Genomic DNA, 59,975 nt, shown 5'->3' on the forward strand with positions numbered 1-59,975 from the left:
AAAAAAATTTGGAATTAAATAAGAAAAATAGATCTGGGGAAATAATAAATAATAAAAGAGAGAAAGAAGAGAGAAAATTAAATTGAACGTCAAAAATTTACAATATATATATATACCTGATATTTAAAAAAAAAAGTAAAAATAAAAATACTGACGTGCTAAATTAGCACGTCAGTAATTTATAATATTATATATATATATATATATATAAACCAGATAAAAAAAATAAATAAATAAATAAATAGAAGGCAAATGGGCGATGTAATATGTCACCAATGGCCTTCCATAATAAGAGATCCCGGACGTTGCCCTCGTGAATATATATATAAAGAAATAGAAAAAAAAAAAAAAAAAAAAAGAAAAGATAAAAGAAATTGATGCATTACATGTAAGACGCCAAATTTCGACGCGCCGTGATGAATGCACAGACCGACGCGGCCACATATGGTAACGACCAAGAATTCATTTTATTATATATATATATATATATATATATATATATATATATATAAACAATTTTAATTACAACACAAGTTCACCTAGTCCAAAAATATAGAATGAAATATCACCTTGGCTTGTAGCGAATACGCTTATTCCTTACAGATTGACTCGGGAAGGGTTAAAGTTTGATGGTTGTTCTTCAATCTTCATTGGAGAAGAACTAGGAAGCCTTCACACAAACTTTTGAAAAAAGAAATACTGTAAGGTTTTATCTACCTCATTTGTAGACAACAAGTCAATCAAGATGGTTGCAGTGGTTGCATTTGCTGAAAAACCCTTGTTAACCATCATCAGGAGATAATTTATTGCCCATGATGTCTCATTATGTTGTAGTGACCCTTGAATGGTTGTGTTATACGTAACATCATCAGCTGAGTAACCGTTCTTGTCCATTTTCTCAAGCAACTCACTCACTTCATTTAGTAGTCCCTCTTTACAAAGGCCTTTGATCATTATAGTGTAAGTCCGAACATCAGGTTGCAACCCTTTGGTAGGAAGACTATTAAAGGGTTCTTTTGCAGTCATCAGTTTCCTTGCAGTACACATACCATCAATCAAGACGTAAATCACAAGATTAAAGTCGAACTTTTGGTCTTCCATATCCAGAAATAATGCCATTGCCTCATAAAAATGTAGGTTCTTACAATGGCCGTCTAACAAAATAGCATATGTTTGTAGATTTGGACGTTGGCCACAAGCTTGCATATCATGGAGTAGCTCTAATGCATTGTGAGGTCTCCTAGCTCGGCAAAACCCACCTATAAGAGTGTTGTAAGTGACAACATCGGGAATCATTCTGTTGTTAGACATTTCACAAAAGACTTATTGCCTAATCAACTCTTCTATATTTACAATATCCATGGATCAATATGTTATAGCTAACAATAGAAGGCGAACAACCCTTTCGAACTATTGTATTAAATATTTTCACACATTCATCCACTCTATCTTTCAAACAAGAACACTCAATCAAAGAATTGTAAGTCACTACAGCAATAGCAGCTGTAAGCTTAGGCCAAACCCAGCCAATCCTCTCACGTTGGAAAATATGCGGTTCCAACTTCCGAGCCCAAGAGGGTCCGAAGTAAAATTTTTGGACTTAATCGAGCTGAGAGGTCAGATCGAACCTTTTTTTTAAAAAAAAAAGGAACTCTGATAAAATTACAATTCTACCATTAAAAAATGCAATAAATGTGATGTACGTAAGAATTTTATCTCCAGAACGTGATGTAACTTTTAAAATTGTTATTAGATTAAATCCAAGAGTAATTTTCTTCCATGAACAAGGGATACCACAGCTCATAGTCGAGGGCAATGCTAAGCAAGTTACGGATGCCATACAAGCTCGAGGAAAGATTGCCTGCATGTTTGGTCAACTAGTGGATGATGTTTTACTGGTATTAAATTCTTTTCCAAATTAATGGCAAATCCAACATGTGAATCGAGATGCAAACAAGGCAACCCACGGATTAGCCAAAGTGGCAATTACATAAGTCATAGATACAACTTGGTTGGAGGAAGTTTCTTTATGTATCGGTGATATTGTTTTGACAGAACAATTACTCTGTCAATAATTCATTAATGAAAGTTTACAAGATTTAGTAATCCATTACAAATTCAATGTAATTATAAAAGGCACATCACCTTTAGGGAATAAAAGTCCTACTCCTACATATAACATTCCTCGTAAAACTATTGCACCCCATACATTAATTTTGTATTACTTAAGAAATATTATAAAAACTTGTGACTACAGAAAAGTGACATGATTTTCTGATTTGATCCAAAAATCACAACCCCAAAACCCCCCACAATAGCCAAAAAGTCACTGCCTCTTCCAATTTTGTTAAATTCAAAAGGTTTCCTTTTTGAATACCCATACAAAGTAACTAATCTCCAATCCTCATAGATGGCCTTATTATGTTCCACTTCCAAATGGGAAAAAGATTAAAGGGAAGAAAGGAAGCCATTATGATCATGGTCTTCATTTTACTTGTGTTGATCAAAGTCCAAGTTGGCAACCCTAACCCCCCTCGGATCTCCCTCCCACTCCGATTTCCCGCCGTGCCGGAGTTATACCACGACAAAACAACCCGCCTACGCTGAAAGTACACCCAATGGCAAAACTATGCCTCTCTAAATGTAAAATTAGATGTGGACGACATTTCCGTCCATCCCATACTCATGTACGAAATTCCCTTGGCTACGAGCTTTGCATTGTGCCATGCGTACCAAAATGCCTGCAAAATCCTTCATTTTATCCATAATTATTTTATTTTGCTTCTGTGGAATCCATGTTCACCAACATTGGGTATGGTATTAAATCCGAACCTTGGCCTGCTCTCTTTTTTTTTCGTCCATAATTTTTTTCATGTGTATTAATTAATTAATTTTCTTGTATAGATCTAATTAAGTAGGACAACATTTTTGTTTTTATTCACTTTTTGTGCTAGAATTGATTAATTTACTTATTTAAATTAAGTTTTGACTTTCTCCCCACCTGTAGGACCAAACAACACAAGTAGTGATAGAACTTACGCCTAGCGTGCATCAACAGTGATGCACGCCAGGCAAAAAAAAAAAATTATTATTATTTTATTATTTTAATTTTTTTTTTTTTAAAAAAAAAAGAAAAATTTTTTTTGCCTGGCGTGCATCACTGTTGATGCACACCAGGCGTAAGTTCTATCACTACTCAAACAACACACACACACACACACACACACACACACACATATATATATATATAATATTTTAATTGAAAATACAGATAAATTGCGGAGTCGGTTGGATCATCAATTTTCTCAGAAGATTAAACTGATAAAAAATAATAAATTTAATTATTTAAATTAATATTTTTGCATTTTCTTGTGAAAATAGCAATATAAGGCTTTCACAGCGAAGGGGATGGAAACAATTCTACAACGTTGTAATTAGCAGAAGAATGAAAAAGCTCTGTTTGAGTACATTTAGAGAGAGATACCAGTGCTTATGTTATAAAAACCAGTGCTTAATTAATTTTAAGAATATTTATGCTTTTTTTTTTTTTGTCAAATTAAAGAATTTATGTTTATGTTACATAAGTTGTTGTTTCTTGGTGCAATGATCTTATTTTGAACAATGTTTGAAATCCCATGTCGGATTCTTACTTTGTGAAATGCTCTTAATGTGCAGCTTCATAATTTCTCATAATTTGAGCACTACTTTACCCGCTTATGGTTTTCAGACATTCTTCAACTACTCATCTCAAAAACTTAAACTAAGGCTCGGTTTAAATGGTTTTCAGAAAATGATTTCCACATTTTACAATGTTTACTTCGACATAAAATAGTGGTCAACGGGTTGAAAATATTTTCTGACAAAAAACATATTATGTCAAACGTGCCTTAACCTTAATTGTGTTAAGAAGGTTATAAGCATGTAATAGAAAAGGTTTAGAACAATTTACACAGTAATTAAATAGGAAATTCCTTAATTAGTTTTTGAGACAAGGCCGGCTTGTGACTAATTTAACGTCTTCAAAAGATCTACCCTACATTTTTGAAATATATATTTGGTAATATTTTACTATGTATCATATAATATTGCTGTAAAGAGTTTCTAAATAATTACTTAATTAATAACTCTTATAAAAACTTATGACCATAGACAATAGACATGATTTTATGATTTTATCCAAAAGCCACGACTACTCTAAAACCCTAAAAGTAATGTCAAAAAATAAAAAATAAAAAATAAAACCCTAAAAGTAGCCAAAAAGTCATTTTAATTGGTCAAATCAAGAAGTTTAATTTTTCCCCCTTTCTAAAAGGTACCATTCTCCAAGTATTTATAACCTCATATATGGTCTTATTATTATCCACTTGCAAATGGCAAAATTATTAATGAGAGGGAAAAAGCAAACTATTGTGATGGTCTTGATTTTAGTTGTGTTCATCAAAGTGCAAATTGGTGATCACCCTAACCCTCTCCCTCCCACTCCACTTTCCCGTCGTCTTGTCTCTTTTCCACAACAAAACGACCCGATAATATTGAGAGAACTTCTCGAAAAGTTACTTGAATGCATGTCTAGATGTCTAACCAAATGTAGACGACAATACCATCCCAATTCCCGTGCCTACGAGCTTTGCTATGAACGATGCGTACGTCCATGGGGTATTAAATCCTAATCCCTGCTCTTTCTTTCTTTATTTATTTACTTTTTTCTACTCTCTATATTTCCGCATATGATAATTAAGGCTTTTTTTTTTTTTTTTCTGAAACCTTTCGTTAGTTAATTAGGAATTTTACCTCTAAAGTTTCTGAAATAACCCATTTTTTAGAATACAAATCAGTTTTCTTTTTTATTATTATTATTCTTATGATTTTATGTCTACATACATTAATATATATTCAAAGTTTTACATGAAATATTAATCCTTTAGAGCACCATGAGAATCGGATAGGGCATTTTTCCATTGACAATCGATCCATATGACTTACAAACAACCATTGATTTCAACTTATCTAAGCGAAATAATTTAAAACCGCATCATGTTTTTCAAAAAAAAAAAAAAAAAAGTTAAGAAAGAGAAAGATTGACAGCTTATGGGGGTAATGTTTTAGGAGCTTTACTCTAGGATTTTGAACATTAAACCATTAACAATGAGGCTTAGGTGGCGCATAGGAGTGAATTTAAGATTGTGAGATTTTAAAAAGAGTAATGTTATAGAACATATTTTTTTTTTTATCTCATAATGCTAATGCGGCAGTTCCAAAAATCGGTTGAGGCTGCACCATCAACCTTGTGGGATAGTCTTCGGATAAAAATGTAGCTTCTAACATTACTCTTTAAAGAGAGAGAGAAAGAGAGAAATGTTATATATTATAACTTTATTCCACAACTATTCCACAATGTTAACGTGACTGTCCTAACCAACTCTTGATTTTTTTTTTTTTTTTTGGAGAAACTTGACTTAACCCTAAACTATCAAGGATTTTGCAATCATAACCTTAAACTATCAAAATTTGCAATGTTAGATTCCCAATTATTAGCCCCTTTTTCATATTCACTGATTATTAATTTCTTAATTGCTTGCAGCGAAGGTAAAATTGGAAATAATGGGACTACGTTGTCTTCAGCAGAAGAATGAAAAAAGTGTCTATTTGAATACATTTAGGGAGGGATACCGGGGCGCATGTTATGTATATGAATTGATGAATTTTTAGACTCAAGCATTTATTCAATAAAGTGGTCAATTTTATTAATGTTTATAAGCCTTTCTTTTGTCAAATTAAAGAATTTATGTTTATGTTACATAAATTGTTGTTACTTGGTGCAAGGATGACCAAAACACAAATGCTCTTATCTTATTTTGCACATTAAAATATAAAATGTGAAATAAGGTAAATTGTAGGAAAGTGAAAGCAAAGAAAAGAGAGAGACATAAATTTGAGGCAGTCGCTAATTAATATATATATATATATATAAGGAATGATACAGCTCCAACTTGAGGTCAACTTGCAGCCAACTTTTTTCTTATTTTTTTATTTTTAAAAATAACAAAATTAAAAATTAAAAAAGTTTCTGAAGCAATAATTTTTATTTTGGTCATTCTTTTATTTGATATTTAAAAAAAAAATTGTATTTTTCTTCATAATAATGAGCATTTTTAAAAACATTGGTCATTATTATGAATAAAAATACAATTTTTATTTAAAAAAAAATACCAAAAAATAATGAGAAAATAAATAAAATAATAATGAGAGGAGATGAATAAAATAAATACTAAAAACCTATATATCTAGAAAGGAGAAAATAATAATGAGAGGAGAGAGAGGACAACAAATAAATAAAATAAATAAAACAATTGTGTGGTGGTGGGGAGAGGAGATGAATAAAATAAAAAGCCCTTGGACTGGGAGAGAAAATGAGGGTAGGAAGCGGACCCAGGGGTAAAATAATATAGGGGAAAGTCCACATAACCCCCTCAAACTACCACTCAATTGATAATGTCCCCTCTAAACTTTCAATTGTGAAAATGTCCCACCCAAACTACCAAAAATTGTCAATTTTCCCCCCAATGACGAAATTACCCTTAGTAATTTTTTTTTTTTTTAAATAAAAACTAAAACTTCTAGAAAAAACCTAAAACTAACAAAAAAAAAAAAAATCCAAACGTTGGCCAATATATATATACATATTTTTTTAAATCAATTTTATAAGAAAAAAAATTTTAAAAATCTCGATTCTGTTTTTATATATAAAAATTGAAAATTTTTCGTTTTTATTTTTATTTTTATTTTTGTTTTATAATTTTATTTAAATAAAAATTTACGTTTAAAAAAAATAAAATTTTCGTTTAATAAAATGAAATTTTTTGTTTTTTAAATTAAATAAAAAAAAAATATAGTTTTTTTTAAATAAAAATTTCCGTTTTAAAAAAAATAAAATAAAAATTTTTGTTTAAAAAAAAATGTTTTTTTTTTAAATATTATTTTTAAATTAAATTTTTTCGTTTTTTAAAGAAAATATATATTTTTTTTGAATTTATATGGGTATTTTTGTCTTATTGAGAAATTTATAGGGGAATTTTTGTCTTAATTGTTAGTCTTGGGGAGGACATTGATAATATTTTGGTAGTTTAGAGGGGACATTATCACAATTGAAAGTTTGGGAAGGACATTATCAATTTGGTGGTAGTTTGAGGGGGGTATATAGACTTTACCCAATAATATATATATATAATTTTGGAACCGGGACCCCCCAGGAAAAAATTCCTGGGTCCACCCCTGATGTTGTGATTTTTTATCCGTTGTCGGTGGCAATGCTAACACTCATAGTCTCATAAAACTTTCGATTAATTGCCAATATAGAATAGAAGAGAGGAGCCAATTCATCCCATGTGATTTCTCTGTCTCTTATTTATTTTTATTCTTTTTTTTAAAAAAAAAAAAAAAAAACCTTTAAATTTGTCCTGGGCTGAACTTAACACTGTAAGATAAATTAAAAATAAATAAATAAATAAAAAGAATAAGAAGAAAGAAGAAAAAAAGAAGAAGAGATATATGAATAAAAAAAGTAAAAGAGAGATATTATGAAAAGTGATGCTATATACCATCTCCTTTATCCTCTTAAAGTTGATGTGACTTTCAAAATTACCATTGGATCAAAATTCAAATATAATTCATCTAAAATTTAATTGTAATTTTAAAAATCACATCAATTTTAAAAAAATAAAAGAATAGTTTCTAGCATTACTATATTAAAAAACTTTATACGCATAATGAGTACATAATGTAACATGCGAAGGAAACCAAAACCTAAGAATTGACATTAGACAGAGGCAGGAAGGTACAGGAAAGAGCTTGAACCAAGCCAACCCGTCACAAGGCAAGCTTAAATCTACTATAACAGTAGATGCAATCCTGCAATTAAGCAATAAAAATATATTTATAGTAAAATACTCTTTTATTGGGAAACACACGTACAATTACTTTTTAGATGAGCATTAATCAAACAAAATCTTTTTTTTTTTTTTGGTTTGGTTCTCCGTACGAGCAGCGTACGTTGAATAATTATTCTTTAATTAATTCCCTCCCAATATATATATAAGATCCATATATCGACCGATCAGTGAATGGCCGCCACAGGCACAGGAACACTGTGCAGCACCACCGTCTCGACGGTCAAACCGGGCCCAAACCCGAAGAGAACACCCCACTCCAGCCCTTCTCCGGTGGTGGCCTTTCCTTGCTCCACAGAATTCTTCCTCATCTCGTCCAATATGAAGAGCACACATGCACTCACCATGTTCCCGTACTCGCTCAGAACGTGCCTAGTTGCTCTGAGCTTCTCCTCTTTCAGTCCCAGCTTCAACTCAACCTGGTCAAGAATGGCCGACCCGCCCGGGTGTGCAACCCAAAACAGGGAGTTCCAATCTCTTATACCTAGCGGAGCAAAAGCCTCCACCAAGCTTTTCTCAATGTTCTTGGATATTATCTCCGGCACGTCCTTCGACAAGTGAAAGGTAAGACCCACCTCGCGCAACTGTAAATCAATAGCACCGTCAGAGTCGGGAAGAATTGTCTGGGACGCGGATACGAGTTGGAAAAGTGGTCGTTCATTAATGGATGTATCGGGGTCGGCACCCACAATGATTGCTGCGGCACCATCACCGAAAAGGGCCTGACCCACGAGGGAGTCCGAGTGGGTATCATTGGGCCCACGGAAAATGACAGCTGTGATCTCGGAGCAGACGACGAGAACACGAGCACCTTTGTTGTTCTCGGCCAAGTCCTTGGCGAGACGGAGGACGGTGCCACCGGCGAAGGAACCCTGCATGTACATCATCAAGCGCTTGACGGAGGGTTGAAGACCGAGGAGCTTGGTGAGTTGGTAATCCGCACCGGGCATGTCTACACCTGAGGTTGTACAGAAGACGAGGTGGGTGATCTTGGATTTGGGCTGCCCCCACTCTTTGATTGCCTTTGTTGCCGCTTCCTTCCCAAGCTTTGGCACCTCCGCCACCGCTATGTCTTGACGCACGTCAAGAGACGGAGCCATGTACGCACACATGTTGGGATTTTCCTTGAGAATATTTTCATCCAAGTGCATGTAACGTTTCTTTATCATCGATTTATCACCTGCATGCACGTTAATTCCATTTGTTAATTAAATCCACAACAAGTAATTATTAAGTGGTCACTTATTAATATAAGTGACCACTTTATTCATTTGGCATGTATATATATATCTCGATCAGATGTAAATTCAAGATCATTAATTAAAAATTAATTAAGCACATACAAATTTGTCTAAACTTCTCCTTCAACTCGGTCATGTGCTCGCTGTTGGTGATCCGGAAGTAATAGTCGGGATAGTCAGCTTGAGAGACGCAGTTGGAGGGAGTGGCTGTGCCAATGGCTAAAATGTTGGCGGGACCATGTGCTCGCTGAGCATTTCGGATTTCCTCCACTGACGCCATCGATCTGTACGTGTCGGCCCGCTTAATTGACTCAACCAGCTTAGCTAGTTTCAAAAGATCGAGCAAGGAAGTCGGAATCTCTTTTTAAGCTTTGCTGTGAAATCTTGTGCTTTGGATGCAGTTACGGAGAAACCAGTGGCTCAGTTTTATAGGAGGGAATTGGGTAGGTTGAGTTAAGAAAATCTAAGAGATGCAAAGAGAGAAGTTTATTGCTTAACTTTCACTGAGAGGTACACGGTAATATATATACAAAAGGTACACTAAAAAATAAGGAATGAAAACATACACTAATTTACAATAAAAAATAAGATATCAATTACAGCCCAATTGCCTTATGTGAGATATATTCTGTTAATGTGTTTCCTTATAGCCGTTGAGAGTTCTTTGCTATTTTTCCTTACTGATGTGTTTCCTTGTAAATCTTGAGAATGCCTTGTTGTCTGCACATTAATGGTTTCCTTGTAAGGCAGAGAATGTTTCCTTAGTTGGTTGCCCATGCTTTCCTTAGTTGGTGTCAACGTTTCTCCACAGCTGTAGAATATAGGAGCTGATTGCTTGACAGCTTGCATGGTTGATAGTGTTTCCTTAATTGGTGTCAACGGGTCTTCACAGCAAGATGTCATAGTTGGATGGTTGACAGCTTGCAAGGCTTTTGCTGATGTGGAATTCATACTGCTAACATCCCCCTTCAAGTTGATGGTGAGGGGACGAATCATCAACTTGTTACGAAGAAGAAGGAATCTTGAAGTGGTCATACTGTAACGACCTAGATTTTAAAACTCTTATTTAAATAATATTAAATAGATTAAAAATATAATCGATAAATTAGAACAATGATATGTGGATTAATGATATTAAATAACTATTTAGTGTTAAAGGTATATTACATTGATTTTTGACTTCTTATGTATATTACTTCAATTCTAAAAATTTAGCTTCACTAATATGTTTATGGGCATAATCAAACCCAATCTAGTAAATAAATTATTTATATTGGTGTTTAGTGAAGTTAGAAATTAATTTGAAGCTTTGCAATTTTTAGCCTAAAAAGCAGTGTCTTAATTTTCATACTGTCTAAATGAGATTAAAACTGCTAAAGAAAGATACCAAGGCTAGCCACCTTTGTTGAAAGCTTAAAGTCTTCTAGTAATGATGATTATAGTAAATATCATGATTATAATGATTTAATAAGGCAAGTGGCCAAGTGGGAATGCAAATAGTTAAAGCCTAAGTTGAATTGGAAACTTTGTATAGGCCAAAAATAGACTCAAACGAACTCGGATGAAGTCGAACCAAAAATATAAAATGTTTGTCTCGAAGTCCTTTATCTACTCTCAAAATTTCATGTCAATCAGAGTATGTTTGGACATTGAAAAATGGATCGGGATACACTGCCCTCATTTTGGACGAAAATTCTAATTGGTATAGACCATGAAATATGGACTATGTTCATTCTTTTGGTTAAATACATCTCAACCCTTAGATCAAATGTGTAAAAATAAATCCTAACCATTCATTCTCTCATAAATAAAGCCTTAGCTAAATTCACTTTCACTTAAGTTTTTACAATCTTAGAACAAGTAAAATTGTTTGCTCCTCCTTTCATTTTATTTCTTAGTTCTAGTCAAATACCATATAGCCTAGATCCTTTTTGTAGTGTTCAAGCGTTTTTCTAAAACTAGCTACCTAGAGAAGATTTGGTGGAGTTTTACTTCTAAAGGATTATTGGGTAAGTGTTTCTTGTATAAATATCATGATTTATTGCTTTTATTACTTGTCCTCATTTAATTGTTTAAAGACCCAATAAGCGTATAATGTAAAATAAAGTAATAGATACAAGTGAATTAATAATAAAGAGTTACTGGACAAAATCAATTAAGGACTTATAATATTATCTATATATTATTTACTTTACAGTATTTACATTCAGTCATTTCTTTTATGTCATTTAAATTTCTGTTCATATTTCTGGCGGTAACGACCATTTGATCTCATCCCCGAAATATGCATTATTTACATTCAGTTATTTCTTTTATGTCATTTAAATTTCTGTTCATATTTCTAGCGGTAAGGACCATTTGATCTCATCCCTGAAATATGCATTATTTATATTCAGTTATTTCTTTTATGTCATTTAAATTTCTGTTCATATTTCTAGCGGTAAGGACCATTTGATCTCATCCCCGAAATATGCATTATTTACATTCAGTTATTTCTTTTATGTCATTTAAATTTTAATTCATATTTTTGGCGGTCATCCCCAGAATATGAATTCAGTATTTACATTCAGTCATTTCTTTTATTGTCATTTAAATTTTGATTCATACTTTGGTACGTATGGACCATTGGTCTCATCTCCAAAATATGAGTCATGTTTTATATATATTATTTATAATACTTGTTTGTATTTAGTGATACTGGTCATTAGCCTCGTCACAAAAAATGAATTCAGGCATAAAGCTAGTTATAAGTAACTATCTTAGATTAACATAATAAAATGAGTAAGAAAAGATGAAGTGACGGATAATAAATAAATATAAAAGGATGAGGGTCTTTAAACAATGATATTATTGGAGAATGAACTAAGTATTATTTGTATGTATGTATTATATGCAGAAGTGGAGCAGAATACTACACTAAGGAGAGTAAGTATGGATATACTTACTGAGTACTAGCTTTGTTTTATTGTTATAGGAATTCTTATTTTGTCTTATTGATATAATTTTGCAATACAACTGCTGCATAATGTGTCTAATAAAATGGGCTGATAAGATAGCCACTTTAAGAACAAGCTTGGTGGATTACCGCGAGGAACTGTCGGTATCTCAGTGGATAGGAGTATATAACCGTCCAACAGGCCTAATATATAACTAAGCTGGGGCGGTGTAGTTGCCAGCACCAAACAGGTAAACCTCTAAAGTGTGAGGGACATAACGGACGTAAGCGGGCTGAGAGCTCATGACAAGAGGTCTGAAGAAAGATTATCATAAAACACAAACTAATATGTCATTACGCTGCATTCACAACTCATTCATTATTATATATTTTATTCTTTAATCTTACTTGTTCAAACTATTCCTTTTAATCTTTATCTCTAGGAAAATAGATTACTCACTTGTTTGCCTATGTAAATATGATAACGTCATCTTTACATAGATCTTGATGCAGGAATAGAAAGTTAGGACGATGGTCCTTTTACTGGTTTTGATGGTTGATAGACCATCTGCTGCAGGATTTATGCTTACTCTATGGAGCAAGTCTTATTTATGTTAATCGCTTTTATTATGTATGGTGATGTGTGTAAACTTAATAAATATTACTATGTTAATTTAGGTGCCGTCTGTGGCATATATTTGGTACACCTAGTGTGTACATATGTTGTAATGAAAACTATGTTTCTATTTTAGTTAATAATATATCACCTCGAGGTATTTCAGTCAGCTCAATTGTGTTGTGTAAGTTATTCCTAGGTCATGGAAAAGGAAAAAATTATACATACTCCGCTATAAGATTGTATTTTCTAAAGTTGCAGCGTCACGACTTTGATATTTGCTAGTACAAATATCGGGGCGTTACACATACTCTTGGTGAAGACATTCGAAGGTTGATCATAGGTAGAAATGTATTTGGCGATCAAATCCTTGTTAAGAAGTTTTTCATGAATGAAATGATAGTCTACCTCAATATGTTTTGTTCTTGCATGATACACGGGATTAGATGCTAGGGAGAGAGCACCAATGTTATCCACCCATAAACATGGCATGACACATAACACAATGTGTAGTTCTTTAAGGAGCATCTGTAACCAATACATCTCAACTACTGTAAGACTCGTTTAGCTGCAGTGAGATGAACAGATGTGGGAGTATGGAGGAATTGACAAAGTTGATTGACACTATAGGCAATGTCGAGTCTTGTCAAAGTGCAATATTGCAAAGCTCCCACAATGTGACGATATTCACGAGGATCAGGTAATGGATCACCATGAAACCGTGACAGTTTGCCTCCAGCTGCACATGGAGTAGATGCTGGCTTTGCTCTAACCATTTTTGTACGATGGAGAAGATCAGTGATAAACTTCCCTTGATGAAGATGAAGGCCAGTTTCGGTCCTTGATGCTTGGATGCCGAGGAAATAAGCAATAGCACCTAAATCTTTAACAGCAAACTCATTCTTCAATTGATCAATAAGTTTAGTAATGACAGGAAATGAGTTGCTAGTTACAATGATATCATCCACATATATGAGAACAAAAACACTAACAGTAGATGAGTGATAATGGAAGAGGGAGGTATCAACTAAGGAACCTGTGAAACCAATTTCCAGCAAGGCTTGGGATAACCGCATGAACCAAGCTCGAGGAGCTTGTTTGAGACTATAAATAGACTTGTGAAGACGACAAACAAAATCAGGGTGTTGAGTGTCTTCGAAGCCTTTTGGTTGTTCCATATACACCTCTTCCTCAAGGTAACCATGAAGAAATGCATTTGATATGTCAAGTTGATAGATAAACCAATTAAATTGCACGGCCAAAGCAAGAACTAACCGTAAGGTAGCTGGCTTTATCACAGGACTAAAAGTCTCATTGAAGTCAATTCCTTCTTCTTGATCAAACCCTTTAGCAACAAGTCGCGCTTTATAGCGATCTATGGAGCCATCAGGTTTTTGTTTGAGTTTAAAAACCCATTTGTTCCTTACAACCTTTTTATGGAGAGGACGAGGACATAGAGTCCAAGTGTGATTAGAGAGAAGAGCTTGGAATTCATATTGCATTGCATCAAACCAACATGGGTTACCAATAGCCTGATTGAAGGTTTTAGGGTCAAGAGGGAGGGTGATGGATGAAAGGGCTTTGAGTGGATGCTTGGTAGGGTAATACAAGTGGTAATCAGGGAAGTCTTTGGGTTTAGAGGAATTGGTTTGGAACCGGGTGATCATTCGGGAAGATGCAAGGTGTTGTTGAGTTTGGGAGGAATCGGGCTGTGGTGGCATTTGAAGCTGAGAGGACGGCAAGAGAGCCAATGGGGCTGTAACACCTTCATTTTCTACATCATTTTCTGCAGAAGCAGAGGCTGCTGCAGTAGATTCTGCAGAAGCAGAGGTTTCGGCAGTGAATTCTGCAGAAGCAGAGGTTTCAGCCATAGGTTCTGCAGCAGATTCAACTGCTGCAGTAGGTGCTGTAGTGATGTCAAAACCAGATTGTGGGGATGAACATGGTGTTGCAGGAACATAATTAATAAAGGTGGAAAACGAATTATTATTAAGACCAGAAAAGTTAGAGTTTAAGAGAGGAATACCTGATGATGTTGGAGATGTAGTACCAAGGAAGGTATCCTTTGCAGGCCGAGTGAAGAGAGTAGCAGCAGGAAAGGTCGTTTCATCAAAAATTACATGTCTCGAAATGTAGACACGACTGGTTGTAGGATCTAAGCACCTATACCCTTTTTTATTAGAGCTGTAGCCTAAGAAAATGCATTTGGTTGCTTCTATAAGCGAGTTGATGGGTATTGTAAGGCCTTAGTAATGGATAACATGCACATCCAAAAATCTTAAGAAATGCATAATCAGGGTGGTGTTTGAAGATTTTAAAGAATGGAGAATGGTTTTCTAATACGGGAGTGGGCATTCGATTTATGAGATGCACAGCTGTGAGAAAAGCATCAACCCAATATGTGGGTGGAAGTTTTGATTGTGCTAGAAGAGTAAGACCAGTTTCTGTGATGTGGCAGTGTTTTCTTTCAGAAATTCCATTTTGCTCGGATGTATAAGGACATGTGAGTCTATGCAGTATTCCATGTGAGTCAGTGAATTGCTTGAAGCTTGTAGAAACATATTCTCCTCCATTATCAGTTTGGAGTTGTTTAATTTTGTAGGAGAATAAGTTTTCTACAAGTGATTTAAATTTAATAAAGCAAGTAAGCACATCTGACTTTTGTTTTAAAGGAAACAACCAAGCAAATCTTGAGTAGTCATTAATGAAAACAACGTAAAACTTACAACCACCAATGGAAACAACTGGTGAAGTCCATACATCCGAATGGATCAATTCAAGCGGATGTGTGGATCTTCTTAGGGAATCAGAAAAAGGTAACTTCCTACTCTTAGAAACATGACAAGACTCACACAGCTTATTGAACTTGACACTTCCAGAAACGGGGAGTAATGATTCTTGAAGTAACTTGTGGATGATGGACTCTGATGGGTGTCCAAGTCGAGAGTGCCAAACATGGACAAGTGCTGTGACTCCTAGAAAAGCAGTAAAAGATGAGACAAAAGCAACTTTTGATGGACGTTTCCTTCCTTGAAGCTGCTTGAGATAAATGGGGTACAACCCATCTTCACTCGGTCCTTGGAGAAGGATTTCCTTGGTCTGCAAGTCCTTAATCACAAAATAGGTAGATGTAAGAATAAAGTAGCAATTGTTATCCTTACAAAACTTCTGTATTGAAAGCAAGTTAGAAGAGGCATTGGGGCAATGTAATATATTATGTAAATGGAGCAATGTTTTAGGAGTAGAAATCAGAGTAGAACCCGTGTTGGCAATCTGCAATCCTCCTCCATTTCCCACTGTCACACTGTTGGATCCTTGATAAGGTTGTTGCAAGGACAAGTTTTCAAGCTCTGCAGTGACATGATTGTTTGCTCCGCTATCCATGTACCAAGGTTGTTCATTTTCTGGAACAGCATGTGTATGTACTGTCATTGCTGCTAGTTGAGATGGTGGATGTCGGCCTTAGAATGAGAAATCCATGCGATAATAACAATCAAGTGCCTGGTGGCTTGTCTTTCCACAGATTTGACAAGGAGTACGATTAGCATTGAAAAACTGAGAATTTGGAGAGTAAGGTTTACCATTCTGTCGTGGAGATGTAGCAGGTAGTACTCCTCTGGTATTGGAGTTTGGAAAATTTGGGCGTTGCTGCTGAGGAGGGTGCAAACGCTGATTGGGATATTGCTGAAATTTGGTCTTCTTGTTGTAGTATTGTTGCTTTAGTTTTTGCGTGAAAAACACAACTTGATTTGCCTCAGGTGGGATAGATTTTATGTGTGATTCCAATAAATATTCAAAATCAGCAACTCTATTTGAAAAGCATCAAATGAAATTGGGACATCCCTCGTAGCAAAGCTCAGTGATGTAATAAAGGGATGATAGGATGAGTTTAAGCCTTCTACCACATAGGATATTAAATCCTCATCATCTACAACTTTGCCTACTGCAGCAAGTTGGTCAGCCCAACTCTTTGCAGTGAGCAAATAATCGGAAATATTTTGAGAACCTTGGTTCAAGGTCTGAAGCTGACGTTTAAGTTGTGAAATCCTTGTCTTAAAATTGGGAGCAAACTTTTTAGACAGAAGAGACCAAACCTGGTGTGTAGTATTTTGTCCGTAAACCATAGACAGAACCCTTTTAGAGAGAGTGCCATTGATCCAAGCTAGGAAAAACTGATCTTTCTTCTTCCATACCTGATATGCAAGATCTATGGCAGAGGTAGGCTTGCCCTCATCATCAAGAACAAATTTTGAAGGACAAACTTCTGAGCCATCAACTATGCTCATGAGGTCATTGGTGCGAAGAGCGGGGATGAATTGGGTGGTCCAACTTTGGTAATTGGGTCCCTCTAGTTTGAGGGAAACAAGAGAGGTAGTATTTGGAGGCACAAAGGTAGCATTAATATTGCTGGAGCTAGAAGAGGCCATTTGGGATAAAAGTAAAAATAAAACAGGAATTGGGGTTAGCCTAAATGGCTCTGATACCAAGTTAAGAAAATCTAAGAAATGCAAAGAGAGAAGTTTATTGCTTAACTTTCACTGAGAGGTACACTGTAATATATATACAAAAGGTACACTGAAAAATAAGGAATGAAAACATACACTGATTTACAATAATAAAGAAGATATCAATTACAGCCCAATTGCCTTATGTGAGATATATTCTGTTGATGTGTTTCCTTATAGCCGTTGAGAGTTCTTTGCTATTTTTCCTTACTGATGTGTTTCCTTGTAAATCTTGAGAATGCCTTGTTGTCTGCACATTAATGGTTTCCTTGTAAGGCAAAGAATGTTTCCTTGGTTGGTTGCCCATGCTTTCCTTAGCTGGTGTCAACGTTTCTCCACAGCTGTAGAATATAGGAGCTGATTGCTTGACAACTTGCATGGTTGATAGTGTTTCCTTAATTGGTGTCAACGGGTCTTCACAGCAGGATGTCATAGCTGGATGGTTGACAGCTTGCAAGGCTTTTGCTGATGTGGAATTCATACTGCTAACAGGTTGGATGTGTTAGGTGGTTTTGACCTTTCACAACCTCAAAAGCTGATCACTAGGCCCTTCCACAATCGACGTGGAATAATCTCAACAATCTCTCCTTCACACATCGGGTCCTAGGTTGGAGCAGCAACAACCTGTTTCTCCATGGAATGTTGGGCCGAGACTTGTTGGTAAACCTGGGTTCTGATACCAGTGTTGAGTGGTCTTGAGTCTTTTTCAACCTCAAAAGCTAGCTCAAGAGGTGAGGCTTTCCCTCACACTTATAAACTGACCAACAATCCTTTCTACAACCGATTGAGGATAACTCCAACAAGTTGAATGGGGGAGCCGGTGGCCACGTGACCTTGGGGTTAGGATATTCAACCTGTGGTAGATTTGCTACCACATTACCAATATATACACACAGGCACTACAAAAAAAAAAAATAATAATAATCATATTACTAACGCTTGATATACGGGTGTTTTAATTAAACACTCCTATATGGGGGCGTTTTATAATACGAACAACCCTACAAAAAATTAGAGACGCTTGCCCAATAAAACTCCCCTAATAATGAGTGTTCCAACAAAGTACACCCCAAGTGCCCCAATTTAATATATTAGGAGTGCTTTCTAACCAAATGCCCCAAATTAGGGGCAATATCCAGCCAAGCACCCCAATTTAATATATTAGGGGCGTTTTCTAGCCGAGCGCCCCAAATTCAAATTAATTACTTTCGTAGGCGCGCAAGACTTTAAATAATAAATCTAAATTTGCAAATCCCTCTGTCTCTCTCCCGCAACCCACTCTCTCCCTCTCACCATTCCGGCAAATCTCCTCGTCTCTCCGGCGCCCAGTGCCGCCCCCCACTCTCCCTCTCCCTCAGCCAGTGCCCCCCCTCTCCCTCTCCCCCATTCCGATGAAAACCCTAGCTCTGCTCCCGAGACGAACTTGGTACAAACCTAGAAGAAGGATGCCCTCATCGGGGTCGAGGATGTCAATAACAAAGGTAGAACAAAACTTATTTTCCCTTTACCTGCAATTTATTTTCCCTTCATCTGCTGCAATTGGGGGATTGATCCCCAGATTCTGGTTTAGAGTTTGTTTTGTTTTTTTGATATAGTTGTTTGGGTGTTTAGATTTAGATTTTGTTTGGGTGTTTGAAAATCTGGTTTGGTTGGTTTCTGCAGGTTTTGTGCATAAGTGTAAAGAGTTATAGTTTTTGATATAAAATTGATGCTAATTCATTAAAAAAAAAAAAGGAAAAAAATATAAAATGGCCCCTCAAACTACTAGCCATTTGTAATTTGGCCCCCCTAATGTTCAAAATATAATAAAGTAGCCCCACAAACTACCAGCTAGTTGCAATTTGACCACTCTGTTAGCTAAATTGGATGGAAAATACAATATAGTGTCGTTTTTTTAGGTTAAGTTACTAAAATGCCAAAACGACGTCGTTTGGCAAACCCTGAAAACAAATTAATTAAAAGACGAATTTAGAAGGGGTGGTTTAGGGGTGGCCGGGGCGAGCCACCCCCATGACTTTTGCATATTTCGATGTGTTCAGAAAAAATCACCGTCGAATGAAATTTAAAGTAAAGCTGACGTTTTTTCTTTTGGTTCACAGATTTGTGGTGAAGATACCAGATGGGATGGATGTAGAGCAGGTGGCACCGCTGTTGTGTGCCTGGGTGACATTTTACAGTCCACTGAGACACTTTGGTTTGAAGTAGAGTGGGTTGAGAGGAGGGATATTGGTGCTTAGAGGAGTGGGACATATGGGGGTGAAGATAGCAAAGGCCATGGGGCACCATGTGACTATCATAAGCTCTTCGGATAAGAAGAGAGAGGAGGCTTTGGAGCATGGGGGTGGCTGGACGGCCACCCCACGACCCCTTTTTTTAATTAATTAATTTTTAATTTGTTTTTTAATTAATATTTTAATTTTTTTTTAGGGTTCGCCAAACGACATCGTTTTGGGTGCCATTTTTTCCTTATAATTTTATCCCACAACTATCCCATATATATATATGAGGAATGATATAGCCCCAACTTGGGGTCAACTTTCGGCCAACTTTTTTCTTATTTTTTAATTTGACATATATATATATATATATATGAGGAATGATACAACCCCAACTTGGGGTCAACTTTCGGCCAAATTTTTCCTTATTTTTTTAATTTAACAAAATTAAAAATTAAAAAAGTTTTTGAAGCAATAATTTTTATTTTGGTCATTCTTTTATTTGGTATTTTTTTTTTAAAAAAAATAATATTGTATTTTTTTTCATAATAATGACCATTTTTAAAAACATTGGTCATTATTATGAATAAAAATACAATTTTTTTTTTAAAAAAATACCAAATAAAAGAAGGACCAAAATAAAAATATTTCTTCAGAAACTTTTTTAATTTTTATTTTTTTTTTAAATTAAAAAATAAGGAAAAAGTTTCTGAAGCAAAATAAAATTTTTATTTTTAAAAAAAATACCAAAATAAAAATTATTGCTTCATAAACTTTTTTTATTTTTAATTTTATTATTTTTTAAATTAAAAAATAAGGCAAAAATTGGCTTAAAGTTGGGCAAAATAGTTGTACCTTTAACATTTTTCTATATATATATATATATATTACACTACGTTTTGTGATTATTTCACAAAAAGTAGTATTAGCGGTATTGTCGCCGCTATTAAGGACATATATATATATATATATATATATATATACACTACGTTTTGTGATTATTTCACAAAAAGTAGTATTAGTGGTGACATATTGTCGCCGTTATTGAGTCCTTATTAGCGGCGGCCCAAATATTGATCATTAGCATCGGACCAACAGCATAAACCGTAGTAGCGGCGACATGAGCCAGATGCTTGTAGTGCCAGAGGATTTGGGATAAAACCATGAGTGCAAACTAGTGTCCAGCGGTAGTGGAAGCCTCACTATTTCAAACCAATCTTAGTTGGATGATGCATTACTCCCCACTAATCCACTTTTTGTGAAATAACAAATTCAACTTGCTCTATTATTAGACACCATGCATGGGTCCTTTGGATCTAACAAAACCATGCGCACGATGTAAAGAGAGAGAGAGGGAGAGAGAGAGAGAGAGAGAGAGAGAGAGCTGAGACAAGATCTGACAAATGATAATCCACTTGCATGCTGTATGTCTTTTCTGGATCTCTGTGACTGTGGGGCTTCAGAATTCAGTGTGAAAGAAAAGAAAAGAAAAGAAAATTAAGCTATATATATGCAAGTTTTGTCCTTTCTCTCTCTCCAACCCTGCATAAATAGCTAGAGAAACATGTTGATGATGAAGCAATTGTAGTGGGTTGTAAGGATGAAGCTTTACTTGTTTAGTTGCTGGATGTTAAGTATGATTCTCTTGGCCTCCTCAGGTACAATTTGCATTTACTTAAATGCTTAGGACATGCATTCTCCTTTCCTTAATTTTACAGGAAGTGGGAATATTGCTTTGGTGTATCTGAGTCTCTCATGACCAACAAGATGTCAACATCTGGTGCATCACTTGCAGCTTCAAAGAATATCTTATCCACCTTTGCTTCAACTAATTATCTTTTACCTTCTTTTTCTTCCCATCTGTGAAGTAATTATATGTAAGAAAGAGATAGAGAGAAGAAACAGGTCTTATATGGAATCTAGATCTCTAACAATTTGTTGTTCAACTTGCTAGCAATTTAGATAATAAATGTGATAAAGCTTTAATTGGTCTACCTGTTCGAGTAAAGGGGAGAATTGCTTGAAACTTGCTTGGACAAGTGAGCTTCATAAGTATTCTTTCACATTTACTACTCAGATTGTTGCCAAAGATCTTTTATTCATTTTTATCGAATTAGGGCACTAGTATCAATCCCAAGAAGTCATTTTTTTTACTTCCATACATTTTATGTTAAAATGTCGATAGGAATACTACAACTTTTACTACAAGTTTCTTGCAAACTTAACATAAAAGTCTATAATTGAATAAATGATTAAGCAAAAAATCTGAAATATCACTTTAATTATTTAGTAATTGATTTGTCAACCATACACTCATAATTATTTTACTAATGATCGATTGTCACGTCATTTTGTTAAAAAAAAAAAGTTTTTACTGTAGTATCTTGAACATTTTTCTTCATCTTGTTATTGTTTTGATTCTTTTCTCTCCCTTTTTTTTTTTTTTTTTTTTTTTGGCATGTTTAATGCTTATCTCTTTGATGGTTAGCAGCAAATGTGATGGAAGTAATGGTAGATGATGGAGGAAGGTGCATTTCCATTATGGACCCAAATGGATGCAATTTACCATTTTGCAGGCAACGTTGCCTTCAACAGAAGAATGGAAACGGTGTTTGTTTGACTAATTTTAAAGAGGGTTACCAGTGTGTATGTTACATAAATTGTTGACTTTTCAGCCTTAAATATTTCTTCAAAGTGGTGCCTTTCGTTTGTCAAAATAAAGAATCCATGTCTCCATGACAGGAAATTCATCACCTTTTTTTTCTTTTCTTTTTTTTTGTTTTTTTCTTTTGTTTTTTTGTTTTGTTTTTTTGTTTTTTTTTTTCACACTATGGTAGCAGGAGTCAGCACATTTGAGAAAAACAATAGATGTAATGGGATCTCTAATATATTACACTGATTGTTTTCTAGACAAATTTTCACAAATATGAACCATCTTGTGAGATGTTTGAAAACAGAAATCCTATTGATATTCGCTTGTTATAGAAGAGACCAAACCTCCTGCCAAGTTTTATGCCGTCGACAGCTACCCATTCTCTCAATCACATTGATCATCGGCACAGAACTGGGGGCTACCATGAGTCACAATGTACACATCATACCTAGCAAAATCATAGCCAATATAGCCTGTACAAAATAACACAGAAAATATACAAGTATGCATGGTCAAAATTACACCTACCACCATCAAACCAGCAGATTATACGAGTTATTTGCTATCAGTGAAATCTGCGTCGATCACATCCCCGTCGGCCGTTTTCCCAGTTGATCCAGATGCAGTTGCAGCGCCTGGTTGGCCGGGCTGATTATAGAGGGACTGCCCCAGCTGCAGAACTTCTTGATTCAGTGCAGCCATTGCATCTTTGATGTCTTTGGTTAATCCACCAGAGATTGTATCCTTGAGCTCTTTCAGTTTAGCCTCCACCTTCTGTTTGATTGGGGTAGGGACTTTGTCTCCCACCTCTTTAAGCTGCTTCTCAGTTTGGTACACAACAGAGTCAGCTTGGTTCTTTGTGTCTATTGCATCCCTCTTTTCCTTATCTTCTTTCTCAAACTTCTCGGCTTCTTTAACCATCCTATCCACCTGCAATATTGTGTTTTGCGCATCCAATAATGGAGTTCAGTAACATAACTAGCTTAGATTTGCACCCACGAGGAGATGTAGAATATGAAATGTGAACATTTTCTTTCAATGCAAATAGCATCTCAACCAGGAAAAAGAAATCATCCTCTGCCAATAATTGCTATTTATGACAGGTTCTTGGACTATAAAAATATGTCTGCAGTAGACAAGACTTATCCAGCACTAATACATGAAGAAAAAAAAAATTAATATACTTAATGTTTGGTAATAAAACATCTCTAACAGTCTTGCACTTGCATTTGTTATATATATTCAGTTATTTCTCAAATAGATAAGTATATAATGAGTTAAAATAAGATGTGTCTTGAGGCTCATCCAAACCCAAAAATTAACCAATAATTCTGCGTTCAAACTCGTTCTAATAACATCTCTAGACACAATAGCTTCAACTATCAATTAAATGTAACCTGTCTTAGATTTGCAATATCTAGTTTGAAAAAACACCAAATTCTCTTCATGACAACAGTTTTTCAAACACATACCTCATCACTAGGCAAGGTGCTAGCACCAGTTATGATGATATCCTGCTTCTTTCCAGTTCCCTTGTCAATAGCAGTGACAGAAAGGATACCATTGGCATCAATGTCAAATTTCACCTCAATTTGAGGAACTCCGCGTGGGGCAGGTGGGATGCCATCTAAGCGAAAACTTCCAAGGGATTTGTTGTCCCTCACAAACTCCCTCTCACCCTGACAAACATTAACCTCAACACTGGTCTGTCCATCTGCTGCAGTGGAGAACACCTCGGATTTGGAAGTGGGTAAAGTTGTGTTCCTTGGGATGATCTTTGTCATTACACCACCCAAAGTTTCAAGTCCTAGAGACAATGGCGTGACATCCAAGAGCACAATGTCACTAACTTCCCCTGCTAAAACACCAGCCTGGAAATAAAAGGCAGAATCAATGCCTTAAATATTAGTGTAAGTTCCAGTAGGTATTACAGCAAGCAAAATATATAAATGAAAAGGAAAAAGTAGAAGAACAAGAAAAGGGACCAACCTGAACTGCAGCCCCAAGGGCAACAACTTCATCAGGATTTACAGTCACATTGGGTTCTTTTCCAGTCATCTTTCTAACAAGCTCCTGAACAGCTGGGATACGAGTTGAACCACCAACAAGGATTACTTCATCTATATCTTTGAAGGAAAGATTTGCATCTTCCAAGGCAGTTTTGACTGGTGCTCGTAGCCTACAAAAAAGTATAATGCAGCCATAAGCCACTGAACTTGAGCAGGCAAGTAGATATCCAGATTGGCAGAAAAAGAGACTTCAAAATTGAAATAGTGGAAATGAAACACACTGATATTAGCATATCAGAATTACCCTATGTTAGAAAGATTGACACCTTGGGGAGTCTTTTAGTGACATCATAATATAGTTAGAAAGATTGACACATTGAAAAAAAAAAAATTCAATGTGGGACTCGATCTTTTTACACTCACAAGTGTATACTTAAAAATCATAATTTCCCTCACATGAGTCTATCACCACAAAAATAAAAGTTTTTTTTTTTTTTAATCAATCTATTGTGCCATCTTCAAGATCACTCGTGGGCTACGTGGATTTACCCGCGCCATGCACCTTTGTCCTTACTCTAAAAATTCTTGTTTTTGCTCCTACCAACCTTTGCTTCTTGCTCTAAGGACCCTCGTTCATACTCACACCTTACACCTTTGTCAATACTCCAAGACCCTTGTCCGTGCTTGCCCTACTCTACCATATCTACATACTACCATCGACTCTACTACCACTTGTTAAGGAGATTCCCACATTTAAAAGTCTTTCAATAAAACTGTAATATAGAATGTTGAGACACCACTACTACAAAAAGAAAGAGTATTTCTATATTTTGCATGTAATTGGATTGCAGAAATTTTACGAAAAAAGTTCTTTATATTCCTTTATATTCATAGGACCTAAGAGCTTAAGCTTATGGGTTTAGGCTCACAATTGTGACATTTTTCAGCATAGGACTCAATCTTTTCACACTCACAAGTATATACTAAACATTGTTTCTGAACATGCATTGATAATGGAAATCACACACTCGCAATTGCCAAGAGGCATTACCTGTCTAGCAAATCTGAACACAATTCTTCAAATTTGGCCCTTGTCAGGGTGGTGTCAATGTGTTTAGGGCCGTCTGCAGTGGCAGTAATGAAAGGTATACTGGAAAAAACAAAAGGCACTTTTCAGTGATCATGCCTAAGAGAGAGATTCACTTGTAGAAAAAGGCACAGAAATAGCTACCTACCTAATGTTGGTCTGAGTCAAAGATGACAGCTCCATCTTCGCTTTCTCAGCGGCCTCTGTGAGACGTTGTAGGGCTTGCTTGTCCTTCAGAAGATCTATGCCTTCATCCCTCTTAAAATTTTCCGCAAGCCAATCAACTATTCTCTGTTTGAAATCAAAAATTGATAAAACTTGGCAGGGTAACAATACAGAGATAACAAAGAACAGAAACTAAGAACTACTAATTGGTCTGGTTTCCAACCTTGTCAAAATCATCACCTCCAAGATGCGTGTCACCTGAGGTAGAAAGTACCTCAAACACTCCATCTCCAACCTCAAGTACTGCAGAGGAAAAACACAAAACAAGAAGAATAAAAACTAAACCGTCTGTTCTGTAAATATTTTTGCGCAAATTTGATCTCAAATCAGGCATCAAATGTCTGTCTCCTTAATCTTTCTATCTTCCACTTGGACAATTTTCAATTTTTCTCTGTTTGATAGCCCAAATTCAGCTACCAGCACAAACACCCGTCCGGCACCACATGTAACAGAGAGGAAATGACAACATTTGCTCAATTTTCGACACGACCCAATATGACATTAGCGAATTATGATTCAAAAATCTAACCCATTTAATTAAATGAGTTGGGTCAGAATTAACCTATATAATCTTATCTTCGTGCCTCTACACGATTCATGCACGCGACATAAAGACCGAGCCCACAAACTTGACACGAACCCAATACAAAATTAGCAGATTAAACACAAATTACCACTCCACTACAAGCAAGTAACTGTAAGCAATACATACCTGAAACATCAAAGGTGCCACCGCCAAGGTCAAAAACGAGAATGGTCTCATTATTTTTCTTCTCAAACCCATAAGCAAGTGAAGCAGCAGTTGGTTCATTAATAATTCGTAGAACCTCCAACCCAGCAATGCGACCAGCGTCTTTCGTTGCCGTCCTCTGAGAATCATTGAAGTACGCCGGCACCGTGATCACCGCTTTGCTTACCTCATCATTCAGAAACTTGGATGCATCATCCACCAGCTTCCTCAATACCTGAAACAACAATGCACCCACATTGTTAATAAATTAAATGATTAATTTCATAAATGGTGATTTTAATATACCTGATAAATCACCGATTTTCCCAAAAACTTAAAGCCAATATGAATATATAAATTTAAGATATAAATATATAAATTTAGTCATTTAATCATTACCGTATTAAATTACGGTTATCCCGATAGGAAGAGTTACTTTGACATACCTGAGCAGAGATTTCCTCGGCCGCGAACTGCTTGCCAATGGCGGGGCACTCGAGCTTGACGTTGCCATTTTCGTCGCGGACAACCTTGTAGGAGACCTGCTTGGCCTCCTCGTCCACCTCCGACATCTTCCTCCCGATGAACCGCTTCACGGAGAAGAAGGTGTTTTCTGGGTTCACCACCGCCTGCCTCTTAGCGATCTGCCCCACCAGCCTGTCTCCGTTCTTTTTGTAGGCCACCACCGACGGCGTCGTCCTCTGCCCCTCCACGTTCGTCACGATCGTCGGCTTTCCACCCTCCATTGCCGCCACCGCCGAGTTCGTCGTTCCCAGGTCTATCCCCACCACCTTCTCGCACACCACCGCTAAGCCACCGGCACCAGCTTCGGGCTTCGCTTTCCGAAAGGCTCTTGCACATTGCGTTTTCACTCGCTGCCCGAAAAACAAGTTATTTCTGTTTGGTTTCTGGGAAAGTGAAGGATAGTTCGTGGAGTTGACGAGAAAATGAAACTCGGCTGCCGAAGTTGCCATTGCAATTGTTTTTCTTCGCTTTCCTTTATTTATTTTTCAAATCTTTTCAACGCTATTGTTTCTGTTTTGGGTTTTTCTGGTACTTTGTAGAAGATGGTTGTGTGAAGTGGGAGTTTATGGATTTTTCTAGTTCTTTCTTGTCTCGCACGTGGACACTTTTGGAATGGTCACCACTACTTGCTATGTGTGTTCGGATTTTCACTGATTTAATTAACGCTGTTTGGGTCAACTCAAAATTATGAATATTGATATAAAAAATAAAATAAAATAATTAAGATTACGTTTGAGTTGTTTAAAGAATATAACATATATTATAATAATAAATTAAATTAAAATATATATTTTTTTTTTTGTTAAATGGGGTGGTTCAAAGCCACTCTCAACTGAGTTTCAGGGTGGATCGGCTACCCCGAGACTCTTACGGGTGGTCCAGCCACCACCCCTAAATATATATTTTTTATTTGATTTTTTTTATTAGTTGAGTTGGAAAATATTGAGTAAAATTGAAAAGTTTGAGTTGAGTTTAGTTAATGGTGTCAAAATTAACCTAAAAAAACAAAAAAATTGAAATAAGTTGGGAAGGATTTCCATCCCAAACAAGCTTACCATTCAAATCATTAATAATTTAGAAAACAAATGTAAAAGAGATTTTACGACATATGCACCCGAGCATGTACCCGGACAGTCTATTACTTCCTTGAGCAAGTAACCAATATTAATTTTTTCACATTTGCTATTCGAAACGGTTAAAAAATCTATTATATTTTTCGAAATCAGTGAGATGCCAAAAAATAAGAAGAATGCAAAAACAAAATATCACAAAAATAGAGATTAATTTGCGTGATTTACCACTAAGAACTATAGTTTAAGCGAAATTTTACTACTTCTTGAGAAACAATATAGAAAGTGTCAATTATTTTAAATATAACCTCTAACTCAATCAAAACACCAACTTTAAATACGGACCAAATTTCCATTTCATGGACTAAGCCTAAAAAAATTTTCATTTAAATCATAATGCTTTCAAATCGGGTCGAATACAAGTTGTAATCATATTCTGCTCTCTTGCGGAGGAAAACACATTGTGAATTATGTAAATTTTGTGTATCATTGTTTCTCAACTTATATGTATATATTAATCGATTCATAAAATTCATGAACATAGGCAAAACAAAAATTATAATCCATATATTATGAACCTTTTCTCTCATAAAATTGACCATCATTTTATTTGGGCTTCTAAAATCCCAGCTACAAGAAATAAATGATTAAATTCACTCTATTCCCTGAAGTTTCATGCGTTTTTTAATTTGAACCCTAATGTTTAAAAATTGGCAATGTACCCCCTTAATGTTTCAAAAAAATTTAATTAAGACCCTCAATTACTAATTTTCGTCCAATTGAACAGAAATCATCCCACATACATCTCACATGGGATTTTGATGCCCTCTATTTCAATTTTGCCCTCATTCAAAACTTATGAAATTAAGGGTAATTACATAATTTCATAGGTTTTAATGAATGCAAAATTGAAATAGAGAGTATCAAAATCCCACGTGAGATGCACGTGGGATGATTTTCGTCCAATTGGACGAAAATTAGTAACAGAGGGTCTAAATTGAAAATTTTTAAAACATTAGGGGATTAAATTGAAAAATCCCTAAAATTTTATTTACTTTCCCCTAAAATAAAATAAATTTTATATATTTTCTTTCAAAGTTAAACTGACATGAGAATGTATTTGAAGAATAAATATCAATTTAATATACTAAATTAATCAAATTTTATGAATTAATATCAATTTATTAATATTTTTTAAAAAATGGTCCTTAGAAAATAGGTTTTCAGTTTCCCTAGGCTTACCATGAGCCACGTGTGCTCCCATACGTGCCAACAGTAGCAGCCGCCATGTGTCTCCTAGACCAAACCGTCCCTCTTCTTCGGAACTGCTCACTCTTCGACTACTTGTGCCGCAGGCAACCTAAATGTCATAGCTCAGACAGAAACAAAGAAAAAGAAAAAGAAAAAGGATTGCGTTGAAAAGGATTATCAAATGAGGACAGTTGTTTCGCGGTTGATCCTTTCTAAATCATGGATTTCCAGGCACAAGTAAGTTCTCTAAACCGCCAACTTTTTTTCATTTTATTTTGAGTTTACTTGGATCAATTTTTATTCTTCTGTTTCGTATAGGTTTCTCTTATAATGTGATAATTGCTCGGTCTTAATTTTTGTTTTCCTATGTTAATTAATGCTTTGATTGTTGCATTTGGGACCTGAAAACAATCATTTTGACCCAAAAATGCTTCTGCTTCGTTTCAAATTCTAATTATTTGTCTCTGGCAAAAAATTTTATGATTTGTTGGATGATTTTATGCATATGCTGTAAATCTTTCAATGACATATGAAATGGATCCTACTGCATTGATAAATTTGTTTGTAAAAACAATTGGGTCGGTGAACTTTGTGGGTTTTTTGCCCTTTTGAGTTTTAGTTGTCTAAAGTTTGTAGGATATTGCTGCCAAACTTCTCTTCTTTCTCTTTTTTGTAGTAAGCTATGTATCTTTAACAAATAAATTGCTCTGAGTGCGACTTTGATCGGCATGATCTCATCTTCTTGGGTCAGTCAATCTTTTTGAAGCTTGTTGCTCACATTGATTGGTACTGCATCTTCTTCTATTTTTAAGCTCATCATTATACTAATGGAATACAGTTGATTCGGTATTTACGAAGTATACCAATATTAGCCCGTGCATGGGACATACCTGTAAGACATGATTAAATTCTCATATTCTCTAAATATTTGAGACCCTGGAAAGGCAAAATTTACTAAGCTATAATGCTATTGACATCATTTACTGGGCTATTTGGTTCTGGCTTTTTTCTCCCCCTGTATTTTTTATTCTAGATAAGTTAGTTGCTTTCATTTTGTAACATGAATGTGAGTGAGTCTTATGTCCAATTGAGACAGCATGTTGACTTTATAATTGACCATTGCCTACAATGATACAAAACTTTTTATACTTGTATTCCTATCAATGTAGTACAATGGCTGCAACCAGAAATGGGAGACATTTGTCTACAGATTCTACCAAGGTTGACGAACCATTCAAAGTTGAGGAAGCAGAGACAGTAAATGTTCCCCCACCTCCAACAGAGAAGGTATTACACTGTGAGGACAGCAGTTTATTCCAAATTTTTTAATCCATCAGTCTTGTTGTACAGATTCTTGTACACTCTTGACTTTGACTTATATGCATTTTGACTCAGTTACTTGTGTTGGGTGGAAATGGATTTGTTGGCTCACATGTTTGTAGAGAAGCTTTAGATCGTGGTTTGTCCGTTGCCAGTCTCAGCAGGTATAAAGCTTTTAATACCCATAAGTCTTTTGTAGGTTTCCCTCACTGACGGTACTTATCTAGGTGGATGCAACTTCTTGTGCCTGCTGATGCTAAAGATATTTTGAATACAATGGCTTGTCAGTATATTAGCCCTTATGTCATTCTAATACATAAAAATCCGGGATAATCTAGTTTTATTATATAGGAACATAGATCACTAGAAGTTCAAAGGATGCAATGACAGTGAGAAAGCTATGCATAATTAGCATTTGGAAAATAAGTAGATTAATATATCTTTGCTGCAAGTACTTGAAATAATATACTGTAAGCGCGTCTTGCATTCTGTCGTCTTGGTTCTACTACTTAGCACTACTTGCTTGTGCTACCCAATGCTGCAGTCCCCTGATGAATGTACTTAACTGCCTTCATTTACTTGGATTTGTATTAGTGATTTCAATTTTTTGACTAAAATATAGAGTTTAGGCATCTCAAGCTGACTTGTCATGAAGCAACTAACTCTTTTTTTTCTTTTATGAGCATAAAGCAACAGTGTTGAGATAGGTCCACTAATAATTTTCTTGTAAACCAGCAAATATGATTCAAAGAAAAAAAAACTTGGAAATATATTTCCACAATCTTAGTGAAAACTTTCATAATGCTGTAGAAGATTCTTTATAGGAACTTCTGGTTCTTTATGGTGGTTGGATCAAAATGTAAGGTTTTCCCTTGTATGACCATTTAGATTTCCATTCTCTTTGGACGTATATATATTTTTTTAATAATAAGATGGTTTATTAGGAAATAGATTCTCTTTGGGCTGTATTTGCCATCCCCCTTTTCAGCAAACTTCATTTTTGTTCTCTCTTGTGATAAGGTACATGTTTTTTTCGTTAATGCTTTTCTTCTTCATTTCAGGTCTGGTCAATCATCTATACATGATTCTTGGGCTAACAAAGTGACCTGGCATCAAGGTTTGCTTTCTTGTATATTATATTTCTTGATGACCTTGTACTTGGTATGGTGTAATGCCTCTAAACTTTTCTTCCCATTGCCAGGAAACCTCCTTTTACCTGATTCATGGAGAGAAGCCTTGAGTGGGGTGACATCTGTTGTAAGTAGTTTCTTATCTTTTGATGGATGCTTCTTATGAGTTATGGCTGACAATGTGCTTATAATATTGTGGATAGGGGATTCCTTTGAATTGTATCTCATAATTTCTACTATCAAGCTTAGGTTCTGTCTTTATTCCTTTGAATTGCTTGAAGAATTAGAGCATGCAGGGTAAAGGGGAGGAAGTGTTTGGGATTATCATATGGTTGCCTTTTTTAGGAGTATCAATTAGTTGGCTCCAATTTGTTAAATTGATGGAGATTTTTCTTTTAAGTTAACAATGGAAGCAACTGAGCTTTGTGATATCAAGAACAACATTTTCATAAATGTAGCTTGGTTGTGGGTTGTGAGATCAATGAGTGCCACTGCTGAAGAAGATAAAAACAAAAAGCAAATGTATTTTTGATAGGGTAAAGGTATTACCCATTGAGACAAGTTGTGCAAAAGTTGATTGAGATTAGGGCTGGCAATTTTTACATGACCCGCGAACCCGACACGAACACGACACGAAAAAAAGGTATTGGGTTTTACCTTATCATGTTTGGGTCTTAATCGGGTCTACCCGTTTAAGACCCGGTTAATTTCGTGTCTAGCGGGTCAACCCGCCAGACCCGGTTATTGTTCGGGTCTGGCGGGTCGACCTGCCAGACTCGGTTAAAAAAAAAAGGGTCAAAAAAACCCTAAAGAGTCGCCTAAACACCTTACGTCTAATTCCTAAATGCCTTACGCCTCGCCTAGTACGCCGCCCGCGCCTCTCTCTTTTGCTCTGAGACTCTTGGTCTCTCTCCCTCTCGGCTCTCTCTCTCTCTCTCTCAGTCTTTCTGCAGTCTGCACTCTGTCTCCTTGCCATCGCAGTCGGCCGCGCCTCCTCACCCTCACGGCAGTATGTCTCTTACTCTCTCTCTTGCGCTGAAAGGTGGAAACAGTGGTGGTGGGAGGTTCTGGTTGATGCTGATGATCTGTACAGCTCTGATTTTTTATTTTGAGGAAGATAAGGAGAAGACAGTTTTGGCCTCTTCATTAGATTGTGCTTTCTATGTTGGAAAATTTGTTTTTGGGTTTTGTCCATTATATTAAGGTTGATGTTCTAAGTGGGATTTTGTCAAAAAATTGTATGTTCTCTGTCTTTTTGTGCTAGGATGGTTGAATCAACATATTGTGTTTGTGTATTGCCCCGATTTTGTCAAAAAATTGTATGTTTTCTATGTCTTTTTTTAAAAAAATAAAAATAAAAATTTAGGGTTTAGGGTTTTTAACGGGTCGGGTTGGGTTACCTTTTAAGAGCACGGGTCGTGTCTTGATATGACCCAGTTATTTTAAACGGGTCATGTCAGGTTACTCGGCTATTTTCCGTGTTATAATCATGTCAGACCCGCTAACCCGTTTAGCTAAACAAGTCGTGTTCATGAATAGGTTAATCGTGTAACGGATACCCATAGGTCGTAATTGGGTCGTGTCAGGTACCTATTTTGCCAACCCTAAATTTGAGATGCTTTAGCCTTGAGTAGTAAGTGTTGTTTACTGCTCAAAAGAGTAGTGACAGATTTATGATGAAACAGTGAAAAAAGAAACTAGATGTTTGTGAATGAGAGTGAGAAGAATTTAGGTTCTTCATTCAACCAAAAAAGAAAATTATGAATTGAAAGGATCTTTTTAAGTGGTTCGAAGCAGATCTCCACAACTGACCTAAAAGACTGAATCTGGGTGTCTAGAAATGAGTTCAAGACCAAACTTTCTGCTGTGAGGAGCTATGAGTTTCTTGTATGGAATTGTTTTTACATTTATGTGTATTGTGCATGAAGAAGGCAAGGTTGGAAACTCCCCCACCCAGAACTTTTACCCTTAGCTTTCAGTATTCTCCTTCACTGCTAGATGTTTCTGTTCATTATTGCTTTCTTGGTGAGATGTATGTCTTCTCGGCTAATTAAAGTTTATATCCTAGATCTCCTGTGTGGGTGGTTTTGGCTCCAACTCTTATATGTATAAAATTAATGGGACTGCAAACATCAATGCAATAAGAGCTGCAGCAGAACAAGGTATTATACATTTTACTGTTTATTACTATTTGAAGACTGCTCAAATGGATTGCCTGAGTACTACTGGACCCTTATGTTGTTTATAGGACCTGTTGAACCATATAACTCAATGTCTCACCTTAATCAATTTAGTGACTCTCTTTCTCTCTCAGGATGATAGACAGTTGATGTGGCTGCAGTTTATATTCTGATTTACATTCCTTGGCTGCAGCTGCTTCCATTTTCTTAACTAATAGATTATGCTTGACTAGGAGCTTGAGCTCCAACAACAAAGCTTGGCTTGAGCCAAGCTTGAGGACTATATACATTCTTTAAGCCATGCTTGAACATTCAAAGCTCAGTTTGGTTCAGCTCATCTGCAATCTGACACTTCGTTACTTTTTTTTGGTTGGATGATTTGCTCTTGATCCTGCAGGTGTGAAAAGATTTGTGTATATATCTGCTGCTGATTTTGGCTTGGTAAATTACTTACTGCAAGGATATTATGAGGGAAAGGTATTGCTGTCACATCTGGAAATTAATCCTCGATTCTGAGCATTGAAACACGTCTTAAAAGATATTTATCGCCATAATGTTCATTTGAAATGCCATATTGAACTCAAAATTGGGCTATCAATTGCACCCTGTTATGTGTGATTTAGGTTTAGTAGTATGTATATGATTTAATATTTTTGTTTTTATTTTAACTACAAATTTTGGGTTTCAAGGATTTGTATGTATTTGGAAATTATCCACATCTTCTTCTATAGTTCTTTGGATATTGTTTAATTTAGTTATTTTAGTAAGCAAAAACCAGATTGTTTACTTTGATGTTCTAAGTTTAGTACCCAGAATCAAAACTGTGTGTAACTGAGGGCTTCAATTTTTACATTGAATCAAATTCTTAATTGATTTGTTAAATGCGCCACTACCATTTCAAATGGTAATAAACAATTTGAAAAAAAAAAAAAAATTGAAAGAGGCATTTCAGACCCTTACAGTCCATCATTGTCACAGAGAGAGCTTGCTAAGTGATTATTTATCCCCTTTTTGTTTTCACAATGTTACTATAGCCTGTTTAAGATAGGTTGTCTTTTCATTACCTTGCTGAGTTAAAAAGGTTTGACTTACTATTGTTTTTGTGAAGTAGCATTTATCTTTGTCACACTTTTCTTTCTTTGTGGCATTTGGTTATTCTAATGGGTTTCATGCCAAGCTGGCTCTGTGGAGGTTGTGGATGATTCCATATCCTTTCCGGCCTTGTGGTAATAGTGGCAATTAAGTTGGTTTTTTTGCCTATATGTTTTGTGTAGCTCTGAATTAGTTAGATTCTTCACCTCGAGTTTTATAAGAATAGAAGTAGCGTATTATGTGTAAATTAATCAATATACAAAAATAGGACAATACAGCTTTTTTTTTTTCAGTAGTACAAGACAAATGTTGAAGAATAAGTTAATATGTGAAATTAAGACCACACAGATTATTATCACAACAATTCAACAAATGAGCAAGAGCTTGTTGGTTACTTCAGTCTCATCATATGCATTTCTATTTACTTAAGGCTAAGAAGCATCATTATAATCTACCAGTAGAACGGTATAGTAATAAGCAAATCTACTATTTTGTTGTAATTATTTCCTTTTTTAATGAAAAATATTAGTGTTTACCTTTTTTTACAATTCTCAAGTGTGGTTTCATTACAATCTTAAACAAAAAAGACAATACTTGGTGTTGACATAAGCTAGATAAATAAAAGTGTTTGTAGAATGTGGTGCTTAATGAAAGGTTGTTTACCTTCCAATTTTATCTCATGCAAAATCTTTTTTGCATCTTTTTTTTTTTTTGTAGAGAGCTGCTGAAACAGAGCTACTAACCAAATTTCCTTATGGTGGTGAGCTTTCTCACTCTTTTTATGTATTGTTTTATGCCTATCATTTTTTATTGCAAGTCCTTTGAATAAGAACCGAGAGCTGAGTAGACCTACTTAAAACTTTTGAACTCAAAAAACTAAATGATATTACCATCTTTTAGTGAGGAATATGAATTCTGGATCTCATCATTCAAATTAATTTACCCAATAGTGTAATAAACATGAAATTATCATTTTGTTGTAGCTGAGTAGAGGAGGCTACAGTATTAGTTTATTTTTCTTGTTATAATAACAAGATATGTTAGTGATCTTTTCAGGAGTGATTCTGAGGCCTGGGTTTATTTATGGGACTCGCAGTGTTGGGAGCATGAAGATACCTTTAGGTGTAATTGGTTCTCCTATGGAGATGGTAAAGTCCTGTGCTTCCTTTGAATAATATATACTTATCTTTTTCAAATGTTCCTTATCTATGTTGGAACCATTGAAGATGAAAAAATATGTGATTCATCTGAGTACCTGGTTTAACTAGATTCAGCCAGTGTCTTCTTTTGCTTTGTCTTTCAACCTAACAACTGATTGCTTGCTTGCATATGAGATTTATATATCATACTCTTTTGTAAGTTGTGTTTCCATTTTGTTGTTTGTCACCTTTGAGGGTAAAAGTGTGCTCCGGAACTACTTGCCAGAGGCTTCTAGATTTATTTTGTAGGCTTTTAGAGCTTTTAAAGTAGGGTGAAGAATAGAACTAGTTTTTGAAGAGCTTGGGATGGTAGCATCGCCTGGAATCAAGCATATGGATTTAACATGCCAAACTATTGAGAGTTTAAGACACTCAACTCAGAATAACAACTACATGGAGTCAGCTACATGGTCTTTTTACACCATTGTGCTTCTTAGAGCAGTATTCTTCATTGATGTAATTAATGCAAAGGATTTGCATATACGAACTAATAGTCAATCATTTAGAGGTTCACTATTGTTTGCAGTAGATCCTTCGACCTTAAGTGCACATCCTGGATCCCTAATGATTGTAAGCTATTCTCTTTCTTTCAGCATAAAACAATTTATGTCATCAGTTGTTTTCCTTGTAAATTTTTGTATAAGACACACTTTTCTCTTTCTTTGAGCTTAAACACTTTTCTATTTTCAAAACAAGAAAAACACTTCTCTTGAAACCATTAACAAACAATTCAAAACGTAAAACATTTTTCAAATGTGGATTCGACCAAAAACAATTCCCAACTTTGTTTCACTTCAAAATAGTTTTTCGAACAAAACCAAAAAACACTTTTCAAAACCGTTATCAAACACTTTTGTTATTCCTCTTCGGTTTTCTAGTGTTGAGGTAAAACCTTGTAGGACAGCCAAAAGATACTTACGTCCTGAGGAATATTTTGATAGTGTTTTAGACTGCCCTTCTACTTGCTTGGACAGGTGAGCCTCATAATGGCTCTCATATTTGTTATCCGGACAGCAAATTGTTGGGGATACGGATTTCTAACAGTTAACCAAATGGTACCTAGGTTGGAAAAGCGCCCATGACGAATGTTATGTGCATTTTGACAACATGTTCCACTTTTCATTTTCTACTAGGCACCTGAAGGTGTCATAAAGTTTCGTGAGAAATGTGATTCGTTTGGAAACAATCAGAAGAGCCTTTGTGTTTAAAGTTGCAGATCAAGAAACCTTGTGCTTACAAACTGTTGACTAAATTGTACTCAAATGTTGCAGGTTCTCAAACATGCAAAACCGCTGACCCAGCTGCCACTTGTTGGGCCTCTGCTCAACCCTCCTGTCAATGTTACTGCAGTGGCGAAGGTGGCTGTCAGAGCGGCGACTGATCCAGTTTTTCCACCCGGCATCATAGACGTCCAGGGAATACAACGTTATAGCCAGCAAAATTCAAAATAGAAACGTTGGAATCCCGTTCTCTGTTTTGTTTTCTTTACCCATACAGAGTCGACGCTAAGCTGTTGAAAAATCTCACTGAATGAAAAAACTTTACTATTTGCTGTTATTGGTTAATTGAAGAATAATGATTTGAAGATTATGTCAGTTTTGATTGTGGTGCAATAACACGCGCTGAAGTATGCACGCACTTTTGTTGACCATTGTTTCTGATATATATAAAAAAGGTGGCAATTTATATTCACAAGTCAGGTTTGTGTCGTATGAAGGCACGGATATAAGATTATTTATTTAATTAAACAAGTTAAATCTTTCGGTCTTAATTCGTTAATCTTATGTTGGGTTTGTATCATATATTATAAACCGTGTCAAAAAAAATTGACCTTAATATATATTTTGGTGACTCAGAATTAATGACAACTTCTTTTCAATTGGTAAATGTATATTAAGTCTTTATCTTCAGTTTTGAAAAGGGGAGGATTATTTTCCTCCTTTTCAAAAATGTACTAAACGAAGGAAATGGATAATAATCGTACACCTTTATGGATAATAATCGTACTATTTATTATTATCCCTGTTAGCACCTCTGGTGGTACCCTTTATGACACAAGCCCTACCTCTCACCTATGATAGGCTTATTCTTTTTTTTTGGGGGGGAGGGACCCAAAAGGCAAAAACCTGAAGGATCTTGAAAAATAATGGTGATAATTTTTCCATTAGGTGTTTATCACATGAGAGAATAACAGAGTAAAAGGATGATGAAACCTTGCATTTTTTGATTAAATGCAACCTTTTGAAGAGTTGTGTCTGATCACTATGAACGGACGTGTCTCCATGGGAACCTATCACTATGGGAGAATTTGATATGTGAGGGTACTGGGTACACACGTTATAGTGTGTAATTGACCATCACAAACCTACAAAACATGTAAAAGGGTGACAATTCGTGTATGCGTGTCGAATTCAGATCAATAAAACTATATATGTTAATTCTAATCTAACGTATTTAATTAAACGGATTAGCCTCATCAACCTTAACCTGTTAATTTTGTGTTAAGTTCATCAGTTACATCAAAAATTATGGGCCTGACCAAAAGGTGCAAATCCCCACTTGTGGTTTAGGTGCTTAGGTTTAGAAGCATAATTAAATGAAACCCTACGTCATGCATCCACCAAGTAGTGGAAAGTGAGAACAAGTGCCTCTCTTTCTCTCTCTCTCCCTCTCTCATATTTCTTCTTGTGACAAAAAAAAAAAAAAAAAAAGATTCCATAAGCAGATTGTTACGAGGGTTTCCTTTTGTTAACTAGATTAGATTAGACGCTAACCTCTTGTTTAAAATGAACCAATGAAGTATATATGGCCCTATCTAAGTGCCCTATCCACTATGAGCATTATATTAGAGTCCTTTATAATATCATGGATATTTGCCCCCAACAGATTATTATGATGAATAGATGTGATATATATTCTTCTCTCCTTTTAGGCTTTTGGATAGTTTATAATTACTATAAATCGTGATCTGTTTTCACATAAAATGAAAAGAGAAACCTAATCTAAGCTACCAAAATATAATGAGTGCGTTATTAAGGATATCACATCTTTTATTCTAAACCGCTTACAAACTAACGTTACAGTATATAACTTAGTACTCTATATCCCCAAGGGATAGTTCAATCGGCTGGAGATCACGCCTTATGAAGCGAAAGTCACTAGTTCGAATCCTCATTCTCCCTCTTGTGCAGATATGTCAAAAAAAAAAAAAAAAAAAGTACTCTATGTGACACTTACCATGCCACGCGGGTAACACTCACTTTCATAAAATGTAAACTGTCACGTGAGTTTGTAAAAGAATTATAATAAAAAATTGTAATATTTCAAGCATTTTTCTTACACCCTAATAAAGAAAAAGAGAGAGAGAGAGAGATTGATTTTGATTGTACATGATTTGGTGGTTCCACACTGGATTGAAGTAGGGTAGCTAAGAGATGGATAATATTTAAGAAGCATAGTATAATTAATTGAAGTAATAAGCAAAGATTATGAGATAAAGTACGGAGAATCAGATTATCTAGTAAGGTTGTGAAAGGAAAGGTTCAAAGGTTGTCACTATTAAATTCCAAGAATCAAACTTCACAAATCAACTCAACTCCAAGTGGCGTTGAGAGAGGGAAAAAAAAAAAGAGAGTATCTTTTTTTCTTTTCTTTTTTTGAGAAAAAAGAGAGTATGAAGCATCAAAATTGATACAAAAACAAGTGCACAGAGAGAGAGAGAGAGAACATGTCAACGTAACCAAATAGAATATAGAATCGATCAATTCAAAAAAAAAAAAAAAAGAATAAAATCAATACTGAATAAACAAGGTCAGGTTATTCATGAACATGAGAAAAGGTGACAAACAAATGTGAAACATGTCGGGTGCGATGAACTTAAGTAGATGAAATTCTTGTGTAATTAAGCAAAGCAGAAAAGACTCGACAAATAAAAAAAGAAAAAAAGTAAAGTTGATTTTGGTGCTATCTATTGCTTGAAAGAATTAAGGTGTGTAATTAAGGAGATTGACAAAAGAAAAAGCTGATATGAATATTTTGCGATCCAAGAGGCCAATTGATAATAAAAATCTTGCATGAGAGAGAGAGATTGTTGGGATTCCGATCTTCTACAATTCCTTGTTACAGTCATTTGCCCAAAGTGCAGGGTATAAGAGAAATTGTAATGGGTCGTGAGAAGGGCATCCTATTCCTACAAGCAAATCCAGGTGGACTCCTTGCTCGGTCGGTTAGAGAGTCTATGCTCGATTCTAAGAATAAGAAAAATTCTAGGAATCTCTAATTGTAGGAGATTTCGATTCGAGAAGTAGTTGAGAATTTTTTTGTTATGGTTTTCCTTGGGTTTTTTCTTTCTTTCTTTCTTGTTATTTTGCTACTTTGGGCTAGTTTTGGGTTGTGGTTGCAAGCAAACCACGTAGCTTTGCTTTGACACAACCCCAGAGAATAGACTGCCCCCTCTATCCTTCAAAAATGGTCATCCTTGAGATGATAACAAGGTGGAAATCTCTCTCTCTCTCTCTCTCTCTCTCTCTCTATATATATATATATATATAGGAATTAAGACAAAGCAAAAGCTGGCTTTGGTTGCATTTGTGAACTAAGTCACCTGCCATTGATGAAAGCCGCCCTTTCATTTATAGAGGGGTAAATTAATGGAGAATATAGTTAGTTAGTATTTTTTAGAGGGGTGAATACCGTAAATTGTCATGTTAAGTTTTTGGACAATTTTACCCCTCTAAAATACACTAACTTAATAATTTTAATTTCATTTGAAATGAAGAAGATCATTTTCCATTGTATAGATATAGTGGTTAATTAATAGAGATGGTTTGGTTCCTCTCTTGTTTAAAAAAGTAATGCAAAGTTCATTATATATCTCTGTGGGACTGACGTAACGGACTATTAAGTTTTTAAACAAAACATGAGACGAAGGGATTAACTCCAACAATTAGATGATCTCAAATATTATATGGATACTTTTTGAAACTAAGGTGGGGATTTGATAACGAGGAAAAACACAAATACTAAAAAAAAAAAATATTCCCAAAAATCTATCAGTAGATTCCTATCAAGTTAGTGCTAAATATCCTATCAAAATGAATAATATCTTCCACAACAGCAAGCAAACAAGTGTAGAGTGCATGTATAATTACTTTAAAAAAAGTATATCCAAAAATGAGTTTTGGATTTCCATGGCTAATTATAAGTCTTATCTACTTTTCTTAATCTTAATGTGGAAACCCTAATCCTAATCTTATGCTTGTCATAAATATCATATGGTGTCTCTCAATTTTTCATTAGGGTTCAGGATAGGCTGCAATCCCTGCTTAGATTCTAATCTACCTAACTATAATTTTGATAAGATTCAAGGCTCAAAAACGTTAATCCCATAAAAAACCTCATTCAATTGCCCACCCAATTACAGAGACATGCAATTGTAGAGAATTCCCAATTGCAAAAAACCCTAATCTTCTCTACAGGGAGGAACAAATTGGGTAATATTAGTAGCAAAAAGTACATTAATTGGTGGAAGATGATGAAATATGGGAGCCCCCACACACTTGTCCAAATGAAAAACGTAGGGACCTCCACACACTTGTCCAAATATCATATGATGTATATCAATTTTTTTTTTTTTTTTTTTTTTGATTTATGGATCTAGCTAGTATATTATACCCGAGATCAGAATTGGCTGCAATCCCCTGTTCGATTCCAACATTCCCAACTAGATGTTCCAAAATAAAACCCACTTGTCTGAATAAACGCTCAAAACTTGCTCGAACAAGTAAACCCGGTAGAGAACCTCTCTTACTGACCTACTAAAATTGGTAATGCTAGTCTCAAAAGGCAGATTGGTGGAAGATGATAACATATGATCGAGTGGGGAGCCCACACACTTGTCCAAATGGAAAACGTAGGACCCGCACAAACAAAGTTGTCGAAATGGAATATGGTCGGGGGATCCAAACACTTGTAGAAAAGGGTGATGAGTGGCGTACCCACACAGTGAGTGCGCGCCTGCTCAGGGGCTATATTTATGCTTTGTTACGTAGGTGAAGTCGTAAACTCCAAATATAGGAAGGGTGAGGGGCCAAAGTGCAAGAAATATTGCCGCAAGCAACGGGGCGTGTTGGGCGAAGAGGATGGCAAGCAAAGCATAAAGTGGTGGTGGTGGGGTGGTGCACTATACATACATATGTCTTAATCTTCCATCCATCAAGTTTTGTCTACTTTCCTTATAATTAAGCTCCATCTAGGGAGGGTAATAGCTAGCCTAGGGCATGCCCTCTAAGGGGGCACATATGAACAGAACTACAGAAGGCTACTAAATGAAAGATATGATGGGTATTATAATTTTAATTTTCGCTTTTATTATGACGTGAAACTCTTTCATGATAGAGTGACCAATTAATTTCTGTCGGATAAACTCTAGATTAGGGCTGGCAAAATGGATTGGCATGTCAGGTTCGTATTAACCCGGTTGACCTGTGAACCTGTTTATGCCAACCTGAACCCGACATGTTTATATAAACGTATCGAAAACCTAAATCCGAACACGACATGTTTTCTTAATAGGTAACACGATACGACACGTATAACTCATTTAGATAAACGTGTCGTTTCGGGTTAACCCCACCCATGAATACGTTAAACTTAGTTGTTAATAGGTTTCAACACGACCTGGCCCGGCCCTACCCGATAGAGAAGTAATTTTAATTTTTATAAGCTAAAAAAATATATATTAAAAAGAAAATAAATAAATAAACGGGTCAACCCACGAACCCAACACAACACGACCTATTTATGACTCGAATCCGGTTAACCTAAATCCTAATCTTAAAATTATGTGTCGTGCTCGCGAGTCGCGAGTTAAATTGCCAACTCTACTCTGGATCCACGACTCTACCACTCGAACAACTTATTTTGTTCTTAACCAATCCCCTAGCCTTGTGGATCTTGGGCCACCTCAAAATTTTAAAAAATGTTAAAAAAAAAATTATTTGTTTATAATGGTATAAAAAAATTTTGAGGTGGTACAAAATTTTTGGGTAAATTGTATATTACAAATATTTCTTTTTTCTTTTTCTTTTTTCTATCATCAACTATTGCAATATTGAAGAACTCAGCCATGTTTTTAAGCAGTGAATAGTAATCGCAGCACCTTTGATGGCAATGTTTTGGACCATGTCACCATCAACATTTTGCATTGTGTAACTATATATATATATATATATATATATATATATGATTACGACAAGGACTCAGTAATCTACGAGCATTTGGGTACATTCCCACTACATAAATATTTTAGAGCAACCACAAAGAAGATCAAAAAAATAATAATTGGAGGGAACAAATCTTTTCTCTTTATTTTCTCATCTTTTTTAGCGGGAAATAATTTGGCTTTGAACTTCATCATGTTCATGGAGGTCTGACTATCACCATGACACCGTCATAATTAAAACACGATCGAGCATCAAAAGAAAACCATGCAACCAAATTTAGTGAACATTTTTCATGTGATTAAACACGAATGGAGAGGATTTATTTCATTGTCAAAATTAAAGTTGACAAATCTTATTTGGCGTGACACCATGTTCAAATGAGGTTTCACCATTTACTCTGTTAAATACATACAACAAAATAAAATCTTAACCGAAATATGATAACTATTACGGTTAATGCAGCGGAAAAGCAAGCCACTGATGAGGTGATATTTTGACTATGACCTAATTGTAGTCGAAGCTAAATTGTAAACCTAGTTCTGAGATCATAATGTGCATCTTTAAACAAAATGAAGAAAATTGACCTATTTGCGAGTGTATTTGAATAAAAATGATGGCTTAAAAGTTTTCACCATACATTTTGAAACCGCTAAACCAAACGGACACCATTCTCAAAAATGTCTTTATAGGAATGTAAATAAAGAGAGTTATATCATGACCCTACTGATCACAGTAAAATGCAGTAAATTTTCCCATTTTCTAATTGGAATTAAATTGGTTTATATGAGAAATTAAGTTTATTGTCCGGTTCATGCCTTCAGGGAGACCATCATGTTTGCCAAGATCATGTAATTGAGACAGCAAAATTAAAACTAAGATCATGTAATTGAGTAACTTGAACTAAAAAAAGTCATACAACCATACCCCCCCTCCAAAAAAAAGGAAATTAGAGGAAAGGTTTCCTTAAGAGACAATTAAGTATTTATTAAAATCACAGTTCGATTTTTAAAATTGTGAGTTGTTTTAAAAATATGTGCCCTATATTTTTATTCAAATGCACTCTCATATGAAATATTTTTTATAATCTTGTTTAAAAATATGCTTTTAACTTGTAAAATCACTTAGTCAAACGCACTTGAATATGTAGGGACCATGTTGCAATTGAACTCAAAACTGATCGAAAATATCTTATCCACAGCCATGCAGCACATTGGGAGCAAGGTCTAAAAGCTTGCAGACGGATTGTCCTCTTAGAAATAGTGCTGCACATAAAAGGATTCAAATTTCTAGCAATTTGTTGTCTAAATTTTAGTAATTTGAGCGGTAAATATAATATAACTTTTATCGAGCCTATACCTTCTCGAACAGGGAGACGGGCTATTCGAGATCTACTCGGATAAATAAACTTCATACAAACTTTGTCTTATAAATTGCTCAAATTGTTAGCAATTCAGACAACAAAATCGACCGACGAAACCTCTATCTGAAAAAAGAGATGTTTGTTGGGGTGATTGCAAGCCAGACACTAGGAAATGAAATCACATAGGAAATGATGAAGTTAAAGGAAAGTAAGGTTAGCTTTGTTGCCTCTTTACCCACAATTGTTATTCTCTTTTATCCTTGCTTAATCATTGTGGTTGCTTTAATTCCACTATACAAACATCTCATCACATTTGACACAAAGTGCGCTTTAACTGTTGCCCTAAGACAAGGACACTCAACTCAAGGCAACAAACAACAAAGTGCATGCCTCTCCGAATATGGATATAATTCCAACCATCACAAACAAAAAACATGACATAAGATTTCTAGACACGAGTGGGGAGGCTTAGAATAATATGACTCCCTCTCTCTTTAGATCTTAAAAAGAGATTATGAATTCCTGTTGCTACTTGTTTTCTCCAAAACCATGACATTCTAGACACCCTAGTGGAGGTTTAGAATAATACCTCCCTCTTTCTTTAGATCTTTAAAGGCAAGATTTTGAACTACTGTTGCTATTTGTTTTCTTAAACACCAATCATGCCAAGAGAACAGATTGCCTGCAAATGACATGATCACTCCTCTTACTTTAGTGCAATTTGCAGAGATGGCTCGACAAACCATTTACTTTAGATATGAAAAAGGCTTGGATGTATTATGTATAGTGTACTATAGCATATATACTACATCTTCTTTATAAATTGATGTGGCAGTTCACGTGAAACTGTCACATTAGCAACAATTAAATTTAATTATTTAATAGTTGACGTGGTTTTACGTGGACTTATAATCCTGACGTGACAGTCTATATAGCACTATTGTTACTTCAACTACAATCAAATTTGCTGTAGCACATAATAAACATCGTAAAGGTGAGCTCCTCCCTCAACTATTGAATCAGCTCAAACTAACCCATTCTCGGCAGAGTCTCAAATCGGCCCATTGACAATAAAACTTATAAGTCAACTAAACATTATCCATTCGAGGACAACCTAATCCAACCTGATCCATGTTGGTCGGACCTATTTGAATTAAGTTGGTCGAACCCAGCGCAACCCAAAGAAACAAGTGAACAGGACATAAAGATAAATGGCATCTATTATATCTTAGCCATTACCACCTAAACTACTGACATCACGTTATTATCAAGAAATGACGAAACAGATTTTGTAGTGAGTAAAGACCACAAAATCAAATTATGTTAGCCCTTCAGCCTCTCTCTCTTAACTACAGTGCACAAAAAATGACTTATTAAAAAAAGAAGATAATTTGGTCATTTGGAGGTACATTCATTTTTCTAGGCAAATATTGACTTAAGTATAAGGTTGACCCTCGATGAATCACTTTTTTAAGAAAATACTGACTTAAGTATAAGGTTAACTCTCAATGAAGCACTTTGAGCTTACTTCCCTTTTATCTTTACAAAAATACTCTTGATCAAATGACCTAGCGTGTGATCAATTGATTCTTCACCGTCATGTGTTATGGAACTCTTGATCAAAGGAGATCAACATGACAACATGTTCTTCACCATGTATAATGCGGTTTCAATGTAAATGTATGGTAGGATTTCGTAGGATGACCATCTAATTTTACATGTCTTTTGTAAATGTTGTCTTCTAAAAAAAACAAAACACGTGAAGCCAATGTGCTACACCTACATCTTAGAGATATACCCACACTAGTACTAAGAAAAGACTAGAACATCATGAATCACGTTAAATAGTACGAGGGGGATCCAAGCCGAGCGTAATGCTCTTGAATCTTGATTGGAAGTTGGAACCCTTTTGCGAGAGGGTGAAAAAGCGGGCGTTCTTCCCCATGACAGTCGATCGGAGGGTCACGATCATTCCATCTGTCTTCACTCTCGGGCCCACTTGCACCAACAACCGGTCCAATACTTCTGAGCCCCACCAGCTGTCCCAATGGGAGACACCATCCTAGAGGCAAAACAGGATCTTATAAGTTTTAAGCGTCTGGTACACGTTCACAACGGAGTAACCTCAGAAAGTGCACTTTTATTTTATTATTATTTTTTGAGACGTGCTGTTTATTTTTTATTTTTTATTTAGTTGACATGTTCAATCTACCTCATATTAATTTTAAATATAAATGAAAAAAATAAAATAAATAATAAAAATCAAAGGTAGACTAAACATGTCACATCATCTATTAATTTTTGTTAACAATGCATCAGTTATTACTTATTATTAAAAAAAAAAAAAAAAACTATGATGAATTGTTCTTGGTAACTGTCCCCTAAGAGGTAATAAATTGGCTAAAGACTATACATCATGAAGCGTACTTTACTAAATCAAATCCACCTCCTCCATTTCTCGATCTCCTTGTATTAACATGTCAAAAAAAATAATATTAAAGTAATTACAAAATAAAAATTACAACGGATTGTGAGATTCTCATGAAATAGGATTTATAAAATAGGTCTTTTAAGTTACGACATTTTGTTCATTGCTAAAAATCCAAAACTTGTAATTGATCATTACACGTACACGCATGCGCGCGCATATATATATATATATTAAGACTCATAATTATAATAATTTAAGAAATATTTATTAAACTATTAAATTACGAATTTTCATCTTGTTCTCATTATAAAAATAAAAATATTCAAGAGTCAAATCGAGTTTATTTGATAAACAAAGTTAAAAATTTGTTTAAGCTCGCTTCTCAAATCAAATTAAATTAATTTAAACGGATTAATTTAATTTGATCCGTTTAAATTAATTTAATTTAATTAAATTAATAAAAATATTCAAGAGTCAAACGCCTGACACGTGACCCCCACGAAAAGCAAAAGCTTAAAGAAGAAAAAAATAATAATAAATAAATAAATCTATATCCTCCTATCCCCTCACTTTTCCATTGCTATAAATGCAGCCTTCTCAGTTCTCGCTTCTCAAGCTCACATTCTATACTCCTCTCAAAAAAAACATAAAGAAACCAAAAATTAAAAGAGAGAGAGAGAGAAACAGATCATGAGGAGCATTGCAAGCACAACAACCGCTTCTTCATTGTCACCAACGCCATCGGTGTCACACGTGGCACAGCCTCAGGGACAGCGGTCGCCGTGGCACTCTCCGGTTCCGTACCTCTTCGGTGGGCTGGCGGCGATGCTGGGTCTCATAGCGTTCGCTCTGCTCCTCCTGGCCTGCTCCTACTGGAGGCTTGCCGGGCAGTTCGACGAGAGGGAAGGAGGTGGCGCCAGAGACGACGACGACAGAGATTTGGAGAGCGGTACCGGCGAAGGGAAAGAGGGAGAGGGCTCTGAGGGAAAGGTGGTGAAGGTGTACGAGGAGAAGATATTGGTGATCATGGCCGGGGATCAGAAGCCCACGTTCTTAGCCACCCCTGTGTGCGCTAAGACGGCGTCGTTTGGTGGTGGGATTGATCATTTGAATGACGGCGGCGAGAACAAAGAGGCCGGAGACAAGGCAGAAAACTGCGAGACAATGAAAAAGGAGATGGGGGATCAGCTTAATCATCATCATCATCACGCTTCCACTGAAGAAAATGGACAGCTCCAGGAGACCCCAGAAGCCCAAGATCACAACCAGTGAGAGGCTTAATTGGTTTCTTTTTTGTTCTCCACTCTCCACAGAGAGAGATTTTGATGAGTGTTTCTCCATTTTGATCCATTTTCTTCTGGGCTTTTGGACCTTTTTTTTTTTTTGGCTTTAGTATCCGAGGATGTAAATTTTTCTGAGATTGAATAGAAGACGACAGAGTTTTCTCTTCCGAGTTAATTACAGACAAATCACTCCAAGAAATCGTTATTTTCCTTTTTCTATGCACTTAAACAGTTACAGTTGGCCAATTAACCAGCCTGCCAATAATTTTCTCAGGCAATTCAAAATTTATTCGAGCAGATGAATTTTATATAAATTTTCTCGTAACAACAATTTATGCATTTAATTAATTGTTGGAAATGATCGGGTTGGGTTGTATTAAGAGTTCATATGTTCGGTCAGGTATAGTTGACTATTCGAACTCTACCTTATTGGGATTGTTCGAATACCTGCCCGAACAGGTTGAAACCGGAGTGCCCTCCGCCAGCTTTATTGCACTCACTCGCAACCCATGTTTTGTAAGCAAATTAGGAAAGTAAGGGTTTAGTGCATTAAGCATTTTGGGCAAAACCAGTGGATCACAAAACAAAAAGTGGTTCACCAAAACCACAATGAGTAGAAGTTGAAGTAGAAGAAGCGACGCAGCTAGCTAGGAAAGGGACAGTCATTATTTGTATTTAATTTGTATTCTCACTTCACTGAAATAAACAACAAAAAGTATTATGTATTACATAATATGATTCACTTCCCAACAGCATTTAGATCACTCAAAAATCAACTCCTCGCTAGTGGAATTGTTGCCTTAAAAAAACATTGAGAATAAAGGATAGAAAACGACAAAGCACATATTCTTAATGAGTCACATAAAAATAATAAAAACCACCTATAATGTATTTTATGTTTCCCTTCCGTCCCGTAATCGGAAAATTAAACTGCCTGAATTTCACAAAAAAAAAAAAAAAAAAATCTAAGAAAATGACATTACAAAACCCATATGATGAATCCGTACTTTTCGTAAAATACGACAGCTTAATTAAAAAAAAAAAAATTTAAAAAAAATCATTTATTTTTTATTTTTTATTTTTTTTAAGGATGAAAAAGACGTGTCACCAAATGGCCAGTTTTCTTGGGATGCAAGTGGGAGGCGGGAATTAAAGCTTCATTGGGTTAGCTTGTTCAGGAAGGCAATGTGAAAGCTGAGCTGTCCTGCAGATGCGGCAATGCGAAACCGCGTCCGTCTAAATAAATGAGTGTTACATTTAATAAGGAATTGGATTTGATAATGTGACCCGTAACTGTAAATTAGCCTCTTTGACAGTCAGCATCCATATCTCATCGCGTGATATAGTTCGTTGGATTAATGGTAATTAATGTGGCTCGTACTCATCAGTTTGCTTCACATAATCTCATTCTTCACTCACCTTCTATATACGTATAAGATAACAATGGCAGATTTGGTGTTGTTGGCATTAATTTTTCGTATTAGCAGGAATTTGAATTGTTTCAAAGTTGGATATAGTGGTCAACAACGAGTAACGCTTAATTAGCTAGTTAATTACTTTGGGAGCACTTAATACAGTTTTTCCCGTGTTGAAATGTCAATATGAAGTACCTGCAAAAGAGGAGTAAAATAAGCAAATGAGCTTGTTGGTGTGAACCAACAGCAAATGTTTCTGATGCTTAATCAGTGTAAAGTGTTTGGGAAACAATTTAAAAATAAATATGATAGAACTTAGGGAAGAGACCAAAAATCTATTTTCCTGTAAGTTATTTTTTATAATAACCTTTCTTTTAATTGTTCTCCGACGGTTTCAGGATGACCCTTTTTTTAGTGTGTTCATTCCATGTTTGTCCACAACACTGAAGCGCGCCCTAAACTTGAGGTACAAGGCACGTAAATTGGTTATAAACAACGCTTGGGTGTCACGAAAATAGTCGAATGGTGAGAGAGAGAATCTTGTGCTTCAACTATAAAGTGAACTCGAGTTAGTGGGTCCTTATTTGGATCAACCGCAGCTAATTACTCCAAATTTCTGTTCAATCAATACCTTCAATATAAAAATAAAAAAAAATTACACACATATATATATTATCTATAGGGTTTTGTTTTCATGATCTTTTGATCTCTAGGATGGAATATGGATAAATAGGAGGTAGGTGAAGATGTCAAAGCTAGCTTGGTGTTTGAACAACATTTGAGTTGATCACCCAGAACCGAGCTAAATCCCACGTACAAATTAGGCCAGCCCAAACAAATAGGTTTGAGTTAGTTATGGGGCTCTCTTAATTTAATTGGATTTTCAGGCCCTAAAAATTCAATTAAATTATATATATATAGACAATTGGGAATATTTTCAGAAAATCTGGATTCAGCGGCCCATTTACTAAATCTCTTGAAAAACAGACAATTCAACCCACATATATTCAGTTGAAATTATTGGGTATTTATAGAGAATCTATTTACCCAGCAAAAATTATGCAACCGAAGCCTAACCCAATAACTAAATGGGTCGGGTCAGGCATGGTCGACGATGATTTGAACTGGAGCCCAAAACTGTTTAATTTAATTTAATTATAAAGAGTTGTAAATTTCCTACACATATATATTAATTACCACTCTTAATATAAACTCTATATAGAGCAATCTCATTTATTTCACTTGTAGTAATTGTCAATAAAATTAAAAACATTGCCTACTTAGGGAATACGCCAAATTAAATCAGCATAAAAGGATTTTTGACTAACATTAATGGTTGGTTTAGGGATTAAAAAGAGTACCAAAATTGAAATTTACTCCTTGTATACGATATATTATTAGCATTGGCTTATAAATAAGGAGATTATTCATGCTTGAGACCCTGTACTGAGCTTGCATTTTCGTTTCCAAAGATGAAGTGCTTTCCCGCTTTTCCTCTCCTTGTGCTGTTTTTCTTAGTTTTTTCAAGTGGTAATTTCTTTCTCTCTTCTAGAAACCATTCTGCTCCATTTGTTAATGTTTTTTAGATGATTTTTTTTTTTTTTTTTTTTTCGAAAAACCCATTCTCATTTCTTGTGCATTTCAAGTTCACATCGATCTTTTGCAAATTCATAATTGAATATGTGAAACCCATATGTGAGTTTTACAGATTTAATGGTAAATTTGTTCATCTATGTACATATATAGATGAACAAGAGATATACAAAAGATAAAAAACGTTTATCTGCCAATTGGGTAAATATTTATACCCCACTATATAATTATTGGTATTGACATAGGTGTACGTATATGTTTTGCAACGAATTGTTGTTAAGGATATTACAATTTTTATTATATGTTTCTTATAAATTGACGTAACAATTTACTTGACACTTATAGTGACAAGTATCACGTACACTTCCACGTCAATTTTTTTTTTTTAAAAAAAAAATGGGTATAATAAAAATTATAGTAATCCAAACATTTAAATTAATGATTTCCTTTTTGATCTTGGTTGAAAACAGGTACTCTGTTAGGAGAGGCGCAAACATGCTCCAAGCCTCCAATCAATATTATCAACTGTTCAAAGCTGGCATGTGTCCAAAGCTGTGTTAAAAACTATGGAGAAAGTATCAATGGTGGGTGCATCGATAAGGACACTTGCTGTTGCAAAGGATTGGCGATACAAAACCAAAGCTAGATCAAATTCTACCTCATTTTACCAATTGTGTCGCGCGCGCGTGCACACACACACACACACACATATATATATATATATATATATATATATATATGTTGAAAAATCAATGTGAGGGGTGAAATAAATTCTAATGAATGAAATAATTCTATATTGTTGTTCGTGTGCTTAATTGTTTGTAATGAGTACTTATTTATTAATTAGTGGATTAAGTATTGTCCAGTTTTAAAACATATAGTTATAAAAAAAAAATTAGTGATATATATTTTTTTAAAAACATAGTTAAATTAACGCTAAGTAAAATCGTAATTCAGCCTTTAAATTCGTGTATTTTAATCATTTTTATATATTTTCAAATTTGTATTTCTTTCGAACACACTTTTAAACTGTAATTTGACATTCGAACACACTTCTAAACTATAATTTGACTTAACCAGTATAGATACCAAATTATTACAAGCAGGATCTTTCTTCCATTGGTTGCACATTTTGACTATGGAAGTTGTGCAATGGTAGGTTAATTATGAGGAAACTTAGGCCTCATGCAAACAATAAATATTTTAACAAAAAAATCTCCTTTTTTTTGTTGGGTATTTGGGGCTTTTTGACTCGACCAGATATTCAGAATACTATGCAAACACCCCCTTTACACAGGTTAGTTAAAGTTTAGGCTTTTGCCCGTGCCATGCCCGAATTATTGTTTACACTCGAAGAGCTAGCATCGAAACTTAGACATGAATCACATGATACTTCATAAGGCATTACTCCAATTAAATAGAGGGTAAAAAAAAACAAAGAAGAGAGATAAACTAAAATTCTAAAAGAAATTCAAATAATGCTTACTAATCTTTTGTTTTTAATTAGATTAAGCCTAATGATTATCCCACGTTGAACTCCTGGGCTTCACGAGATAAATTCAAATAATGTTTACTGATATTCTTTTGTTTTTAATTAGATTAAGCCTTATGATTATCCCACGTTGAATTACTGGGCTTCACGAGATAAACTGACGGGTCATATTTTTCTTGGGCCTTTTGCCAGCCGTTATCCACGTTTCTTATTTGCATGCGAAGGTCAACTGTTGACTTGAACGTGCTTGTCTTCTTGCTTGTATTTTCACGTGCATGGTGCTGATCTCCTTTTCTGCATGCTTCACGTGCTGATAGCCACTCACATTGGCTTATAAATAACGAGTTTATCAAGGTTGAGAGCCTACAAGACACTCAAGACTTTGCATTTTCGTTTCCAAACATGAAGTGCTTTCCAGCTTTCCCTCTCCTTATGGTGTTTTTCTTAGTTTTTTCAAGTGGTAATAATTCCTTTCCCTTAGCTCCTCCATTTTTTATTTATTTATTTTTTTTTTTTTTAATTTTAGTGGATGGGTTAATTATACTTACAAAGCCTCTATATATCGTATTGATAACTAGAAACGGTTTTTCTTATATCGAACGCCAACTAAATTGCACTTGCAAAAGAGAGAAAACGTAAACAATATGGAGCCCGTCAAGGATGCCAATGGAAAAACTTCTATGCATGAGTCAAAAGTGTATGTTTTTTAAGAGATGAGAATCGAAAAATGCTTAGATTCGAAGTTTTGAATAAAGGCTAAAAGTCTCTTTTACCTTTCATAGTATTCCTATAATTTCTTCATGATAAAACCGTTTCCAAGCCATGATTTTCTCTTTGACGCATGTGACTTATGTGTATCACACACAAATTCAGTTATTCTTAAGTGCTAGCCACATTTCAAAGTTTGTCAACGACTTTAAAGGTTCCGAGGAGCACGAATCTTCACACCCACAATTTAGAAAAATAATAGGTCACTTTTAGCTAGGTTTTCAGGTAGCATTTTCGCTTGTATTTTTTCTTTATTAGATCTTCCCCTTGACAATAGAAAGGATTACCTAAGAAATACACTACAGGCTAAATAAACTTCAATATTCTTGCATATATATATATATATATATATATATGTGTGTGTGTTTAGTGATTTCCTTTTGGTGTTAATTGAAAGCAGGTACTCTGATAGGAGAGGCGCAAACATGCTCCAAGCCTCCTATCAATATTATCAACTGCTCAAAGTGGGCATGTGTCCAAAGCTGTGTTGAAAACCAAGGCGGATGGATTAATGGTGCATGCATCGATCAGGACACTTGCTGTTGCCAATTGGAGATATTCCGAAATCAAGCCTAGATATTCCATCAATTTCTTCCTCATTTACTTATGTTGAAAAATAATTGTGAGGGGGTGGGTGGGGGGCAAAAATAAGTTCTAATGAATATGAAATAAATCTGTGTTATTGGTTGGTTGTCATGAGTACTTATTTATTAATTAATGGGCCAAATCTTAATATTGCTCCTATTCTTCGTTGCCAGTTGTTGTTTATTAATGAGTGTTGCTAAGGGCGAAAGTGACAGAATCGGGATTTCTCATTTAGAAAGTCAAAGTATAAATGAAATATCAAATTTAATTTTGATAGGTATTAAACCTAAAAAACAATATATATATATATATATATATATATATATATAGTATCATTCATGACGAAGATATTACAAACTTTTTTTTTTTTTTTTGACATGTCCACACAAAGTGGGAGGAGGGGGATTCGAACTAGTGACTTTCGCTTCATTAAATGTGGTCCCATAAGATTGAGCTACCTCTTTAGGACATTACAGCTTTTACTACAACGTAATAATCCACATAACACTTATTATGTTTACAAATTAACGTGATAGTTCACACAACACTTGTCACATAAATCACTAAAATGTTGGCTCTCATGTGGCGGTCCACCTTGTACTCATTTTCATAAAGAAAAATGTTAGGCTTATAAATAAATTTTACAAAAAAAACTTTTATAACATAATGTGGCACAATATGATTAGGTTTCTCAAAAGTTGAATTTATCTTATTTCCAATCATGTTGTAAAACTTTTTTTGTAAAATTTGTTTGTAAACCTAACGTTCCTCTTTCATAAAATATGGGCTAGTAACAAAGAGAGATGTTAGGCTTACAAACAAAACTTTATAAAAAAAAAAAACTTTTACAATATGATTGGAAAAGAAATAAAATCAACTTTTGAGAAACCTAATCATATTGTGCCACATTATGTTGTAAATTTTTTTTTGTAAAATTTGTTAGAAACCTAGCATTTTTCATCAAGAAATCTTATTTTCAGTGATTCATTAAGACATGAAACGGCAAGTCGTGTGGACCGTTAATTCCCAATGCCGTATGGGCTTCTGAAAACCGCCTGAAAAAATGACTAAATGACTGTTGCATAGGCCTAGCGGCCCTGGCCCTGGCCCAATTGTGATACTTAATAATCGGTCTTAAACCCTGTATCTTTGTGTTTGTCTTGTTTATTCTCATGTTGTCGGTTCCTAGTTCTAAGAAAATATACCTGCAAAGACTCTTGTCGATAGAAGGTGGATGGGATTCACACACACACACACACACACACACACAAACAAAAAAAAACGATAGAAATGGTTAGGCATTTTTTTTTGTAAAATAATTAAGTGAATTTGATAAGTTAGATTTTTTTGCTTAAGAGTGCGGTTAAGGGTACTATAATTTTTACTACAAATTGTTTTACAAACTAATGTGTCAATTCTTAATTGATAAAATTATTAAAAAAAAAAAAACTTGACTTATCAATTTAATTAATTAGTGACTGACTTGTCAACCATACACTCTTAATTATAGACTGTATTAATTTGTTTCAAAAATATAATAATCTCCAAACATTTTTCTTTTACTTAAATACTAGTGAAAATACAGTGACCCTAACACCACTCTTATAAGTAGTCATAGGTTAGCGGATATTGATGTCATAAATAGGTCTTACATGTTTGATTTTTATGTAAGCGTCTGTGATTTATGACTTTGTAGTTTCGGTAATGATTTTTCAGAGCTTTTTACTTTATGATGTAAGGACGTTATACTCGTAATCCTTTTTCAATGAGACTGAAATTTTTTCAAAAAGAAAAACACCACTCTTATAATTCAGGAATTCATCAGCTAGCTTTAAATACATTTATTGTTTTCCCACGCGACAAAATATTTTAAAAGATCAAGTGGATTTGCTTTGAGATTGGAAATTACAGATATCTAGACACCTAATAACTCCATTGGCTGATTGGGTTAATTGGTTGCAAGCTTTGAAATAAATGATCATTAATTCTTTCTTTAAAAACATGGCTAAAATGGAATTCTGCTAGAGAGAAGAATTATCATATTTATTCACCGTCCATCGAAGACAGAGAGTGTTGCTGGTGTCTAGTGATGCTATAAAATTAATGGTAGATTGAACATTTCACATGATGGTCCGTTTGAAATTGCGATTTTAATAAAAGTGATTTTAAAAATTGTGTTTTTGAAATCATAAAGACGTTTGATAAAACATATTAAAAAGTATTTTTTCTATCAAATATTTATTATGCGAAATCTTGATTTTGGTTTAAATTCTTTTTTTAAATAAGTGCTCTTTAGGATTCTTTTTCTATTTTAGATCATGTATTTTTTAAATCGCAATGCCAAACACCTTAAGTTTTACGATGTCTTTTAAAAACGCAGATTATTTTTACGAAATCACAATTCCAAACACACCTTAAGTTAGGCTTGGAGAAAACAAAATACCAGTTCTCATCATTTTTACACCAAATTCCTTCCAAACTGAGATAATAATACACATAATACTTATCCTGTCAGTTACTAAACTTATTATACGACTGTAGACGTGGCACTAAGGCTTCCATTCTGCCACGTCGGCCCACCTCTTATGCTACTTCCTCCGCAGCCTCGCCTTACAGGGCCAACAACTTTCGTCCTCGTTTGACGAAGCATTATCCTTTTAAAATAATTTAACAGCTTAAAAGGTGAGGCTATGAGGACCACCATGGGAGTGCTAAAAATGAAATGCACTTAAAACCCTGATTTTCCGGAGGAAAGACTGAAAATATTCCATTAAACTATTCTCATCACAACCACCTATAATAATAATTCGACCAAATCGACACCCATCAAACCCCAAATCAATGCTTATTAGTTTTTTTTTTTTTTTTTTTTTTTTTTGGAAAAATCAATCGTTATTACTACAACAAAGAGTCAAATTAATTGAGCAAATACTTCAACCTTTGACCAATGCCTAGGGCTCATCGTTTGATAGTGTTTGTTTCCCAAGAGTGGTGGGCAGATTAACCGATTACCGATTACCGGCCGTCTACCGGTTTCGACCGAACCGATATTAACCGTAACCGATATGCCGATATTCTTATCGGTTAGAAAATTTATACCGGAATCCTTAACGGTCCGGTCCGGTTCGGTTAACCGGTTCTTATCGGTTAACCGGTTTAACCGATAAGAACCGGTATACTGTTCACCTCACCAAGTAGAAGCTAGAAAAAGAGTAAACGACGCCGTTTTTGTTAAAGACTTAAAGTCCCAAATTCCCAATACGATCAGACATTCAGACTCAGACTTGAGTGGGTTCACGGTTCACCGGTTCAGTGGTTCACTCAATCACTCGGTTTTTCAACTTTTTCGGTTTTTCAACTTTTTCGGTTTTTCCTTTTGTTAAACACTTAAAGCCGAATTGTTGAACACTGACAGAAGTCTCGAACACTAACTCCCAGTCTCCCCTGTCTCCCTACCCAGTACCCACTGCCCGTCACCCACTGCTGCGCCGCTCTCTCCCCAGTCCGGCAGTCCCCTCTCTTGCCTCTCTCGCAACTCTGCGCCGTTCTTTCCCCAGTCCCCACTCCCCAGTCCGGTCCGGCAGTCCCCTCTCTCGCCTTTCTCTCAACTCTGCGCCGCTCTCTCCCCTTCCCCAGTCCCCAGTCCAGTCCGGCAGTCCCCTCTCTCGCCTCTCTCGCAACTCGCAATACTCTAAGCCGCTGAGTCGCTGGCCGAGTCTCTCGGTCTCTCCTCTCTCTCGCGTCTCTCGCGAGACTCGAACGGTCGAACCCAATGAACCCACGGCCACTGTAACTCTGTAAGTGCACCGTGCACGGCCGTTGCTCACTTGCTCTGAATCTCCGATTGCCTAGCCTATTCACCCAAATCCACTCGTCCTAGACTCCCAAAGTCCCAGTACGATCTTGATTCCTCGCCTCCTGTTACAGGTAAACCGAAAACTGTTGATTTTTTTTTTTTTTTTTTTTTTCTTTTGTTGTTTTCTTATCTGGCGTCTCCCTCAGGCAGTGCGCCGTGTGTGAATTATTTTAGTTCACTTCCAATTTCCGGCTTCCCACCAAATCAAGCTCTGATTCTCAATCTCAAGCTCTCAGCCCTTGCTTCAGGTAACGAAATTGTTTATGAATTATGCTCAATTGTTTGAAAAATCTTTGGTTGTTGGTTGAGATTTAGAATGGGTATTTCAGTGTTGTGTTTTATGAATACCATAAAGCAGCAAATTAATTTTGCTAATTAAAACCAACCATTAGTTTGAGTTTTAGTCATAGCCCATAGGTCAAACATTGTCACATTAGCTAATTAATTTCAACTATTACTTTTTACTTCAGTTCATATGGCTGCACCTCGACCTTCGACATCAACTAGTGCTTCTTGTCCCATAGGCATAGATGATAGTGAAACCTTTGATGAAGACACATTTGATGAAGAAATCTTTGATGATATTGATGAATCTGATGAGTTTGATACCCAAGGGATTAGATGTGCTGGTTCTAGGGGTTTTAGGGCAGCACCTCATGGTCGTACTCGTGGTCGACGACCCCCAATCCCTTGTAAAAAAAGATTAAGAACAAAAAGATCTTCAGTATGGGACCATTTTACTAAAGATGCAAATAGTTCTGAAGAGGCTCCTATTGCAAGTTGAAACTATTGTGGGGCTCAGTATAAATGTCATGGGACAAACAATGGCACCTCTAGCATGTTGTACCATTTCAAAAAATGCCAAAAGTATAAGAGCTTAAAAGCAAAAACAGATGGCTCTCAATCTAAATTCACCTATATGGCCGGGCAGAGTCAGAGTGATGGTAGTATTGGTAATAACTTAATTGTTGGGAAGTATTCTGAAAAACTTATTAGGGAGACTCTTTGTGAAATGATCATTGTTGATGAATTTCCCTTTTCAATTGTGGAGAAGATGGGTGTTAAGAAAATGTTTAAGGTTCTTGAGCCTCGTTTTGAGCTTCCTTCTCGCTATACAGTGATGAAGGATTGTGTTAAGTTGTTTATGACCAAAAAAGAAATAATCAAAAAGAAGTTGATGATGGTTGGTCAAAGGGTTTGTTTGACAACTGACACTTGGACTTCGATTCAGAATATGAATTACATGGTCGTAACGGGACATTTCATTGACTCTACTTGGAAATATCAGAAAAGAATATTGGCATTTCGCCAAGTGTCGGATCACAAGGCAATAACGATTACTAAGGAAATAGAGCAATGTTTGGTGGAATGGGGGATTACCCGTGTGTTGGCGATAACACTTGACAATGCAAGTGCTAATGATAAAGCAATTAGTGAGTTTAGTAAAAGAAATATGTCCAATGATGATGTTATTTGTCGCCATGAGTTTGTTCATGTGAGGTGTTGTGCCTATGTTCTAAATTTAATTGTGAAGGAGGGTATGAATGGTGCACATGATTCAATTGAAAGGGTCCGAAATATGGTGAAATATGTGAAGGGATCCCCCCAAAGATTAGCCCTCTTTAAGTCTTGTGTAGAAAGGAAGAATCTTGGGTGTCGGTCTTCCTTGACTCTTGATGTTTCCACTAGATGGAACTCTACTTATACCATGTTGGAGGCGGCACAAAAGTATGAAAGGGCATTTAATCTTATGTTAGATGAAGATTCTAATTTTGTACATTATTTGAATGATGATTGTGGAGGGAGGGATGTGTTGGGGGCTCCAAATGAAGATGATTGGAATAAGGTTCGACACATTGTTAAATTCTTGCGTGTATTTTATGACGAAACAATTCAGATGTCGGGTTCCTTGTATTCAACTTCTAACTTGTTTTTTGGTATTCTTCAAAATGTTTATCATTGTTTGGATGAGTATTGTGAAAGTAGTGATTATTCATTGAGTACCATGGCAATGCAAATGAAAGAGAAATATGATAAGT

General features: G+C 35.4%; 5 protein-coding genes across 6 annotated transcripts; 2 read left to right on the forward strand and 3 right to left on the reverse strand.

Moving 5' to 3' along the window:
* Positions 1-672: 672 nt before the first annotated feature.
* Positions 673-1,311, reverse strand: LOC132189490 (putative pentatricopeptide repeat-containing protein At1g12700, mitochondrial). The gene has a single exon (XM_059604232.1). The coding sequence runs from the start codon at positions 1,309-1,311 to the stop codon at positions 673-675; it is 639 nt and encodes a 212-aa protein (XP_059460215.1).
* Positions 1,312-8,028: 6,717 nt separating this feature from the next.
* Positions 8,029-9,606, reverse strand: LOC132189059 (chalcone synthase-like). Its single transcript, XM_059603545.1, has 2 exons — positions 9,290-9,606; positions 8,029-9,126 (listed from the first exon to the last, which is right to left on the reverse strand). Exons 1-2 carry the CDS (start codon positions 9,465-9,467, stop codon positions 8,114-8,116), a joined length of 1,191 nt encoding a protein of 396 aa, XP_059459528.1. The 5' UTR covers positions 9,468-9,606; the 3' UTR covers positions 8,029-8,113.
* A 12,718-nt stretch (positions 9,607-22,324) lies between these two features.
* LOC132189466 (stromal 70 kDa heat shock-related protein, chloroplastic-like) lies at positions 22,325-27,236 on the reverse strand. 2 transcript variants are annotated; one of them, XM_059604204.1, is made up of 9 exons: positions 26,610-27,236; positions 26,146-26,398; positions 25,597-25,676; positions 25,357-25,499; positions 25,173-25,271; positions 24,102-24,291; positions 23,585-23,983; positions 22,641-23,042; positions 22,325-22,560 (listed from the first exon to the last, which is right to left on the reverse strand). In XM_059604204.1, exons 1-8 carry the CDS (start codon positions 27,135-27,137, stop codon positions 22,668-22,670), a joined length of 2,067 nt encoding a protein of 688 aa, XP_059460187.1. In that variant the 5' UTR covers positions 27,138-27,236; the 3' UTR covers positions 22,325-22,560; positions 22,641-22,667. The 2 variants fall into 2 exon arrangements, with proteins under 2 accessions (XP_059460187.1, XP_059460186.1); XM_059604203.1 differs by having other exon boundaries at positions 22,325-23,042.
* A 1,838-nt stretch (positions 27,237-29,074) lies between these two features.
* LOC132189858 (uncharacterized protein At1g32220, chloroplastic) lies at positions 29,075-37,625 on the forward strand. Its single transcript, XM_059604673.1, has 10 exons — positions 29,075-29,246; positions 30,179-30,296; positions 30,405-30,493; positions 31,391-31,446; positions 31,531-31,586; positions 33,528-33,621; positions 34,037-34,116; positions 35,449-35,491; positions 35,788-35,879; positions 37,202-37,625. The coding sequence occupies exons 1-10, from the start codon at positions 29,191-29,193 to the stop codon at positions 37,379-37,381; spliced, it is 864 nt and encodes a 287-aa protein (XP_059460656.1). The 5' UTR covers positions 29,075-29,190; the 3' UTR covers positions 37,382-37,625.
* A 9,930-nt stretch (positions 37,626-47,555) lies between these two features.
* Positions 47,556-48,395, forward strand: LOC132190277 (protein GLUTAMINE DUMPER 2-like). The gene has a single exon (XM_059605216.1). The coding sequence runs from the start codon at positions 47,635-47,637 to the stop codon at positions 48,214-48,216; it is 582 nt and encodes a 193-aa protein (XP_059461199.1). The 5' UTR covers positions 47,556-47,634; the 3' UTR covers positions 48,217-48,395.
* The last annotated feature ends 11,580 nt before the right edge of the window (positions 48,396-59,975 follow it).

The sequence above is a fragment of the Corylus avellana genome, chromosome ca8, assembly GCF_901000735.1.
Source record: "Corylus avellana chromosome ca8, CavTom2PMs-1.0".
NCBI classification, from domain to species: domain Eukaryota; kingdom Viridiplantae; phylum Streptophyta; class Magnoliopsida; order Fagales; family Betulaceae; genus Corylus; species Corylus avellana.

Bases quoted from the DNA above. Each gene is read 5' to 3' on its own strand.
- LOC132189490 (XM_059604232.1), bottom strand. From the start codon at position 1,311: ATGTCTAACAACAGAATGATTCCCGATGTTGTCACTTACAACACTCTT.
- LOC132189059 (XM_059603545.1), bottom strand. From the start codon at position 9,467: ATGGCGTCAGTGGAGGAAATCCGAAATGCTCAGCGAGCACATGGTCCC. The intron at 9,127-9,289 runs GTATGTGCTTAA...ACGTGCATGCAG, and splicing joins GGAGAAGTTTAGACAAATTT to GTGATAAATCGATGATAAAG.
- LOC132189466 (XM_059604204.1), bottom strand. From the start codon at position 27,137: ATGGCAACTTCGGCAGCCGAGTTTCATTTTCTCGTCAACTCCACGAAC. The intron at 24,292-25,172 runs GTAATGCCTCTT...ACTTTTTTGTAG, and splicing joins TGTTCAGATTTGCTAGACAG to GCTACGAGCACCAGTCAAAA. The intron at 23,984-24,101 runs GTTGGTCCCTTT...TTTTATTTCCAG, and splicing joins CCCTTGGGGCTGCAGTTCAG to GCTGGTGTTTTAGCAGGGGA.
- LOC132189858 (XM_059604673.1), top strand. From the start codon at position 29,191: ATGAGGACAGTTGTTTCGCGGTTGATCCTTTCTAAATCATGGATTTCC. The intron at 31,447-31,530 runs GTTTGCTTTCTT...TCCCATTGCCAG, and splicing joins CAAAGTGACCTGGCATCAAG to GAAACCTCCTTTTACCTGAT. The intron at 35,492-35,787 runs GTGAGCTTTCTC...TGATCTTTTCAG, and splicing joins AACCAAATTTCCTTATGGTG to GAGTGATTCTGAGGCCTGGG.
- LOC132190277 (XM_059605216.1), top strand. From the start codon at position 47,635: ATGAGGAGCATTGCAAGCACAACAACCGCTTCTTCATTGTCACCAACG.